Genomic DNA, 72,089 nt, shown 5'->3' with positions numbered 1-72,089 from the left:
TTATGCACCACCCATGGAGACTGACTCTTAATCCTTCTTTGGACTATTCTGAAGCATTCTATCTTTTGAAAGGTCACACTGAAGGACTTACGCCATTAATGTATATTAATGTGGAATTTTCCCACGACCGACGTCAGGCTGACTGGTCTGTAACTCCCTGTTTACTTTCTTCCTCCGTTTTTAATTAGTGGGTTACTTTAGCTCCAATCAATAGGAACTGTTCCAGAGCCTATACAGTCTTGGAAGATGGCCACCAATGTATCCACTATTTCTAGGGCTACTTCCTTAAGTTCTCTGAGATGTAGATTATCAGGCCCTGGGGATTTATCGGCCTTCAATCCCATCAATTTCCCCAACAGCTTTTCCCCACTAATACTGATTTCCTTCAGTTCCCCCCGGTCAATAAACCTAGTGTTCCCCAACATTTCTAATATGGTACAGACACGACGATCTGTACTGCCCACATTACCAGACAAGCCATGTATTAATGTCACTAATTATTATGCACCACCCACTGCGTAATCCTTCTTTGGACTGTTCTGATAATCCTATCTTTTGAAAGGTCACATTGAAGGACTTATACCATTAATGCAAACAAGTACATTCGGAAAATCAAGGGCAAACAATTTGATCCAGAGAGATGTTCTGTTCCAAAAGTTTGCTTAATTCCAAATGTTTGTTGTTTTATTCCAAAATTTGTTTCATTTCAAAAGAAGGTTGACCTGATCCCCAACAATGGGCTGAAATTTACATGCCTCCCAGTGGGCGTGTTTCCTGTTGGGGGGGGGGGCACATGAAATACGATGGGCATCCATCCCATCGCCTTCTCACCCACCACCGAGCTCTCCCCAATAATATGGGGGGCGAGGGGGGGGAGCGGGTGGGGAGGGGTGGGGGGGGGGGGAGTGTGAACATTGAAATTGGCAGCCTGCCCGCCATCTTTAAATTAATAATCAAGAGTCAAATAGGTTTGTTATTAAGCCAGCTGACCCTGACATTACACTATCCATGCCATAAAACGTTTGGCATGGGCAGCTGGGCAGGAGCAAGAATCCTGATTTTTAAATCAAATGCTTAAAGGGTGGGAAGGAAGGAGAAGGGGAGTTGCTCTTCATTGCCAATTATGGGGTGCACCCCCCCCCCCCCCACTTAGGCTGAACACTACCCCCTCCCTTTCTATTCACCACAGCCCCCCACCATCTCTCTCAGCAGGAGTTCCTCAGAGTGGTGTGCTGGACCTAATTATCTTCAACTGCTTCATCAATGACCTTCCCTCCATCATAAGGTTCTCTCCAAACAGGAATGGAAGTCCCACATGGCCCTCATTTGTTCACCCTGTAGCACTGTGCAGTGGATCAGTGTGATTTCCATGGGATGGGGTGGGTTGGTGGCTGGGGGGTGCGGGGGCATATTTTCCATTCCTGTGTATCTGATCTCTGAGAAAAATTAGCGGGGGAACTTGCAATTAGCATCAATGCCTTTTGGATAAAGTGAGTGGGAGGGTGAGCTTATGAAATATTAGCCAAATTTGGCAGGCAGATTTAGACCAAACACGGACAAAGGAACTGAAACATAGAAACATAGAAAATAGGAGCAGGAGTATGCCAATTGGCCCTTTGAGTCTGCTCCACCATTCATTGTGATCATTCGATTCAATAGCCTGATCCTGCCTTCTCCCATATCCTCTGATCCCCTTCAGCCCAAGAGCTATATCTAACTCCTTCTTGAAAACATACAATGTTTTGGCCTGAACTATTTTCTGTGGTAACTAATTCCACAGGCTTACAACTCTGGGTGAAGAAATTTCTCCTGTAACCTTAGACTATGAGCCTTGGTTCTGGGCACGCCCACCATTGGAAAAATCCTTCCTGCATCTACCCTGTCTAGTCCTGTTAGAATTGTATAGGTTTCTATGAGATCCCCCCTTCATTCTTCTAAACTCCAGTGACTCTAATCCTAACAAATTCAATCTCTCCTCATACGTCAGTCCTGCCACTCTGGTAAACCTTCTCTGCACTCCCTCAATCGCAAGAACATCCTTCCTCAGATAAGGAGACCAAAACTGCACACAATATTGCAGGTGTGGCCTCACCAAGGCCCTGTCTAATTGTAGCAGACATCCCTTTTCCTGTATTCGAATGCTTTCATTATGAAAGCCAACATATCATTTGCCTCCTTTACCACCTGCTACTCCTGCATGTTTACCTTCAGCGACTGGTGTATGAGAACACCCAGGTCTCGTTGCATGTTCCCCTTTCTTAATTTATAGTCATTCAGATAATAATCTGCCTTCCTGTTTTTGCTGCCAAAGTGCATAACCTCACATCAATCCACATTATACTGCATCCACCATGCATTTGCTCACTCACTCAGCTTGTCCAAATCGCACTAATACATCCCTGCATCCTCCTCACAGCTCACCCTCCCACCCAGCTTTGTGCCATCTGCAAATTTGGAGATATTACATTTAGTTCATCTAAATTACTAATATATTGTGAATAGCTGGGGTCCTAACATTGATCCCTGTGGTACCCTACTAGTCACTTCCTGCCATTCCTACACTTTGTTTCCTGTCTGCCAAATCACTTTCTATCCAACTCAGTACACTACCCCCAAGCCCATGCGCTTTAATTTTACAAACTAATCTCTCATGTGGGACTTTGTTGAAAGTCCAATAAACCACATCCACTGCACTTCCCCCCACCCCCGAACACCGCCCCCCCCACCCCCCCCCCCCCACCCCCCTCCTGCCATCAGATCCAATAGTTACATCCGCGAAGAATTCCAGTTGATTTGTCAAGCATGATTTCCCTTCCATAAATTCATGCAGACTCTGTCCGATTCTGCTACTGTTTAACAAGCGCTCTGCTATATAATCTTTGATAACAGACTTTAGAACTTTCCCCACCACTACGTCAGGCTGACTGGTGTATAATTCCCTGTTTTCTCTCCCTCCCTTTTTAAATAATGGGGTTACATTACCTCCAATCTGTAGAAACTGTTCCAGAGTCTATAGAATCTTGGAAGATGACCACCAATGCAACCATTATTTCTCAAGCAACTTCTTTAAGTACTCTGGAATGAAGGCTATCAGGCCCTGGGCATTTATTGGCTTTCAATCCCATCAATTTCCCCAACGCCATTTCTCTATGTGGTGAACCATAGATGGTTACCACGATGGGTACTGAACCATAGATGGTCAGCACTATGGGTACTTGTAGATATGTTACTGTTGTCACTGTTGGGGTTAGGGTTGGGGTGTTCTACCTGTTGATATTGTTCTGTGGTACACTCCAGTTGGCTCCGCCTACCTTGAGGAGTATAAAGGTCACTGCACTGCCTGGTGACCCTTTAGTCTGGGATTATATTGTATATAATGTGCTCCATTCTTGTTAGTAATAAAAGCCTTTATTTCCCGGGTACGATCTAGCCTCCCGAGTGATTTAATCGCGCATCAATTTTATCACTAACAAAATTTTGGTAAAAAAAAAACCATGGAGCAAATGTTGAAACCCGATTGGCTTACCTTAGATCCACGTGCGGCAGGAGCGTCGAACACTTTCGACCATTGGTTAAAGTGTTTTCAAAACTACATCGATGCATCAACAGCCATTCAAAACGATGCCGATAGACTGCGGGTCCTCCACGCAAGGGTAAGCGACACTGTATACTCATCAATCCGCGATGCCCAAGACTACAAAGGGGCCATCGAACTACTTAAGAAACTGTACAACAAACCGCCAAACGAGATCCATGCTCGACACCTTCTAGCCACTCGACGGCGGCAGCTCGGCGAAACGACAGGACAGTACCTGCGCAAACTTCAGCAGCTAGCCAGAGCCTGCAACTGCAAGCCAGTGTCGGCGGCCCAGTATACTAACGACTTGATCCGAGATGCGTTCGTGGCGGGAATCGGCTCATCGTATATTCGCCTGCGGCTGCTAGAGCAAGCTAACCAAGACCTCGCTAAGACGGTGGAATTGGCTGACACGATGGAAACGGCCTCCAGAAGTCTAGAAACTTACCCCACCGACCTCGTGGGAACAGAGTGGCAAGTACAGCCTCCGACTCAACTCTACCCAGCGGCTCCGAAAACTGCGCGATTGTGCTTTCAACCTCGGACCTGACGACGGCGGCAGCTCCAGGAGGCCCGCGGTGCTATTTCTGTGGATTGGTGAAACACCCTCGGCAGCGATGTCCAGCCAGAACAGTATTTTGCTCCATGTGTGGGAAGAAAGGGCATTAGGCCAAAGTCTGCAGGGCCAAACCACCCTCCAAGCATAGTAGCGCGGCGTGTGATTCTCCAGAGCCTGTCTCCTTGTCTCCAGATTCTTCGAGGTCTTCCACCACGTGCGATTCCAGAGCGCCGCCATTCCTGACGACGAAGACGCAAGACACATGCGACCTGCAGGGGCCGCCACTTTTAGCGCCACCGACCACGTGCGATACATGGGCGCAGCCATTTTGGTCGGCACCGACCGCAGACGACCAGCAGGGGTCATCATCATCAACCATCTCAGCTGCCTGCAGTTGCATTCAAGACCCAACGGTGGCGTCAATCATCCTGGACCAGGCCAAGCCACACAGACTCGACAAGTCCATGATGGGCATAGAGGTAAATGGACGCCTAATTCATTGTTTGTTTGACAGCGGGAGCACGGAGATTTTCATTCACCCTGACACCGTGAAACGGTGCGGTCTCCGAGTACGGACTGTCAGACAGACAATTTCGATGGCGTCGAGGTCCCGATCTGTTACCATGCTTGGGAGCTGCGTGGTCAACCTGACAGTGCGGGGCACAGTTTATGAGAACTTCAGGCTCCTCGTGTTACTGCACCTTTGCGCTCCGATACTCCTGGGACTAGACTTTATGGTCCACCTGAGGAGTGTAACCCTGCAGTATGATGGGCCACTCCCTCCACTTTCAGTGGGAGAACAGCAGCCTCCAAATTGCCCAGCGCGCTCCATGTGTAGCCTCTTGACACTCAGAATCACCCCGCCATCTTTATTCGAGAATCTCGTGCCAGGCTGCAAGCCCATCGCAACTAAGAGCAGGCGTTACAGTGCTGAGGATTGGATCTTTATTCGATCTGAAGTTCAGCGGCTCCTCAGGGAAGGGATCATTCAACCTAGCACTAGTCCATGGAGAGCGCAAGTCGTGGTGGTTAAAACTGGAGACAAACCCCGGATGGTCATAGACTATAGTCAGACCATTAATAGATACAAGCAGCTGGACGCGTATCCTCTCCCGCGCATATCTGACATGGTCAACCAGATTGCGCAGTACCGGGTGTTCTCCACCATTGACTTGAAGTCAGCTTACCACCAGCTCCCCATTCGCCCAGAGGACCGAAAATATACAGCCTTTGAGGTGGATGGTCGTCTTTACCACTTTGTAAGGGTTCCCTTTGGCATCACGAATGGGGTCTCGGTCGTCCAGCATGCAATGGACCGAATGGTGGACCAGAACGGGCTGCGGGCTACCTTCCCGTACCTGGACAACGTCACTATCTGCGGCCATGACCAGCAGGACCACGATGCCAATCTCCTTAGATTTTTATGCACTGCGTCTCGCCTGAATCTGACCTACAACAGGGAGAAGTGTGTATTTAGCAAGCGCCGCCTAGCAATTCTCGGATACGTGGTGGAAAACGGGGTCCTTGGCCCTGATCCAGACCGTATGCGTCCCCTCCTTGAACTTCCCCTTCCCACTAGTATCAAAGCACTGAGAAGATGCTTAGGTTTCTTTTCATACTATGCACAGTGGGTTCCCAATTATGCGGACAAAGCCCGTCCGCTCATAAAGTCTACCTCTTTTCCCCTAGCAGCAGAGGCTCGCTTAGCCTTTGAAGGGATAAAAGCCGACATCGCGAAAGCCACGATGCACGCTGTTGATGAGTCCGTCCCCTTTCAGGTGGAGAGTGATGCCTCTGATTTCGCCCTGGCCGCCACACTTAACCAGGCGGGCAGGCCCGTCGCCTTTTTCTCTCGCACCCTCCAAGGCCCTGAAATTCGGCACTCCGCGGTGGAAAAAGAGGCTCAGGCCATTGTGGAGGCCGTCTGGCATTGGCGCCATTACTTGGCGGGAAAACGATTTACCCTGCTCACGGACCAGCGGTCCGTGGCGTTCATGTTCAACAACACGTTACAGGGTAAGATCAAAAATGATAAAATCTTGAGGTGGAGAATCGAACTCTCCACCTACAACTATGATATCATGTACCGTCCGGGGAAGGTCAATGAGCCCTCAGACGCCCTGTCGCGTGGAACATGTGCAAGTGTGCAGGAGGATCGATTACAGGCCCTCCACAATGATCTCTGCCATCCGGGGATCACTCGGCTCTTCCATTTCGTAAAGGCCCGGAATCTACCCTACTCAGTGGATGATGTCAGGTCAATAACCCGAAGCTGCCAGGTATGTGCTGAATGCAAACCGCACTTCTACCGACCTGACAGGACACACCTCATTAAGGCCACTCGTCCTTTTGAAAGACTGAGTGTGGACTTCAAGGGCCCCCTTCCTTCGACAGATCGGAACGTGTACTTCCTCAACGTGATTGACGAGTACTCACGATTCCATTTTGCCATTCCCTGTTCAGACATGACCGCTGCCACGGTTATCAAAGCATTACGGGATCTTTTCACCCTGTTCGGTTACCCCAGCTATATCCACAGTGATAGGGGCTCGTCATTTATGAGTGACGACTTGAGGCAATACCTGCTCTCAAAAGGGATTGCCTCAAGTAGAACTACGAGTTACAACCCCAGGGGTAACGGGCAGGTTGAAAGAGAAAATGCTACAGTCTGGAAGGCTGTCTTACTGGCGTTGAGGTCTAAGGGTCTTCCAGTCTCCCGTTGGCAAGAGGTACTTTCTGATGCGCTCCATTCCATCCGGTCCCTCCTGTGTACGGCAACCAACGCTACTCCACATGAGAGGATGTTTACCTTCCCTAGGAAGTCTTCCTCTGGGAACTCATTGCCGTCTTGGTTGATGTACTCAGGACCTGTCCTCCTGCGGCGGCATGTTAGGACCCGCAAGTCCGACCCTTTGGTTGAACAGGTCCATCTCCTCCACGCTAACCCTCAATATGCCTATGTGGCATATCCTGACGGGCGAGAGGACACGGTCTCTATTAGAGATCTGGCGCCTGCAGGGGACTTGGAAGCCCCAGTCGCTCCCACACCCCTAGTTAGGGACCCCTTGACCTTTATCTCCCCTCCTGTCACGGCGCGGGCAGTATCGGGACCACCACTTAATCCTCTTACTCCCGTGTACAGCTTGCCTGAGTCCAGGAGATCGTCGCCACCTCGAGGCGTGCTCGAGTCCAGGAGATTGCCGCCACCTCGTGGTCCACCTGTCTGTGAGGAACTGGAGGAGTCACTGGACACCGCCTTGGAGAGAGGGTCATCACGGTCACCAGAACCGACGTTACCACCAGTGTTGAGGAGGTCGCAGAGACGGTGCGGTCCTCCAATACGACTGAACTTGTGAATATATGGACAGTTCGTTCTGTTTTTTTTGCCCCGCCGGCCTTTGTTTTAAAGGAGGGGTGAATGTGGTGAACCATAGTTGGTTACCACTATGAGTACTGAACCATAGATGATCAGCACTATGGGTACTTGTAGATATGTTACTGTTGTCACTGTTGGGGTTAGGGTTGGGGTGTTCTACCTGTTGATATTGTTCTGTGGTACACTCCAGCTGGCTCCGCCTACCTGGAGGAGTATAAAGGTCACTGCACTGCCTGGTGACCCTTTAGTCTGGGATTGTATTGTATATAGTATACTCCATTCTTGTTAGTAATAAAAGCCTTTATTTCCCGGGTACGATCTAGCCTCCCGAGTGATTTAATCGCGCATCACTCTATTAATACTGATTTCCTTCAGCTTCCCCCTCTCAATAAACCCAACATTTCGGATATGTTTTTGTGTCCTCCTTTGTGAAGACAAAACCAAAGTATGTATATAGTTGGTCAGTCATTTCTTTGTTCGCCATTATAAATTCCCCTGTTTCTGATTGAAAGGGACCTACATTTGTCTTCACCAATCTTTTTCTCTTCACGTATCTAGAGAAACTTTCACAGTCAGTTTTTATGTTCCCTGCAAACTACTCTTGTACTCTATCTTTTGTTCTTAATCAATCCCTTGGTATTTAATTGCAAATTTGCTTCATATCCTCCTTTGCTATACCGCTCCCAATCTTCAATCTTTTTAATCTGTCCAACTTATATGCCTCTTTCTTGGATCTGATACCATCTCCAATTTGCCTCATAAGCCATAGTTTGGCCACCTTTCCCGTTTTACCTTTGCACCAGAAGTGAGGTGCGAGTGGTGTTGTAAGGTTGTTTGTTGTCTCATGAAGAGGTCTAGAGGTTTGTATGATTGAACAATAGCTCTTTATTAATAACACATAGCTGTCTACATATAGACAAGATCAAGTCCTGACTAGATGCTAATTTCATGTCAATTTCTACCAGACTCACTACTACACTCTACTACTCACATGCGACTTTGTACTTCACAATACAGTAGTACTGTTTCCCCAGTCCTACATTAACCCTTACAGTCCTGAATACCCTAATACTACAAGTGACTGCCCTTGACATCAAGGCAGATTTTTAACCGAGTGTAGCATCAATGAGCCCTGGCAAAATTGGACTAATTGGGAATCAGAGGGGAAAACCTCCATTGGTTGGATTCATACTTAGCCACAAAGGAAGATTGGTGTGGTGATTGGAGGCCAATTATCTCAGTTCCAGGACATCACTGCGGGAATTCCTCATGGTAGTATGCTAGACCCAACTATCTTCAGCTGCTTCATCAATGACCTTTCTCCATCATAAGGTCAAAAGTGGGGATGCTCATTGGTGATTACACAACATTCAGAAAGATTTGCTACTCCTCAGATACAGAAGCAGTCCATGTCCGTATGCAGTAAGACTGGAACAACATTGAGGCTTGGGCTGATAAGTGGCGAAGTAACATTCACACACCATAAGTGTTAGGCAATGGCCATCTCAAAACAAGAGTGAACCCAACCATCTCCTTGACATTCAATGGTATTACCATCACTGAATCCACCAATATCAACAACCTAGAGGTTACCAAAAGCAGGCATTAGATAGTTTAATGATCTCTTTGGATGCAGAGAAAACTTTTGACTGGGTGGAATGGAATTATTTATTCTATTTTGTTGCAGAAGTTTTGGTTGGGAGGGGAGTTTGTTAAGTTGATACCAGTGCTCAATATAAATCCACTGGCGGCAGTTCTTACTCACGATTATAGATCTGAAATTTTTTAGTCTTCAGAGAGGGATTAGACAGGGCTGTCATTTATCCCCATTACTGTTTGCAATAACTATTAAGCCCCTCACGGAGACAATTGGACATGATCCTTTGGGGCTATTCAGTGGAGGAAAGCAACATAGAATTACGCTTTACGCGGATAACGTGTTCCTATTTGCATCTAAGCTAGACGTTTCTGTTCGCATTGTTATTGATGTTGTGGGTAGGTTCAGCCTTACTCAGGCTATAAAATCAATTTTACCAAGTCTGAGGGTATGTTTCTGGGAAGGCTTAGAGGGAGACCTCCCCACCTTGCTTATTTTCCTTTTAGTTTAGTGTTGTGATAGGTCACCAGATCAGTTCAAGAATCAGTGAACAGCAATTTTAAGAGAGTCGGTATCTAGTCAGTCAGTTTTAATCAGAGAAAAGTTGCCCAGGGAGTGGGACAGAGATAAGTCCCAAAAAGGAAGTCCCAGATAAGGGCCAAAGACAGGGTACAGAAACAGGTCCCAGTTAAGTGAAGAAAAAAGAATGGAGCAGAGAAACAGCCTCCAAGTTAGAGAGAGGGCTGTGGGGAGCAGACTTTAGGTGAAGTGGGCTTGGGAGAAGCCTTGAATATGCAACAAGGGCTCAGAGGAATTCCTCAAGGTCAAGGTCTGAGAAGGCAGACAAAGGTTTGTGACTTCATGCCACAGACTGTTGGAGCAAAGGCACTCCTTTGGAACAGTGACATTCTGCTTGGCATAGCTGAAGATATGAAATTGTGCTTCTAGGTTGTGCATGAGTATACTCAGAAATCCAGGATAACGGTATCTCAAGAAGGCGTGATTGAGACCCTGCAAGGTGGGCCTTTGTTGAAGCCATCCAAGTTGGATTGATGTTTGGAGGGAATTGCCAGGCAAGTTCTTCAGAGGTGAAGATTGAAAACCCTCATGAAAGAGATTAAGTTTTAGTCTGATTGATGGGCTCACAGTGTGACTAATATCTAAGTGGGTTCTTGAGAAATCCCTGGAATCTATTTTTGGTCATATCTGTTACTTTTTGTGTAGTGTGGTGTATTTGACTGTATTTGACGCAGTTTGCCTGTTGCTTCACATGTACCTCATACTTACCCTGAATGTTAGAGTATAAGATAGATATTGCAGATTGTTTTATCTTTCTAACCTTGCATAGTAAAGTTTAGTTTTGCCTCATGGAATCATTACCTGGCTATTAATTTAAACACCCATCAAGCATTCCAGTTTAATGAGACAAACAAGAGCAGGAGTTGACTTTTTAATTCATTCAACAAGCTCCCTTTATTTAACACTTTAGGCACCAACTCAAACTTAAATAGCTGCAACTCTTTAACTCTTTTACTGAACATCAGCTTTAATTATTTAACTGAAAATAGATACTACTGAGTTTAGGAAAAACCTTGGCCAAGAAATATCCTCGATGTAGAATCTATCTTCTCTCTGAAGGATCCTTCAGGGCACACTTCTTAAGATAGTAAATCTCTATAGAGTTATCATTGGCAGAAAAAGGACTGCAATGTTTTTTATCTACAAATTCTTCACTTGCTTCCAGATTATTCTCTGTCATCCAGCCAATTGTGTAACCAGATCACACAGCTCAAACAGCCAATTAAATTACTTGTAAATGATGCCATTATGCTTGGTTCAAATGGCATGTCCCTCACATAACAGCAATAAAATTTAATGCCATCCAGACAACTCGAAAGTAACCAAGTTCCCAAATTTGGTCAACACAGGAAGCTTCAGGTCACAGTTCCCAGATCACATCCCTGACTCAGAATAACTTTACGACTAGTTTTAATTACAAGTTGACCAAAAAATTCCCAGCATGCTTAACTGTCAGCCAGACTATCCATTCTAAAGCCACTATTGCCATTGTTGTTGTAGTCGTTCTTTCTCCGTCTACAGAATCTTGCGGCTTTTTCCACTTAGTAAGTGTCCTGAACTTCAAACTTTGTCTACTTTAAACAAAACGTTATTGGTCCCTAATCGGATCTCACCTACAAGATGGGCCCTGGCCAAAGATCGAAGTAGAAGCTAGGTAAGTACATGAAAGTGAAAGGAAGATGATGCTGATGGGGGAGGAGCTGAAGTAAGGAGTGGAGGAGATTAATTGTAGCGCATGAATACCAGCATAGACCAGCAGGGCTGAATGGCCTGTAACTGAGCTTTGAATTCTATGTAAAAACTAAAAGTCTTGTGAAGCCTTGTTCTGACTCAGCCTTGAGACAGTGGGGTTATTCATAGATTTCTATTTATTGTGAAATGACCCATTTGGAATAAAAAACACAAATATTATCATAGACTGGCATAAATCCATGCCATAACTGTAGGAACGTGAGCATTTTATTGATAAATGGGAAAGGAAGCTTTCCCTGAGATGCTCAGTGTTGAATTAGTTATAAGCATTGCTTTGAAATGTTTGGCTCTCACTGTCCAAATGTAACAGGACTGAGACAAAAACTGATAGCAAAGCAAATGATTATCAATCACACCTAAACATTTTCCCTCCCCTCTCTGACAGAGGGATGATAATCGGATCTAGAGAGGTTTGGAATGTAATTCATAACCATACAACACACATATTTCAACATGAATCTCATTTGGTGCTGGGCATAAATCCATGTTTATGAATTATAGATGCTCTACATCATTCCAGACCTTCCAACTTACTTCGTTTATTAAAATTCTCTTGATATGGATTTTATTTCTCCTGTGCTGTTCTGAAAACTGAAATGTTATGCATTGAACAATATTTGCAGATGAGGAAACAGTCTTACGCTGCCAAAATAGGCTCTCTCATTTGTCCCTTTCCCTCACCCTTTTTCCTGTACTTGGGTGGTGTTGCCTATTTGCCTCTAGTTTACCCTGGCCCTTTTTATTTTATGTATGTTTATGGTTATGGCCGGTGTTAAATATCACCATTCAGAAAACAAGAACTGCTGGACCAAGAAAGACCAAAGTCCACCTAATTGGCCTTCTATCATCCTGGCAGTTGTATGACATGACGATAATAGAAATGTCGACTAATCGTATTGATCAACCTCATATCAATTAATCTACAGCAGATCCAGAAAAGAGACAATGAAAAAGCCACAGTAGGGGAAAGTTTTGAAAACCAATAGGTCCAAAATCACCTATACTGCACCTACCAAAAACTATGTCCTATTCCGTGCCCGCTTTGAACTCGCTCAAATATTTCTGGCAGTACCAGTCTAATTACTCACTAACTCAATCACTCCTCCTCTTCGAAAGGGAAGCTCCCCCTCTGCCAAGAATATTGGAAATTTCTGAATTATGATCCTCCCCTCTCTCACCTCCCTCTCACCCCCGTCCCCCCCTTGATCTTGCGTTGCGAGCTCCCACAGACACATTGCTGAGAAAAGGAACTCAGCCAGTGAATAAGATTGACACTGCCACATGTTGCACCACAAAAGCTTCTGATCTCAATCTGTTTCTTCTGCACACTTACCATTAATGCAAACAGTATAAAGCTATTGTTTTGTTCTCAGGATTGTGCATCTCCTAACTCACCCAAAATCCATTTTGTTCTTCACCCTTGTGCCAGTTGATCTATCTTGGCTCCCATTCCTTATTCTTGTGTTCAAAGCCTTACCCTCTCTGTCTCTGAAACCACCATATTCTCAACTTGCGCTCAGGACGCAGACCAGCTGCGAAACTCTGCCAAGCAGACGAGACAAAGGAACTACGCCATCTACATGCACACCAAGAATATTTGAGCTAGTTCAAGGCGGGCACGGAATAGGACATAGTTTTTGGTAGGTGCAGTATAGGTGACTTTGGACCTATTGGTTTTCAAAACTTTCCCCTACTGTGGCTTTTTCATTGTCTCTTTTCTGGATCTGCTGTAGATTAATTGATGTGAAACTTGAGAAACTCGGCATCACCACCAACAGCAACCAAGTCTCCCCCCGGTACCACAGTAGAAAACAGTACCACTGCAGGGAAGTCCATTGTCAACTTGTCGGACTACACACTTCAACCAGATGAAATCGAAGTTCTCAGCCAAGGGCTCAATTTCTGCCCCACCACCAAAATAGACCCCATCAGTCTCGTAGCGGACACAGAGGAATTCATCAGGCGAATGAGGCTGGGGAGTTCTTCCACAAACCCCAAGAGGCCAACAACGAACACAATGAGACAGCCAATGAACCGGAACAGCTGACAGAGAGATCCAAGGTGCAGCAACCGAAGAGGAAAGAGTCGAATTGGACTCCTCTGAAAGGCTGTTGCCCTCGATTTGACATGTATGCCCAAGCCGTCAGGAGGTGCGTCAATGCCAGATTCATCAGCCGCACTCACAAGACAGCCCCGAACATCACCCAAGCACAACGCAACACCATCCGCGCTCTCAAGACAAACCGCAACATTGTCATCAAACCAACAGACAAAGGAGGGGTCATCGTCATACTGAACAGAACGGATTACTGCAAAGAAGTGTACCGACAACTGAACAACCAGGAACACTACAGACAGTGACCTGCAGATCCGACCAAAGAACACACCCGTCAACTCAACAGACTATTCAAGACCTTTAATCCGGACCTTCAGAGCACCCTCTGTGCTCTCATCCCACATACTCCCCGCGTTGGAGATCTCTACTGCCTCCCGAAGATACACAAGGCAAACACACCCAGCCGTCCCATCATATCGGGCAATGGGACCCTGTGCGAGAACCTTTCCGGCTACGTCGAGGGCATCCTGAAACCCATTGTACAAAGAACCCCCAGCTTTTGTTGCGACACTACAGACTTCCGACAGAAACTCAGCACACATGGAGCAGTTGAACCAGGAGCACTCCTCGTCACAATGGATGTCTTGGCACTCTATACCAGCATCTCCCACGACGATGGCATTGCTGCAACTGCCTCAGTACTCAACGCCGACAACTGCCAATCTCCACATGCAAGTTTACAACTCATCCGCTTCATCCTGGACCATAATGTCTTCACCTTCAACAACCAGTTCTTCATCCAGACACACGGAACAGCCATGGGGACCAAATTCGCACCTCAATATACCAATATCTTCATGCACAGGTTCGAACAAGACCTCTTCAACCGATGTTATACACTAGATACATCAATGACATTTTCATCCTTTGGACTCATGATGAACAATCATTGAAACAACTATATGATGACATCAACAAGTTCCATCCCACCATCAGACTCACCATGGACTACTCTCCGGAATCGATTGCATTCTTGGACACACACATCTCCATCAAGGACGGTCACCTCAGCACTTCACTGTACCGCAAGCCCACGGATAACCTCACGATGCTCCACTTCTTCAACTTCCACGCTAAACACATTAAGGAAGCAATCCCCTACGGACAAGCTCTCCATATACACAGGATCTGCTCAGATGAGGAGGATCGCAACTGACACCTCCAGACGCTGAAAGATGCCCTCATAAGAACAGGATATGGCACTCAACTCATCGATCAACAGTTCCGACGCGCCACAGCAAAAAACCGCACCGACCTCCTCAGAAGACAAACACAGGACACGGCGGACAGTGTACCCTTCGTCGTCCAGTACTTCCCCGGAGCGAAGAAGCTACGACATCTTCTCCGGAGCCTCCAACATGTCATTGATGAAGACGAACATCTCGTCAAGGCCATCCCCACATCCCCACTTCTTGTCTTCAAACAACCACACAACCTCAAACAGACCATTGTCCGCAGCAAACTACCCAGCCTTCAGGAGAACAGTGACCATGACACCACACAACCCTGCCACAGCAACTTCTGCAAGACGTGCCGGATCATCGACATGGATGCCATCATCTCACGTGAGAACACCATCCACCAGGTACATGGTACACACACTTGCAACTCGGCCAACATTGTCTACCTGATACGCTGCAGGAAAGGATGCCCTGAGGCAAGTTACATTGGGGAGACCATGCAGATGCTATGACAACGGATGAATGAATACCACTCAACAATCACCAGGCAAAAGTGTTCTCTTCCTGTTGGGGAACACTTCAGCAGTCACGGGCATTCGGCCTCTGATCTTCGGGTAAGCGTCCTCCAGGCGGCCTTCACAACACACGACAGCGCAGAGTCGCTGAGTAGAACTGATAGCCAAGTTCCGCACACATGAGGACGGCCTCAACCGGGATCTTGGGTTCGTGTCACACTATCTGTAACCCCCACGACTTGCCTGGGCTTGCAAAATCTCACTAACTGTCTTGCATGGAGACAATACACATCTCTTTAACCTGTGCTTAACCCTCTCGCCACTCACATTGTCTGTACTTTTAAGACTTGATTACCTGTAAAGACTCGCATTCCAACCATTATTTTGTAAATTGAGTTTGTGTCTTTATATGCCCTGTTTGTGAACTGAAATCCCATTCACCTGATGAAGGAGCAGCGCTCCGAAGGCTGGTGGCTTTTGCTACCAAATAAACCTGTTGGACTTTAACCTGGTGTTGTGAGACTTCTTACTGTGTTTACCCCAGTCCAACGCCGGCATCTCCACATCATTTATAATTTGCCAGTCATACACACTGCCTGCATGCAATTAACATATTGGGCAGAATTTTCCCAATATTTGTGAACGTGACAGGTTCAGATCGAAAACCCGTGTGCATCTCTCCAGATGCACAGCCGAGTTTTCACTCCAGAGCTTCTGGCACTCAGTGCACAGAGAATCTGGGGGTGTGGTTTGGGCTGTCACTCTGGTTAGGTAGGGCTTGTTAGAGCAGGCAATGCAGCTCCATAGAGACTGGGCAGCATCTTTAAAGGGTGCCCCAATCTGCGCTTGAAACAAACTTCTCCCACGGACATGGAGGTGACCACTAGCATTGGGCCGTACCGCCCCCCCCTCCTCCCCCACCACCACCATGCAAGCATCGGGGTGACCGCCTACAGGCATTCGGGCATCAAGGCATACCACTCCCACCACACTTAAGGGTTGCCCCCCTCCACAAAGGGGCTCCACAGAGGACCTGCCCCTAGCTGTGCCAACCTGGAATATCTTCACTGACAGGGACAGTGATGCTCAAAACTTCCCTGACACAGGCTGTGAGGTTTGGTTCTTCAACAATGGGGTCAGTGAGCCTCAAATCTTCATTAACAAGGCCAGTGAGTTTCAAGCATTCACCAACAGTGATACTGGGATGGATTTTTCACAGACCCCACCGTGACGCTTTGTGGAGACAGCTTGTCAATGTGTTTGCCCATTGTAAACACCCTCTAATGCTGGGGAACCCCTGGCAAGGGGTTACCATTGGTGAGATCAGAAGATCCCGCTGGCGGGAACGGCTGGAAAATTCCGGCCAATGCGTTAGGAGGTGCTGCCCAAGATCAATTTTCCAAATTGGGCAAAAAACACTCGGAGGGTAAACAGCAGGGAAGTTGGTTTAAATGTATAATTTGTTCAAAGAGATGCTCACATGCATTGGGCCAAATGTCCTCCTTTGTGCTATGTGGTTCCATGATTCTAAATAAAGCACATTGGGGAAAATCTGTGAAAAATATATTCAATATATGTAACAATTATAACAAGAACATATATAGGATGGATAAAAAGTTAAACGGAGACTTTTTTTCCCTTCAAGCAAAATCACTAAAACAGATTATCTGGTCATTAATTTTATGGCTATTTGTGAGAGCTTTCTGTTCACAGATTAGCTATATTACAATGTTGCAGTGATTCAAAATTAATTGCTTGTAAAGTATTTCAGGACATCCTGAGGTTGGGAAAGTGCTGTCCTTTAATAGGGTTCCCTGCTTGTCATTGCAAAGAGGTGTTACACACTAGTGCACGTGTTAGTATAGGACTATGTCTCCATCAAAACGCTCAAATTCAGAATCAGATTCAGCCCCCAGCACAAAAGCGGTGAGTGGATCTAGGATTGCAGACACACTCTCCTACTGCAACTGGACAGAGTCACAAAGACACAAAGCAAAATACAGTAGATGCTGCAAATCTGAAATAAGAAAAACAAAAAGAACTGGAAAACCTCAGCAGTTCAGGCAGCATCTGTGGAGAGGAACAGAGTTAACACTTCGGGTCGAGTGATCTTTCATCACAACTTTTCCTCAGTTCTGATGAGAGGCCACTGTAGTATTAGGGTTTGTAAGGATTAACATGTGGAACTGTGTAAGTAGCAACTCCCATAATGATGATATAGAGAACACATAACTGAGAGAGGAGGGGAGAATGTTCATGGCTTCAGCAGTGTAACATCTCGTCATGGGTAGCTGTACATTGTTCAGTTGAATAAAGTAAATCAGTTATTGTTCGAGCATACCAATGTTTCAGTAAGCATTCTGAAGCTAGACTAACCCAACATACAACATGGTAACAGCAGTGATGAATCCCAAAACACTGAAAATACAAGTTAAAGAAGATTAAATGTCAAATCTGTAAAACTGCAGGACTCTGTAAGACACAGTTGAGGAAATCCAAAGTGGCTCCTTAGCTGAATTGCAGGCAGGAAGAGTCAGATAATCAACTTTCAAAGTTATTCAGGACTCGACCACAGCAAAGGTGGTCAGTGAAGAAAATTCTGATCCAGCAATCGTAGGCTTTGAGCCAGAGAACAAAGCAAAGGTTGTAGAACTGGTGAACAACTTGTGATAGTGGGTAAACATTGATTTTGACAGTGCACTGGGCAGGAAGCACTGGGAAAGCAAGATCCCTAGCAAGGGTGGGTTATGGAAAACCCTACCGCCCGGATCCAAGGTCAGCGCCATTACCTATGGTGACTGCAAGGCAGCACCGAAGAAAAACAGCAGCTGTAAAGACTCAATACTTCAGAGTGAAGAGATTATTGAAATTGTTAAAAGCAAAGTAGTCTTTAACAGCTTTTCTGCTTTCAATAAATAAATACTAAGTTCAGCTGAGAGATCCACCAGGCTGAGACAATGACCGCCGTGGGTCTTGATGGGAAGCTGAACAGCAGAGGAAAGCTTCACATGCTGGAAGGAAAATTTAAAACTTCAGGTCAATCACCTAAAAGGTTAGAAAAGCCATGGATCCTAAACTTATGCCACCTGAGTGGTTTGAACAAATGGGAGGACCAAATTCAACTCAAAACTGCGTACTTTGGAGGAAAGGATTCTTGAGGTTAAAATTGCTTCAGGAATGGGCCGTAAGTCTGAAGATGAACAGACCAACACAATACAATACAATACATTATCCCATAGTAATAGTGCTGTTGTCCTGTTGCCAGACAGGATGTCAATGAGGCCTCTGATAAATTTGACGAACTCATAAAAGCCTTTGATAACTATTCCAACCTGAGAAGCAATAAGATTGTGGAAAGGGCCAAGTTCAACAAAAAGGTCTAGAAACCAGATGAACCAGTTGATGCTTTTATTAATAACCAGTCAGTGTCACTGATGAATCCCTATCAGACTTATTGCGATCTAAGGGTCCTTACCTTAGAAAAAGCAATATAGCTAGTGAGGCAAACAGAGGTCTATAAATAGAACAGAACAACACTGTGAGGTGAATAAAAACCTTGCCTCAGGAAATCTCTAGTGACCCTACAGTTCCTTAAGCCCAGGAATGTAAAGGAAGAATCAGAAAGGATGGTACAATTTGGAGGGAAAATAGAAGGTCCATAAAACTCTGCTAGTTGTCGCACCAAAAAGGTACGGTCGATGTCCTGCAATATTGCCGAACCCTTTCACTGCAGAAGAATTGGTTATTTTAAGAAGGTGTGCCAAAATAAAATGTCTAACTTCACAGATTTCAAAGAAAAGACCTTCATACGTTCGGCTATTAATGAAATTGAAGAATTTCTACAGAAAAGAACCAAAAGCATTCCTAGGTGAGATCAGTCATGCATTCTGGAGCACGGACATATCATCAACTTTAAACTAGACACTGGAGTGAGTGTAATGGTTTTATGAGCCATGGTTACCAATGCATCACCTGCAGCCAACAGAGACCCAGCTTTATGGTCCAGGAGGGAGCGAACTAAAAATCAAAGCAAAATTACAGGCGGCACTCCAGTATAAGGGAAAGCAGATAATGGAAACATGTTTGGCTCAACAGAACTAGGAATTCTCTATTTTAATTAGAAGAGCTTGTATGGTCCTCAACCTGATCAGGAAAGTGGAAGAAGTCAATCAGCAGGAACCCATGGCTGAGTTCAGAAATGAATCCCTGAAACTATCCAACTGCACTGAAGATCTGGATTGTGACTTCAACGCTGACCTTTTTACACTCTTCACAGAGACTGACAGTCCAGGCATTTTGCAGAAGGAGTTAAAGTTTATTTATTAGTCACAAGTAAGGCTCACATTAATACTGCAATGAAGTTACTGTGAAATTCCCCTGGTCGCTATACTCCGGCGCCTGTTCGAGTCAATGCACCTAACCAGCATGTCTCTCGGACTGTGGGAGGAAACCGGAGCACCCGGAGGAAATCCACATAGACATGGGGAGAACAAGCAAACTCCACACAGACAGTGATCCAAGCCGGGAATTGAACCCGGGTCCCTGGCGCTGTGAGGCAGCATTGCTAACCACTGTGCTACCATGCCACCCACAGCACATCCAGGAGGACATCCAGGAGGGAGGAAGGCCACTCACTCACAACAAGTCTACAGTGAAAAAATTAGACCGGAGGAACCACGAGAATGAGAGCAGTCACTCATCACTATGTGGTATTGTTTTGAAATTGAAAGATGAAAATCTGGTGAGGGAATATTCCGTTCAAATGCCACATTTATCCAACAGTGGTGACCTTTTAGAAAGTACATCTACACCTATCCATCCACCAAAAGTGATCATCTAGGACGCTAACAGTCAAAGAGGTCAAAAATTCTATGACTCTGTAACACATGACGGAGAGAGGAAGGAAGAATGTTCATGGCTTCAGCAGTATAACACCTAGTTGTGGATAACTGTAGATATTTCAATTGTATAAAACAAACCAGTTGCCATTTGAACATCCCAACTACTCAGTAATCATTCCAAAGCGAGACTAATCAACATACAACAGAATTTTTCTTTCTATTTCACACAGACACACAATCAGTCACTCATTTTCATCTCATTATAAAGTGTGATTAAGCCAGTAATGGAGAGAATTGCTGGAATTGTTCATGCTGCAATTGCCAAGGGTGGAAAACAGAAACAAAACTAACTGTTTGTGAAATTATTCTAATTAGCAATGCATCCTAGGCAGAGTTCCTTTTGCGGGTTTATAGGCACAAAGAACCAGGCTGAGCGCAGATTGCCTCAAAATCCTCAAGGGGAGGTTATCTTGACATGTTTAGTAAACTCTTCCTCTACTTTTTAATTGAGAAACCACAGAGGTGCAGATTAGTAGGACAGTGGATGAGAAAATTCAAGGGATACCGATTAAGTGCCACCAAGCTTGGATTTTAAAAGCTTAGAGTTATAGAATTTTGCAGCTAGAAATAGGCTATTTGCCTCATCATGCCTGCACAAATCCTTGGAAAGAGTTATCGAATTAATCCAATTCCAATTACTCTTTCCCCAGACCCCTGCTTCTTTTTCCTTTTGAGGTTCTGAGGAACAGTGAATTGAATGAGCAGTTTACACATGAGCGACATGATAGAATGCACAGATGCACATCCTTATACTATTTGCTCATGATGTTCCCACCAGGAAAATCAACACTAGACCTTTGGTTAGTCTCTCTCCTGTAAGAAAAAAATGGGTCTGTCAGACACCAGTTCATTAAGGACCTATAATACCCAGGATTGAACATTTAGTAGTTATGTTCATAAGGCTGAGATGCAGGTCTTAATGATGAAAAGCTGGTACTTGTTCCTTGAAACTCATCTGCTGGTAATATGTCTCTTTTCCAACAATAAAAACCACAGAGGATGCACCAATAAGAAATAAATTAGTAATTCTGAATGGTGAAATACACTACAGAAATGTAATAAACTCAGAATAAATACCCTCTGCAGTAACTATTTTAAACCCAATGTGTATTTTAAATGGGTCAAGCCATATCAAAACACCACACAAAAGATTATAGAGGGCATACTGGAATATAGGGCCCACACACAGGACTAAATGGGTCACACTGGAATATAAGGGACACACACAGGACTATAGAAGTCACACTGAAATATAGGGACACACGCAGGATTAAATGGGTCTCACTGTTATTTAGGGGCCTCACACAAGACTGTAGGATTTACACTGGGATATGGAATCACACATTGCAATTTGGGAAGTTGGATTCACACAGGGGAACATAGGGTCATACTGGAATACTGGCCTCCTTTTTGTGTTCCCACTACCACAAAAGCCAGCCTTCACCCAATTTGATTCACTCCATAATATCAAGAAATCTCTGAGATCTTTGGATACCCAAAGACTATCCATCCAACAGCATCCTGACTGTAGTGTTGAAGACTCGTGCTTCAGAACCAGTTTCTAGCCAAATTGTTCCTGTTCAGCTGTTACACTGGCACCCATCGGGCAAAATGGAAAATTTCTTAAGTATATCCACAAAAAGCAGTATGTATCAGTCCAGCCAATTGCTATCCCATCACTTGACTCTCAATCATCAACAAAGTAATGGAAGATGTAATCAACAGTGCTATCAAGCAGCACTTACTCACCAATAGACTGCTCACCATGCTCAGTTTGGATTCTGCCAGGGCTACTTTGATCCAGACCTCATTACAGCCTTGGCCCAAACATGGACAAAGGAGCTGAATGCCAGAGATAAAGTGAGAGTGCCTGCCTTTGACATCAAAGCTGCATTTGACTGAATATGATATCTTCTAGTCTCAGTGAAATTGAAGTCAATGGGAATCAGGAGAAACACAAAGGAAAATGGTTGCAGTTGTCAGAGGCCAGTCATGTCAGCCCAGGACATCACTTAGGGAGTTCCTCAGGGCAGTGTCTGAGACCCAATCATCTTCAGCTGCTTTACCAATGATCTTCGTTCTATCATGAGGTCAGAAGTGGGAATATGCACTGATGATTGCACAGCTTGAAGTCTCATTTGTAACTTTTTTTTATTCATTCATGGGACATGGGCATTGCTGCCTGGCCAGCATTTTTATTGCCAGTCCCTAGTTGCCCTTGAGAAGGTGGTGGAGAGCCACTTTCTTGAATCGCTGCAGCTCATGTGCTGTGAGTTGATCCACAATGCCATTAGGGAGGGAATTCCAGGATTTTGACCAGTGACTGTGAAGGAACGGCGATATATTTCCAAGTCAGGATGGTGAGTGGTTTGGAGGGGAACTTGCAGATGGTAGCATTCCCGATCTCTGCTGTCCTTGTCCTTCTAGATGGAAGTGGTTGTGTGTTTGGAAGGTGCTGTCTAAGAATCTTTAGTGAATTGCTGCAGTGCATCTTGTAGATAGTACACACTGCTGCTACTGAGCATCGGGGGTGGAGGGAGTGGATGTTTGTAGATATAGTGCCAATCAAGCGGGCTGCTTTATCCTGGATGCTGTCAAGCTGCTTGAGTGTTGCTGGAGCTGCACTCAGCAAGTGGGGAGTATTCATCACACTCCTGACTTGTGTCTTGTAGACGGTGGATAGGCTTTGGGGAGTCCGAAAGTGAGTTACTCGCCACAGTATTCCTAGTCTCTGATTTGCTCTTGTAGCCATTGTGTTTATGTGGTGAGTCCAGTTGAGTTTCTGGTCAATGGTAGCCCCAAGGATATTGACAGTGGGGGATTCAGTGATGGTAACACCATTGAAAGTCATGGAGCTGTGGTTAGAGTTTTTCTTATTAGTGATGGTCATTGTCTGCCATTTGTGTAGCATGAACATTAGTTGCCACTTGTCAATCCAAGCCTGGATATTGTCCAGATCTTGTTGCATTTGAACATGGATTGCTTCAGTATCTGAGGAGTCACGAATGGTGCTGAATGTTGTGCAATCATCGGCGAACATCCCCACTTCTGATCTTATGATGGAGGGAAGGTCAATGGAGGGAACTCCTCAGGTAATGAAGCAGTCAATGCCACATCCAGGAATACCTTTCTGATTTGATGTATTACTGTCACATGTATTGGGATACAGTGAAAAGTATTTTGCACACTATACAGAAAAAATATATCATTCGTAGAATACATAGGGGAGAAGGAAAGGAGAGGGTGCAGAATATAGTGTTGCAGTTACATATAGGGTGTAAATAAAGATCAGCTTAATATTTGGTAGGATCACTCAAAAGTCTGATGGCAGCAGGGAAGAAGCTGTTCATGAGTCGGTTGGTACGTGATCTCAGTCTTTTGTATCTTTTTCCCGATGGAAGAAAGTGGAAGGGACTATGTCCGGGGTGTTTGGGGTCCTTGATTATGCTGGTTGTGTTCTGAACCTTTTTGTATGCTGCTCCGAGATTCTTTGAACACAATCAGTTGGGGTGGGGGGTGAGTGGGGGAGGGGAGGGGTGTGAGGAGTTGTGTAGGGAGGAGGTGGCAACCTCCAAATTTTACAAAGCAATTAAGCCAATTAAAACAATGCAGCCAATTAAATATTTTAGTGTGCAGTCACTGTAGTAATTTGCACAAAGCAAAGAAGTTAGGGCATCATCATTTATGCTTCAAATATGAAATTAATAAGCTTCCCAGCAAAGCTAATAGCCTTCTGTATATCTGAAAATTCAGTAGAGATCTGGAATGTCACATCTGCAGCACAATGTATCAGCTTTACCAGATAATCTTACTTTTTTTCGTAAAATGTGTCAAACCTCTCTCCTTCCTGAGATGGTGTGGCTCACGGTTGAGTACAGAACGAAATGTTTAAATATATCAAATCAACTTTCATTCATTGCCATCATTTCTGATCCAAGTATGTTCTTAAGTACACAGTGCTCATCCAAGCATTAAACTAAATCCTATTCATCATGTTTCCATTGCATGAGCACACTGCATTTTGGCATTTTCGTGATCTTCACCTAAAGACAACTTGATGTTTGAAAATAAGTCCTTCCTTGCAATAAAAGACTTGCTTTTACATAGCAGATTTAGCAACCTCAGTATATCCTAAAGTTCTTTACAGCCAAATTTCACTTTTTGAAGTGAAATCACTTTTGTAATGTAAGGAAACGGGGCAGCTGTTTTGTGCGCAGGTGAGCACTGAAATCCAATTTAAGAAAAATGTACAAGTTTAAAAGTGACCATAAAACAGTATGATTGCTGTAAAATCCTAGTTGGTCGGGTGGCACGGTGGCGCAGTGGTTAGCCCTGCTGCCTCACAGCACCAGGGACCCAGGTTTGATTCCCGGCTTGGGTCACTGTCTGTGTGGAGTTTGCACGTTCTCCCCGTGTCTGCAGGGGTTTCCTCCCACAGTCTGAAAGACATGCTGATTAGGTGCATTGGCCATACTTAAATTCTCCCTCAGTGTACCCGAACAGGCGCCGGAGTGTGGCGACTTGGGGATTTTCGCAGTAACTTCATTGCAGTGTTAATGTAAGCCTACTTGTGACAATAAATAAACCTTCTTTCTTTTCAGTTGTGCCATTTAGTAAGGGAAACCTCCCGTCTTTCTTTCACCTGGGTTTATATATGATCCCTGTCCCCTCACCCACCTACCCTCTGAAGTGACCAGTCACATTAAACAGCTTCAAATATGCACTGCAGGGGTTCAAGAAGGTGATGGACCACCTGACTCCTCAATGCCATTAGGGATGGCCAGCTATGCCAGTCATGCCCACATCCCGAGAATGGCTTGTTTTAAAAATGTGACATAATGGGTGGGATTTTTTGGCCGCGCTCACCCCAAAGCTGGAAAATCCCATCCGAGGTCAATGGACCTTTGCTTGGTCCGGGTTCCGCCCGCAACGATTCCTGTGGTAGGTGGGGCAGGAAAATTCCGCCCAACAAGTCTATCCTTATAAATAAAATATTGTCAGACGTACCATAAGGAATGCTTTCCCCTTTAAACAAATTTCAGAATTTATCATGCAAAAGCTCTATCATGTTCTGCCAACATGAGATGCATGAGTACACCTCTACGCCCAAGAAAGGTTTTCCCTCTATCAGTCCACCTTGGTTATAAAATTGAATATTATGTTTGGCTCGTGGAGATATTCACGGTTTTAGCTGAAGAGTTTGACACTAGGGTCTGGTTTCAAATCTTGTATCAACAGCATTTCCATATCGTCTCCTTCAACTTTTCCTGAGCAGATGGTGATATGGACCCTGGCTTTGCATGATACCAAATTTATCTAAATGTTTTGAGGAAGGAGTTCAGTTTGGCAAAAGCACAGCTGCATTTGTGGTGAAAGCAAAGCCAAGTTGGCAAGACACCTGTGTCTTTGCACATTGATTCTAATGCTGCTGAAACAGGCCAAAAAGAATTGGGAGTGAGGAGACAAATATTTCTTTTGGCTTCCAACTGTGCACTGTTATCCCTGTTCACTTCAGCAGAAAATACATTCATGCAAAAATCTAAACAACTCTGATAATGAAAGCATTTTTTTTTACCTGATTGAATACCCTAAATGAACGGGTGGTTAATGATGTCTTTCGAGCCAAGCTATATCTTAGACATCAAGGCTGCAGGGTATCACAGTAATGCACAGATGGACAAATCCAATGTTGAACTCAACAACAACAACTTGTATTTATATAGCAGCTTTAATGAAGTATAACATCTCAAGGCATTTCACAGAAGTGTTATCAAACAAAAGTTGAAACCAAGCTACATAAAAGTTGGGAAATGGATTAGGCTGTATAACTTCTTTTTGGCTGGCACATTCATGATGGACTTATTTGACTTCTACCGAGCCTTCAGTTTTCTATGTTTCTCTGAGCAGATATTAGGACATGTAAACAAAAGCTTGGTCAAAGAGGTAGATTTTAATGAGCACTTAAAGAAAGAGGGACAGATAGAGATGAGGAGAGGTTTAGGGAGGGAATTCCGCTGCTGATTGACTAGACAGCAGAAGGCATGGCTGCCAATGATGGGGGGTGAAGGAACAGAAGGTTTCACAAGAGGCTAATTGTGCTCCTCCCTTGCACTAATGCATTGTGAATCTGTGAGGTAACTTTGAATGTTCAAAAGCTATAAACTCAACATTAATGGCTTAATAAGATTAGCAACACAGTACATTCCTGTGTCATAAAGGTAGTGACTGAAAGGAGTATGAGGCATACTTTCTTATTGGAACATAGGTGCAGAGAAATAAGTCATTGAACACTGTAATGACTTTAATCAGGCAATTGATGTGGGCCTCTTCAAATATGAACTCCCTGATTAAGGGCCAAATTGTTGGGCCAGTCAGAGAGCCTCTTGCTTTGTACTTAACCAGGAGTCTTAGTTCCTCTGGGACTCTGAGTGAAGACTGCTAACTGAAAGCACTCTGTATACTGCTGTCAGACTTGTAAATAAAGGAATTTTGGTGAAGGGACTTCTGCCTTTGAGGCCTTACTACAAGCATCTTGAGCCTGTTCCGCCATCCAATTAGATTACAGCTAATCTGTATCTTACTTCCAACTGCCGGTCTTGGCTCCATGATCCTTACTTAACACCTTTACCTAACAAAAATCTCAATCGCAGTTTTGAGCGGTGGGGTTGGTGGGGGGGAGAATCAAAGTTCCACTAACTTTTGTATGAAGAGATGCTTCCTAATTGTCTGGCCCTAATTTTAAGGCTCCATTGTTCTGGAATGCCGACATCAGAGGAAATACTCTATCCTAGCAACACCTTTAATTAGCTTAAACACCTCAATCAGATCATTCTCAATCTTCAATATTCTGGGGAATACAAAGTCTCATCTCCTCTGTCATTCAAACAGTTTGTTTCGGAGCTTCGCTGGAAACCACAGACCCCGGCATATTTATGTTCACAAAGCCATTGACAGAGCTACAGGGAATTTATTGGGTTCTGTATGTCGGGCATATGTTACCAATGCAAGGACAATGCTTCTCCATCAAGCTTCAATTGGCAGGGTCCTTACAAACTGTTTAACATTGACACCATATCACTGGATTCTCAAAGGGTTGCACATCACTTTTTAAATAAGCAACCTGTTAGTGACAGCACACTGAGGAACTCTGGAGGGCTGTCATTTGGACAGCTCCAGTTCGTGCAAGTCAGAAACCTTTATTAAGCTTGGTAAAATCCCAAATTAAATGCCTCCAAAATATAGTCCTGTCTCTGGTCTAAATTCCCAAATGCAGGAACATTTTCTGGACTGGTTAATAGCGTTTAGTCCACACATTCAAAGTCTACAACCTACTTTAGAGCATTCATGTTGATACCTATGGTCAATTTTCTAATGCAATATGCTTCACTATTTACAAGGCTCTTAAAACAATTTGTTTTCATAGATATTGATTGATGCTATTGTAGCTCTAATTGATGTCAGTTATGTTCTGATATTCTGCATCGTACGTCCACCAAGATGGATGTAAATGATTCCAGGATGCTAGTTGAAATATAAGGGAATTGTTCCCGGTGTCCTGACCAATATTTATCCTGCAACCAACTTCAGTAAAAAGAACTGATGATGAAGGTGCTATGTAAATGCATTTTTTTTCCTTTCTTTACACCTATCTATCTGTCTCCCCATTCAAGCCAGCAGCAAGACTTGATAGGCATTAAAATCATGGCCACGGTTTTCCTGCTGCGTCATGCCCAGCACAGATCAGAGCGGACCGGGGCCGGAGAATCGTGAGTAAGGGGGCTAGTGCATTCAACGCTGTTGGAATCCCCCCCAGCCACCACTCCCGGACGTAATCTGGTTCCCGCAAGGAAGGGCGTGAACCTGATTAGCATATTTAAATCAGTATTTAAATATGCTGGGTCCATTTGAGACCAGATTCTCCCTGTCCCGGGGTTTTCTGACCCTTGGGCACAGTGGGAACTAAGCAAGAATCAATACTGGCCTCCACACAGGGAGAACAGGTGTGATACAACAAAGAACAAAGAAAATTACAGCACAGGAACAGGCCCTTCGGCCCTCCAAGCCTGCACCGACCATGCTGCCCGACTGAACTAAAACCCCCTACCCTTCCGGGGACCATATCCCTCTATTCCCATCTTATTCATGTACTTGTCAAGACGCCCCTTAAAAGTCACTACCGTATCCGCTTCCACTGCCTCCCCCGGCAACGAGTTCCACCACTCTCTGTGTAAAAAATCTGCCTTGTACATCTCCTTTAAACCTTGCCCCTCGCACCTTAAACCTATGCCCCCTAGTAATTGACTCTTCCACCCTGGGAAAAAGCTTCTGACTATCCAAGCCTATCTGCTGGCCATGGCGGGGGTGGGGGGTGGGGGGGTGGGGGAGGGTGGGGTGGGGGGGGTGAGAGGGGGGGGGGGGCGCTCAGAGGCCGTTGAAGCCTCTGATGGTTGGGGACATGGCTGGACAGTGCCTACCTGGCAGTGCCAACTGGCACTATGGCACTGCCAGGTTGGCATTTGCAAGGTGCCAAGGGCAATGCCAATGGGGTGAGGCCTGAGAGGGTGAGAGCATGAAGTTCTCATGAAGGGGGGGGGCAAGAGAAGAGGGGGATATGAAGAGGGGGCCATTAAGGGGGTTCATGAGAGGGAAAGACCACTTCAAAGGGGAAGTTAAACCACAGACTGTCAATCAGGCATAGACATTGTCAACATTGCAATCAGGATCAATGGGGTACTTGAGGTGCAGTCAAGTATGAAGGGAAATAAAAATAAACACAGGACAATGACAGAAATCCATTGAGCTGGCAGCTGAATCTTTTACGAGGGATTGCACATTGAATTTGGTACAGAACAAAGGCTTCAACTGCAATGGAGATGGTTTCAATGATTTCCGCTTGCTGGGAAGTATGTTAAGTTTATTTATTAGTGTCACAAGTAGGCTTACGTTAACATTGCAATGACGTTTCTGTGTGCACAGCTGGGCAGAATGGAACTCTCCTCCCCAGGTGAAATTGACATCTCCTCTCTGTCAGGGGACTTCAAAGGGGTCTGCTCTCACTTGCAGCTGCTGACTGAGAGAAAGGAAAATCTCCGCTGCAGGGTGGAGTGCTGCAATGATTTAAAATCCTGCCAGGTGATCGGAGGTGGGTGGGTGAGGGAAGGGGGGAGCATGGAGATTAAAGTGATCTGGATATTTCAGAATTTGCACAGCTGACAGGCTGGACTGCAGAAATTGATCACAGGGCTGCCTGAAATCACCATGCCAGGGTGATCTTAATGTCTGCCAGGGCTAGAAGGGACAGTCTGGCCATGACACCCCCATCTAGCAGAGAGTGGTGAGGTCAACCCCTTGCCTGCAGCCAGAGCCCATCCAATCCCCAGGAGCCTTGAGCAACTCATCCTTTGCAGCCTGGCAAATGGCCACTGGACCTACCTCCTTCAGCTCTCTCGGGACACAAGGCAGGGGATCAGTGTCAGGGCGCCAGGGGGCAACACATTGCTGGAACTGCCAAGACATGTAGTCTGAAGGGAGGCTGAGGGGGTGGGTGTAATGGAGGAGAGGGCCTGAGTGGGTAGTTGGGTCGGATAAATCTCATGCCATGGTGTGGGGGGGGGGGATGATGCCTCTGATTGCTGAGGGGCTCGCAGTGCTTCCTCAGCCCTTGAGGTCCAATATGCTAGGCCCTCTCTTGTGAGGACTTATACGAAAGCCCACCCAGTGCAGATCCCGTTGGGAAAACTGGTGAACAGTGGGAGCTATTTGAATCGGGTTTTAAGCCCACTAATAATATTTATAGTAAATGTGAATATGTATCGGGTTCCCCCCGCTATGGGTGGGAACCTGATCGGGGTTGGCAGGGTTGGCCAGAAGCTTCGCAATGGAAGCCAAACCTGTTTTTGCGCCGATGCCTGATTCTCCAGGACATCGCGATTCGTGATCGCAGCAAGCAGACCCAGAGAATCCCCCGTTAGTCATTTTTTGGGAAAATTTCGCCCAACAATTCTAGAGCAGAGTGCAATGCAAGTTATTGCATTGGCAGGTGTCCATGATAATGGACTCTCGCATTTTCCCAATTACCAACATCAGGCTGGCTGGTATATAATTCCATTTTCTCTCCACCCCACTTTTAAATAGTGGTATTAAGTTAACTACCCTTCAATCTATAGGAACTGTTCCACTGTCTATAGAATCTTGGAAGATGACCAGCAATGCATCTACTACTTCTCGGGCCACTTCCTTATGTACTTTGGGATGTAAACTATCAGGCCCTGGGGATTTATCAGCCTTCAATCCCATCATTTTCCCCAACTAATACTGATTTCCTGCAGTTCTCACTAAACCCAACATTTCTGGTACATCATTTGTGTCCTCCTTTGTGAAGACAGAACCAAAGTCTGTTTTTAGTTGGTCAGCCATTTCTTTACTCTCCATTATAAATTCCCCTGTTTCTGACTGTAAGGGACAGACAGCTGTGAATTTAAAAGTACATCAGTAGCTGTAAAGCACTTTGGTCATGAAAGATCAATCTTTCCCATTTTTTGTAGAAGTTTCTCTAGAATTTCATATTGGATTTATTAGTGTCTGACTTATATTTATTGCTCCTAGTTTGACTTCCCATAAGTAGGAAAATCTTCTCTACATCCATCCTTTCGAATTCCTTCATCAATCATGTCACCTCTCACTTTTCCAGAAGTCTATTTGGTCTTTTTTGATAGCTATAATCTCTCCGTTCTGATTTTTTCCTTGTAAATCTTTTTGCATTATCTCCATTACTGCCTCTAAATCCTTTTAATAACATGAAGGCCAGAACTGTGTGTTAATACATGAAGTCTGATCTAAATTGAGGCACATGTATGCTTAGCATTTCTTGTCTAATTTTGAATTAAATTTCTCTCAGAATGAACCACATCTTCGCTTACCATTCATACACTCACGCACAAACACATTGCCGTATCAAGCCTATCAATTTCAGTTGATTGGTGAGCAGAATATGCACATCTTTTGTACAACCTGCATACAAGATTCCAGAACAAATTTATATGATGAGGGAAAAAATTGCCTTCAAATCTCTAGAATTTTAACAGAAAATAAAAAATAAAGTGGAAGCATATTATATTCATTTCCTTCAGTCTCTCCTGATGTGCAGATGTTAGTTATTAAGGCTTTCAATGGAATTCCACTATCAGCAAGAAAATATCTCCAAAATTCGCTGCAGGATGCACAATTAAATATGTGGCACAGAAGTGCTGAATGTTACTTTTGCCTGTGTTATCTTCACACACAGAGAGACAGCCACAGTTCGACAAGTTTATTGTTATTTACTTCCTACTTCATGACTCATTGCTTGCTTGCGTTTGTTGCTGACCATTTAATATTGATTGCTGAACGCTGACTGAACATTCAAACTAATTTTGTTTTACTCAGAATTAGATATTTTTGTTTGCACACTTGTTGGTGTTCTATTTAGTGAAAAGCCCACGGCATTATTTTTCAGAAGGGGAGGGGAGTTCACACCCCTCACACAAGGAGCAGATGTCACTCAAGCTACAGGAAGGATGGAGGAAAATTTGTACATGGAGAACAATGATAGAAATGGGAACACAATCTGTTGTTTTAGTGACACATGTTGTGGGCGAAATGTTGGCCAGAGCTTTCTGGCTCTTCTTCAAAATAGCGCTGTGGGATCTTTCATGTCCACCTCAGACTCAGTTTAACAACTCATAAAAAAGACAATGCAGCACCCCTCAGCGCCCCATCTCAACAATGCCTTCTGCTCACCCCGTTGGAATAGGACCAACAATTTTAAAATTTATTTATTAGTGTCACAAGTAGGCTTACATTAACACTGCAATGTGGCACGGTGGCACAGTGGTTAGCACTGCTGCCTCACAGCGTCAGGGACCCGAGTTCAATTCTGGCCTCGGGTCATTGTGCGGAGTCTGCACATTCTCCCCGTGTCTGCATGGGTTTCCTCTGGATGCTCTGGTTTCCTCCCACAGTCTGAAAGACGGGCTGGTTAGGTGCATTGACCCAAACAGGCGCCGGAGTGTGGCGACTAAGGGAATTTCACAGTAACTTCATTGCAGTGTTAATGTGAGCCTTACTTGTGATGAATAAATAAACTTTAAAACTTTAAATGAAGTTACTGTGAAGTTACTTGTCTTAAAGAGACAGTCACAGGAGAGGAGGTTAAACCGTCAAGAGGCGAGCAGCTGTTGAGGCAGTCTAAGTGGCTTTTAAGGGAATTCAGAGTCCAGGGCCACAATCTTCTGGCCATTCATGCCCTGCCACTGCTGCCAGTAAGAATTTAGCACTCAGCCAAATTTCCATTCATTGCAGTGGGAACGGAGAATCCAGCTGTGGGTGAGGTCAGAGAATCCAGCCCTGGATCTTCAAAAGTAAAGAGTTGAAATCTCCCATGAAGGACACAGAGCTTTAATGAGACTTTGTGACTCATCATGGTCACTGATGTCTGGGTTTGTTGCTGAGAAATCCATGGGATCTACCTTAGTCGCATATTCCATTTAATGTGCAGTGTGGTATGTTCAACCATAGTTTACCTGTTAATTCATATATACCTCATGTTAACTCATGTTAATTAATAGAGTTCAGAATTATTCTAGTCGAAGTATAAGTAGGTATTGTAAATTGTCTTACTTTTCTGATTTTGTATAGTAAAGTTTATTTTGTTTGTTTAAAATTGTGGAATCATGTGACTGTATTCTCCTCGTGTGTAATTGCGATTTCAAACTTTCTCTACTTTAATCAAAAGGTTACTGATCCCTAACCAGATCATATCAAAGTTCTCTAATTAGTTCCACTCCCTGCTCTTTTCTCTTAGCCCTGCCATTTTGATTCCTTTTTAAGTATATACTAATTCCCCTTTGAAACTTGCTATTGAACTTGCTTCCACCACCCTGTCAAACTGTGCATTCCAGGTCATAATAACTCATGTTCAAATGCTTCTCATCATCTTCCTCTCAGTCTTTCACCAATTATGCTTAAATTATTTCCTCTGGTTAATAACCTAATTGCCAGTGGAAACAGTTTTTCCTCATTCACTCAATTGAACCAAAGGGGGTGATTCTCCCATTCCGACCCGCAAATTTTTTGGCAGGTCAGGCCGAGAGATTTGCGCGTGCGTTGATTCGCGGGATTCATGCATGCATTCCATGATGCGCGCGCGCATCTCCCAGCGACGGAAATCCGGCACGGTCAGGACCACACAGGAAACTGGCGGGAACAGCAGGTAAGTAATTTTAATCTTATTTTAATGTCATTTAAATGTGATTATCAGGCCCGGGACTGAATTCTCAGGGCCCGATAGCACCTCCCACCCCACCAGTACAATTTCACTCTGGCGGGGTTTAGAGTAGCTCCCCACTTTCACGGAACTAGCCGGAGACCCCGCTGGAGTGCAGGGGGGCAGTTGGGGCACCCGGGGGGGGGGGGGTCAGGTGGCAGGGGGGTAGTGCCCCCTGGGCATGGGCATCCTGACAGTGCCAGCTTGTGCTCCCATATTCAGCACTTAGAACTTTTTGGGGAGAATTGCCCCCATAATTTTGAATCTCCTCCAAGGTCAACTATGCTAAATCTCAAGATTTCATATCCTTGTTATTTTATTTGTGGGACATGGGCGTCGCTGGCTGGCCAGCATTTATTGCCCATCCCTAGTTGTCCGAGGGCAGTTGAGGGTCAACCACATTGCTGTGGCTTTGGAGTCACATGTAGGCCAGACCGGGTAAGGATGACAGATTTCCTTCCCAACAATTGACAATGGTTTCATGGTCAGCAGTAGATTCATAATTCCAGATATATGTAATTGAATTCAAATTCCGCCATCCACCGTGGCAGGATTCGAACCCGAATCCCCAGAAAGAATTTGCAACAATCTTCAGCCAGAAGTGCCAAGTGGATGACCCATCTTGGCCTCCTCCAGAGGTCCCCAGCATCACAGATGTCAGTCTTCAGCCAATTCGATTCACTCCATGTGATATCAAGAAATGGTTGAAGGTACTGAATGCTGCAAAAGCTATGGGCCCTGACAACATTGCAGCAATAATGTTGAAGGCTTGTGCTCCAGAACTTGACATGCCCCAAGCCAAGCTATCCCAATACAGGTACAATACTGGCATCTAGTCAGAAATGTGGATTTCCCAGGTATGTGCGATACACAAATCCAACCCGGCAAATTACAGCCCCATCACTCTACTCTTGGTCATCAGTAAAGTGATGGAAAGAGTCATCAACAGTGCTATCAAGCGGTATTTGCTTAGCAGTAACCTGCTCACTATTGCTCAGTTTAAGTTCCACTAGGGTCACTCAGCCCCTAACCTCATTAGAGCCTTGATTCAAACATGGGCAAAACAGCTGAACTCCAGAGATGAGGTGAGAGTCACCGCCCTTGACAAAAAGGCAACATTTGAGCAGATGTGGTATCAGGGAGCCCCAGCAAAACTAGTGTCAATGGGAATCAGGAGGAAAGATGTTCACTGGTTGTAGTCACACTTCGCACAAAGGAAGATGGTGTGGATGTTGGAGGTCAAACATCTCAGTTCCAGGATATCACTGCAGAGGTTCCTTAGAATAGTGTCCTCAGCCCAATCATCATCAATTGCTTCATCAATGACTGTCCCACCATCATAAGGTCAGAAGTGGGGATGTTCGCTGATGATTGCACAATGTATAGCACCATTTGTGACTCCTCAGAAACTGAGGTAGTCCATGTGCTAATGCAGCAACACCTAGACAACATTCAGGCTTGAATTGATAAGTGGCAAGTAACATTTGCATCACACAAGTGCCAGGCAATGACTAGGATCCAACCATCTCCCTTTGATGTTCAATGGCAAATCCAATGCTGAATCCCCACTATCAACATTCTGGGGCTTACCATTGACCAGAAACTGAACTGAACTAGCCATAAGTATATCAATGGGAAGAGGCTAACCAGGGAAAGAGTAGGGCCTATTAGGGACCAAGGGGGAAATCTGTGTGTGGAGCCAGAGGACATTGGTAGATTGTTGAATGAATACTTCATATCTGTCTTCACCCAAGAGAATGGGACAATGGTATGGAATTCAGGGAGAGAGACTGTGAGGTTCTTGAGCAAATTGACATAGGGAAGGACAAGGCATTGAAGGTGTTGCAGCCTTAAATGTGGATAAATCTCCAGGTCCAGATGAATTGTGCCACAGGCTGCTGTGGGAGGCAAGGGAGGCGATTGCAGGGGCTCTGACTCAAATTTTCAAATTCTTCTCTGGTCTTGGGAGAGGTGCCAGATGGCTGGAGAACAGCTAATGTGGTTCTGCTATTTAAGAAGGGTTGTAGAGATAAACTAGGGAACTACAGACCAGTGAGTCTCACGTCAGTGGTAGGGAAACTATGAGGGAAACTTCTGAAGGAGAGCATCTATCTCTACTTGGAAAGGCAAAACTTGATCAGGGATAATCAGCATGGCTTTGTCAGAGGGAGGTCATGCCAAACAAATTTGATTGAATTTTTTGAGAAGATGACCAGGTGTGTAGATGAGGTTAGTGCAGTCGATGTAGTTTATATGGCTTTCAGCAAAGCCTTTGACAAGGTCCCACATGGGAGACTTGTAAAGAAGGTAAATTCACATGGGATACAGGGTAATTTAATAAAGTGGATTCAAAATTGGCTTAGAGACAAAGAACAAAGAACAATACAGCACAGGAACAGGCCCTTCGGCCCTCCAAGCCCGTGCCGCTCCCTGGTCCAAACTAGACCATTCTTTTGTATCCCTCCATTCCCACTCCGTTCACATGGCTATCTAGATAAGTCTTAAACATTCCCAGTGTGTCCGCCTCCACCACCTTGCCTAGCAGCGCATTCCAGGCCCCCACCACCCTCTGTGTAAAATATGATATCTGTGTTAAACCTCCCCCCTTCACCTTGAACCTATGACCCCTCGTGAACGTCACCACTGACCTGGGGAAAAGCTTCCCACCATTCACCCTATCTATGCCTTTCATAATTTTATACACCTCTATTAAGTCTCCCCTCATCCTCCGTCTTTCCAGGGAGAACAACCCCAGTTTACCCAATCTCTCCTCATAACTAAGCCCCTCCATACCAGGCAACATCCTGGTAAACCTGCTAAGACAGAGGATGATGACAAAAGGCTGCTTGAGTGACTGGAAGCCAGTGTCCTGTGGCGTACCACAGGGATCTGTGTTGAGCCTCTAATTATTTGTCATTTATATAAATGACATTGATAATTATGTGGGGGGTAGGATTAGTAAGTTTGCGGATGACACAAAGCTTGGACGAGTGGATAACAATGAGGCAGAGTGTCTTGGGCTACAAGGAGATATATATGAAATGGTCAAATGGACAGATAAGTGGCAGATGGAATTTAACCCTAAAAAATGTGAGGTGATACACTTCGGAAGGAGTAATTTGACAAGAAAGTACTCAATGAATGGTAGGACACTTGGAAGTTCTGTGGAACAAAGGAACCTTGGCATGTTTGTTCACAGATGTCTGAAAGTGGAACAGCATGTTAGTGGGGTGTTGAAAAAGGCATATGGGACACTTGCCTTTCTCAATCAAGGCAAAGATTACAAAAGCAGGGAAGTCATGTTGGAGTTGTATAGAACTTTTGTGAGGCTACAGTTACGGTACTGTGTGCAGTTCTGGTCGCCACATTATCGGAAGAATGTGATTGCACTGGAAGGGGTGCAGAGGACATACACCAGAATGCTGCTTGGGATGGAACATTTAAGTTATGAAGTGCAGTTGTCTAAGCTTGGGTTGTTTTCGTTGGAGTAGAGAAGACCGAGGGGTGACCTGGTCGAGGTGTACAAGATTATGAGGGACATGGACAGAGTGGATAAGGAGCAGCTGTTCCCTTTAATTGAAGGGTCAGTCACAAGGGGACATAGGTTCAAGGTGAGGAGCAGGAGGTTTAGCGGGGATGAGAGGAAAAACGTTTTTACCCAAAGGGTGTTGACGGTCTGGAATGTGCTGCCTGGAAAGGTGGTGGAGGTGGGTTGCCTCACATCCTATAAAAAGTATCTGGATGAGCACTTGGCACATCATAACATTCAGGGCTATGGGCCAAGTGCTGGCAGATGGGATTAGGTGGGAGTTCAGGTGTTTCTAATGTGACGGTGCAGGCCTGATGGGCCGAAGAGCCTCTTCTGCACTCTATGATTCTATGATTCTTTATAAATACTGGGCTACAAAAGGTCAGAGGCTAGAAATCTTGTGGCAAATAACTCAAATCCTGACTCCCCAAAGCCTGTCCACCATTTCCAAGGCACAGGTCAAGAGTGTGATGGAATACACTCCACTTACCTGGATGAGTGGAGCCCCAGCAGCACTCAAGAAGCTTGACATCTTCCAGAACAAAACAACCCACTTGATTGGCAGCCCATTCACAAACATTCACTCCCACCATCAGCGACACACAGTGTTGGCAGTGTGTACCATCTACAAGATGCGATCTTTAAACAGCACCTTCCAAATCTACAACCACTGCCAAGTAGAAGGACAGGGGCAGCAGGTACATGGGAACACCGCCACCCGCAAGTTCCCCTCTGTAAGAGGAGTTTAGAATAATTTGGGACTAAAGGACTAACAGATCAGAGTGAATAGAGTATAGAAAAGTCACAAAGTGCCTGGAATATAGTTTACAAAGGCTCTGTTTGCATAGAGACACATATAACCACTGTTAGAGAATTTAGATATGTATTTTTGAATATTCTGGCTTAAAAGCATCTACCTTGATCAATAGTACAACGTTCTAAGGCATGATGGGAGATCGTCAAGTAAAAAGAATCACATTCCTCAGAACAATGTAGCTACTGAGTGAAGGGCAAAGCAATTCTTATCAGTGTGTCTCGATGATCCTAATGAGTAGAATATTCACTACTCAAGGACGGTGCCAGAGATCTCAGATAGTTTGAATGAATAGGTCATACCTTACACCAGATAAGGTGGTCTGGAGAGTGTTAAGAGACTGTGAGAAAGACCTTTGAAGTCCACAAACTCACATCGTCCCATGCTGTCAGAGGGTAAATGTTATTGGCCAAGGTAAATAATCTATTATTGAAAATTATTGACTCATATACCCGGCTAAGGTGAACAAGGTGTGGACAAATGGCTTTTGAAAATTGTATAATTGTAATACTGAGAGTGATATAATTTCAGTGTGAACATCACTAATTCTCTCCGCCTTGTACGTTGAACCAGGCTTAGAAAATAAAAAAACATCTTTAACCAGAGTACCATCTCCGTGAATCTTTGTGTTAGCTGAGCCGTAATTAAGAAGGGGAATCCCTCACGTGAAAGCCAGTTTAATACTTACCCTCTGAAAAAAGCACCAACATCCTCCAAGCCACACACATCCCTGATTTGGAAACATATCACCACTCCTTCATTGTCGCTGGGTCAAAATCCTGGAACTCCCTCCCTAACTGTGGGTGTAGCTACACCACATGGACTGCAGCAATTCAAGAAAGCAACTCAACACCACCTTCTCAAGGGCAAATAGTGATGGGCAATAAATGCTGGCCTAGCCAGCAATCCCCACACTCCATAAATGAATAATAAAAAAGATGGGCTCTGCTGAGGCAGGTAGAGAAGCACAGAGGCATCTCAAGGTGGAGTCGCTCTCAGAAACCAGCGGAAGATTTACACACAAGGAAGGCCCACAGCTTTTAGGGCCATCAATGTGGTGGGGAAATCCCTCCATGGGAATGGCCATCGCCAAGGCCTTCAGATTCATACAACTCAAGAATGGGGCAAGTGAGGGGTAGCACAGTGGTTAGCACTGCTGCCTCACAGCACCAGGGACCCGGGTTCGATTCCCGGCTTGGGTCACTGACTGTGCGAAGTCTGCACGTACTCCCCATTGTCTGCGTGGGTTTCCTCCGGGTGCTCAGTTTCCTCCCACAGTCTGAAAGACATGCTGCTTAGGTACATTGTCTATGCTAAATTCTCCCTCAGTGTACCCGAACAGGCACCGGAGTGTAGCGACCAGGGGATTTTCACAGTAATTTCACAGTAAACCTACTTATGACACTAATAAATAAACTTCAAACTGAAATGAGGGACTGCCAGCCCTTCGGCCTGTTACTGGGACCAGTCATTGACGATCCGCCACTACAGGGTTGGTAACTGCCACCACCGAGAGTCTGAGTCTGGCAAAAACACAAGTAAGTGGGTATGCATTGGGAAGCTGACCCACGTGCAATTTTCTCCCAGCCCCACCTCTGAAATGGCCTCTGCAAGCTTGGGAAGATTCTGCTGATGGTGCTGATTTTGGATTCCCCTTTTGTTGGTTTAACTTGCCTTCTGTCTTTGCATTACCTTCTACATTTACAAATCTTTCAATTAAAAAAATATTTTTCAAAAAACTCCCAGTACAAATAGTGGCTCCTGTTACTGGACTGCCTGTTCTTGACTCCAAACCATCAGTCACATTGACAATTCCTTCTCTTCATGCTGTTGTGTCACCTCCATTCTGGGTTGTGTGTCTCCCAGAAGCAGCCCGCGGAACAAAGCAATATTGTTTGCCTTTACAATCCATTATGGATGATGTTTTTAAACTACAGAACCCATCCCAGATGCTTTCAAGCCAACTTTCAAAGGCTTTCAAAGAAGCTGAATGTCTGAAAATTAAACACATCAGGATAGAACCATAGGTTCCATACAGTGCAGAAGAAAGCCATTCAGCCCATCAAGCCTGCACCGACAACAATCCCATCAAGTCCCTATCCCCGTAACCCCTGCTAACCCCCCTGACACGAAGGGGCAATTTAGCATGGCCAATTAATCTCACGTGCATATCTTTGGAGTGTGGGAGGAAACTGGAGCACCCAGAGGAAACCCACACAGTCATGGGGCGAACATGCAAACTGAACACAGACAGTCATCCAAGGCCGGAATTGAACCCAGGTCCCTGGCGCTGTGAGGCAGCAGTGCTAACCACAGTGCCAGCGGATCAACTGTGAGGTAATAGACATGGCAATATTTATAGCACGGTGGCACAGTGGCTAGCCTTGCTGCCTCACAGCACCAGGGACCTGCGTTCAATTCCAGCCTTGGATGACTGTCTGTGTGGAATTTGCACATTCTCCCCGTGTCTGTGTGGGTTTCCTCTGGGTGCTCCAGTTTCCTCCCACACTTCAAAGATGTGCAGGTTAGGCTGTTTGGCCATGCTAAATTTCCCCTTATGTTAGGGGAATTAGCTGGGTAAATACATGGGGTTATAATGAAAGGGCCTCAGTGGGATTGTTGTCAGTGCAGGCTGGATGGACTGAATGGCCTCCTTCTACATTGTAGAGATTCTCTGAGGAACAGGATTTTTTGTTGTTGAATTTCCACCCAAGCGGAAGAAAGTTTTGGATGTATTTGGAACCTCCACTCCTGGCTTCTTGCACGCTCCCGTTTTCTTCATTCCACTACTGGCAGCCGTTCTTTCAACTCCTCGGCCCAATGCTCTGGAATTTCCTTACCAAGTCTCTCCACCTTCCTCTCCTGCTCCTTCAAACTTATCTTTTTGACCATGCTGTTGGCCACCTGTCCGATTTCTGCCTTACGTAGCTTATTGTGAAATTTTCTTTGATAAAACTCTTGTAGATCATTTTAATACATAAAGGCAGAAAATGCATGAGGCTGCTGCTGTTCCAAAATTAGCATTCATTATTGGTCTGTTTGCTCATGACCTGCATTGTTGGAAGAAGATCTGCTTTAACACTTACAATGTGAATGAATGGGAAAATGTTCTAAATACATTGCTCTCCCTCATTCACCCAGTCATTTCATTAGCTCGCAGTACCTTGCAAACTCTATTATTTTATCCCTTGAAGATTGACTGTGACATTTGTATGTAGTGCAGGAGCAAGGCATGGTCCTCGTGCCTTTGTGTCATGTTGACATTGCCATGGTCTTTCTGCTTTCAATAACCCAGCAAGTTTATTTTCATATCGATACCAACTGATTGATGGGAGACAATAGGGGTGAAGCAACTAAAGACATGTTAAGATAGAATCATAAAATGATACATTCCAGAGGGAGACCATTCATCCCATCATGTTTCTTTTAAAGAACTACCCCTTATGTTTGACTCCTCCGTTTGTTTACTATAGCTCTGCCTTTTCCTTTGCAAGTATTTATCCAATTCCATTTTGAAAGTTCCCATTGAATCTGCTTCTACCTTTTAAGACAGTGTATTCTAGACCTTAACAAGTTACTCTTAATAAAAACACTTTTCCCATATCATTTCTGATTGGTTACAAATGGATATTACTGTAGTTACAAACGGTTACTTTATAAATGCATTTATGAAATTTAAGAAGAAGGAATCAATTTCAGTCATTTAGTGCTTCATAACATTACAAAGCACTTAATATGGACAAATGCACTGCAAAATACCACCGCAGTTAGAAGAGAAATAACCAATGTTTTATTGATCATGATTGAAGGTTCATGGATCAAGGATACCAGGTGAATTTCTTGTTCTTCAATTAAAGCAGTCTCACAACACCAAGTTAAAGTCCAACAGGTTTATTTGGTATCACAAGCTTTCGGAGCGCTGCTCCTTCATCAGGTGAGTCGCATCAGGTGACTCACCTGATGAAGGAGCAGTGCTCTGAAAGCTCGTGCTACCAAATAAACCTGTTGGATTTTAACCTGGTGTTGTGAAACTTCTTACTGTGCCCCACCCCAGTCCAACGCCAGCATCGCCACATCAATTAAAGCAGACTGTCACATCACTGCAGTGACAAATGGAACCCTCTGTTAAACACATCATCTAAAGGACAACACCTCTAACAAGGCAGCACTCTCTTGGTACTATACGGAACTATCTGTCTGGATTATCTACCTGATTATCCTAGACAGGGGCCAGGACTTTCTGCTCTCGTTTTCATCAGGCGGGTTCGATGACAGGAGCAGGACATTTCAGGAGAAAGTCAAAATCGCATTTTACATCGGCGTAAACACCTGATGTAATTGTTCCCCCCCTCCGCCCCCCCAATCCCCCCCACTCCCCGTCAGTGATAGGGCGTGTTTCCTGATGTTCAATGTCAGGAACATCATCTAAATGTATTAATATAGAATTATCAAGCCCCTATGCCTGAATCATACCCTTCCCCGTCAGAAAATCCATTCATGTTGGCGTGACCGCAGAACAGTGTGAAACCCAACTGGTCTCCCAAAGCAGATCTTCCACAGTCCAAAAATGTGCAGGTTAGGTGGATTGGCCATCATAAGTTGCCCCTTCATGTCCATAGATATGTAGGTTAAGGGGTAAATAGGTGGGGTGTGAGGAATAGGGCACGGGATGGGCCTGAGTAAGATGCTCTGTCAGGGGGTCGGTACGGACCCGATGTGCTGAATGGCCTTCTTCCGCACTGTAGGGATTCTATGATTCCATAGTTCCGAGTCAGGATGGTGTGTGGCTTGTCCTCTATCAACAAAACCTGCATGTTGTCCAGGTCTTGCTGCTAGTGGCCATTGTCTACTTCAGGATCTGAGGAGTTACAAATGATACTCAGCACTGTACAATCATCAGCAATTTTCCCCAGTTCTGACCTTATGATGGAGGGAAGTTCATAAATGAAGCAGATGAAGGTGGTTGGGCCCATGGAGCCTGAGGAACTCCTGCAGTTATTTCCTGGGATTGAAATAATTGGTCTCCAAAAACCACATCCATCTCCTTTGGTGCTATGTATGACTTCAACTTATGGAGAGATACACCCCTGATTCCCATTGATTTCACTTTTACTAGGGTTCCTTGGTGCCACAATCAGTCAAATGCTGCCTTGCTGTTAAGGGTAGTCACTCTCTCACCTCCTGAATTCAGCTCTTTATCCATGTTTGGACTAAGAATTTAATATGGTCTGGAGCTGAGTAGCCCTGGTGAAACACAAACTTAACATCAATGAGCAGGTTATTGATGAATAAGTGCCGCTTGATAGAACAGTCAACAACATCTTCCATCACTTTGCTGATGATCTAGAGCAGACCGACTGAATGGTTCTTGGCCAGACTGGATTTGTCCTATTTTTTGTGGCGAGGATGAACCTGGGCAATTTTCCACATTGACGTGTGGGTGCCAGTGTTGTAGCTGTACTGGAACAGCTCGGCTAGGGATGTGGCTAGTTCTGGTGCATAAGTCTTCAATACAACAGCCGAAATGTTGCCAGGGAACATAGGCCTTGCTGTAGGCAATGCGTTCAGCCATTTCTTGATATCTTGATTTGAATGGTGAGTGGTTTTCTCACTCACAGTAGCAAGAATGCTACTAACTGAACCCCCGCTGACCATTAATAACTAGTCTTGACAGAGTTGTCATTTTATCACTTGTTAGAAATGGAACTTGTTGAAACAAATTGGCAATCTTCAAGTATTGTCACACATCCATTTACAATCAGAACCTATGAAAATTCAACTCAGCCAGTGTCAGAGTCTGCTCTCATCACTCAGACATTATCACAGCGTCTACATTTGGATGATTTATCAGTATATTTGCTGGTGTGTCTCAACCAATGTCCTCTATTCCTGTTCCAATCATGTGGTTGGATATCAAAGGTCCTGTAGCACCCTTCAGAGAAGAACAGAGGGTTCTCCCTGGTGTCCTGGTCAACAATCCTCCATCAGCCAACACCACTGAAGACAGATTAACTAGCGGCACAGTGGCACAGTGGTTAGCACTGTTGCCAGGTTCAATTCCAGCCTCGGGTGACAGTCTATGTGGAGCTTGCACATTCTCCTGGTTATCTTTGGCTGCCCCGGTTTCCTCCCACACGCCAAAGACATGTGGGTTAGGTTGATTTGCCATGCTAAATTGCTCCTTAGTATCGGGGGAATTAACAAGGAGTTACAGGGATAGGGCCTGCTGTCAGTGCAGGCTGGGTGGGCTGAATAGCCTCCTTCTGCATTGTAGGGATTCTAATTACTTTGTGTGGGATTGTACTTTATGCAAATATGGCTGCATGACAGCAACATAACAACAGTAACTGCATGTTCAGGTAATCCAATGAGGTTATTCATGAAGGTCTACCCTGTGTGGTGATCCTCCCCTTCAAAGGGGAGAGCAGCCTATGGTTATCTGGAACTATGGAGACTTTACCTTTAATCCAATGAATGTGAAATGCTTTGAGATGCCCTGATCATGCAAGTTCCTTCTTTTGTGGCTGTTTTGATGCTATTTCACTGCTAGAAAACTGCAACCAGTATCTTGGTGTCTACAGCCTATGTTTTGTGAGGTTGTTATTCTTGATAATGCCTGGATATGTAGGGCTCCTTCTCTTCTAAACTAAAGGTGCAAATCCAGAATAAGAAACAACTTAACTGGACCTCAAGCTCCCCTGACTAAATCACTGGTGCAGATACCAAAGGTAAAAGATTATTTATTAGTCACAAGTAGGCTTACATTAACACTGCATTGAAGTTACTATGAAAATCCTCTAGTTGCCACACGCTGGCGCCTGTTTGGATACACTGAGGGAGAATTTGACATGGCCAATGCACCTAACCAGTACGTCTTTCGGACTGTGGGAGGAAACTGGAGCACCTGGAGGAAACTCACGCAAAACGGGGAGAACGTGCAGACTGCACAGACAGTCACCCAAGCCAGGGATCGTACCCGAATCCCTGGTGCTGTGAGGTAGCAGTAACACAAAAACATTCTGTCCATGGGATCTGGACAGTATATATCAGTTGGCTGTTACCATGGGATGTATCATATTCAAGCCTAACTTTGCCCTCACTCAACATCCAAGCATGCATCTTTTAAATTTTGTTCTTGGGATGTAAGCCACATGGGTAAGGCTACATTTATTACCCAGCTTCAGCTAGCCAAAGAGATTGCTGGTTTTGTCTTCCCTTTGGACCACTGCAATCTTTTTGTTGATGATCCAGGATTCCCAAGTGAGATTGAAAGGATGGGATTGGTAGCCCAGATCAGGAGATTATGGGTGGAATTTTCCACTCCCGCCAGTGGAGAGATTCATGGTGGATGGTGTAGAACAAAGAACAAAGGCAATTGACAATTTAGGCAAAGAACAAAGGCAATTGGCAAGAGGCAATTTAGAACTTTCAGTTACATGACTGTACGTAAGACATACACCTAGTGAGTTGGACTTATTCCTGTACCAGCTGACACCACCTTTGGCTTCTTGGGAACAATTCATAACCTACACTCATATCCAGTAGCCAAAGCTACACCAAGACTGGAAACGGGAGTCAGCCAAAGGCTGGAAGTGGGGGGGGCGAGGCGATAATCTGATCGTCATGGCCTGCACTAAGTGAATGGCTGTCCAGGTGCTGTTTAAATATGGCACCCAGGCGAAGGAACCTATGAGGTGACAGCGAGACAGGTGACCTCCTGCCTGCCCCACCATGAGATTTGACTTGATCCTCAGCAGGTGCACAATTGATCAGTAAAAAGGCGGAAGATCAGGCATGAAAACCCACTTCGCCACCCAACAGGAATCATGCGAGATATCCCGCCTGCCCGCCACTGCACTTAGTTTCAGAAACTGAAATTTCCAACTTCTGACTTGGCAGGGAAGGTGGAGGTGGTGGCCGGTATCCTCGCAGCATTGTTTATCTTGGGATAGAATTAACAATAGAATCATAGAATCACTACAGAACAGAAGGAAGCTATTTGGCCTATTGAGCCTGTCCCGACAACATTCCCACCCAGCCCTAATGGATTAATGGGTATTTACCCCATTAATCCCCCTGACACTAAGGGGCAATTTAGCATGGCCAATCCGCCTAACCTGCACATCTTTGGACTGTGGGAGGAAACCGGAGCACCCGGGGAAAACCCACGCAGACACGGGGAGAACGTGCAAACCACACAGACAGTGACCCAAGGCCGGAATTGAACCCAGGTCCTTGGAGCTTTGAGGCAGCAGTACTAACCACTGTGCCACTGTGCCGTCCGCCTGAAGTGAGGTGGTGTGCAAATCACCTTAGCAATTTGCTGAAATGTATCCTGTAAATCCTATACATTGCAGCTACTGTAGCATTGGTTGTGGGTGTGGCAGGCAAATGGGTGGGGTGTGGTGGGGGGGTTGGTGGGGGGGGGGCGGCGGTGGTTTGTGAGGAGGTGGCGAGGGAAATATTAAAATCCAGTGACTGGGTACCAATCAGGCAAAGTGTTCTGTCCTGGATGATGTTGAGACTTCGGTGTAAGTTCCTCAACAGTCAGTAGCAGCACAAGCACTGATCTCTTTCTTCTCCTTTCTTGCCCGTTGGCACTGCAACAAATTGTGGTGCCCAACCTGCCACTCTGGCACACATGAGACCAGCTGAGAAAGCAAAGAAACAATGGCCAAAGTAAATTAATTGGCACTTAGAGACTGTGGAAATTATAGGAATAAGGAAAACTCATCGGGGATAAAAGATCTTTACTCCATCCAATTATCTTCTCACCATGTCCTTCAGTGGGTTGCCCACAGAAACACGTCTTAAATTTTCCCTGTTTCACTGGCCATTCCTGATTAATGTTTTTATAATTTTATTGGGAGGGATTTTCCAACCGCACTCACCCCAAGACTGGAAAATCCAGCCGAAGGTGAATGGACCTTTGCATGGTCCATCCCTGCCTGCTACCATTCCCGTGGCTGGGCAGGACAGGAAAATTCCATGCATTATATTTGAAGTAAAATGGGTCTCTTCTTGCTCCTGACTTTTAAACTTGTGTCCCCGGTTATGTGAACCCGTTTCACCAAAATGAACAACTTTCCTCAGTTCCTCGTAACCTTGAAAATTATCTGGGATTACCTCAAAGTCTCTACTTTTCCACAGAGGAAAAGATGCTGCTTCTTTGACCACTTGTCACAACCTGAATCTTTCATCCTTACAGTTCTCTTTAATGATCTTCAGTGTACCCCATCTAAAACAATAATATATTGTTATGGTTACACACAGAGGGCAAGATTTTCTGGTCCCACTCACCCAAAATTCCCACCTGGAAATGGACATTTCAATGGTTTGATAAATTTTCCACCCCACCCATGACAATTCCCGTGGCGAGCGAGATTAGGAAATTTACCCTGGAATTCTAAATGCCACTAACACCTTATTCACCAATAATTCAGGTTCCTCAGAATTGTGTAATGGCATCTGCTAACTTATTTTCCTCACACCCTCAGTCAGCAACTCACCAAACTAATTCTCCGCTGAGATTATTATAGCCAAAATATGAAAGCCCAAAGTCAGACACAAATAAACAGACAAGTATTCAGGTTTATGATAATTCTTCATAAGTGATACTCTTAAATGGATGCAGTCATGGTAAAACTTCATCTCCAATGATGGAAATGAAATTACCTGTCAAAATAAAACCCCTCTGCAAAGAAAAAAACTCATTCAGAACCTGTCTACGCTCTCGGAATCTCTGCAGAGCAAGAGAACAAGGAAAGCTAGAAGAAAATTGGCATGATCAATGTAGAGTCCCAGATGCAAAGGAATGCAGTGGACTGTAAGAGCAAATTTAATGATGTCTCCAAACACACAAAAGAGTAACTGTTTGATAGGAAGCATGCCTTGAAGGCGACTGAGTGTGAACTTCGTAAAGTGCAGTAACTCCGTCTGGTGAGGAGAGATGCATCCAAATGTCTGCCTTAGGGTACTGACAGTGATGGGATGAAGTTGTGTGACTCACTGGTAAATAATTGACAGAGAACATGGCTTTGTTTTTGAGACATACTTGACAATATTTTGTGCAGAGTTGGAAGTTAAGTTCAACATCCAGGAATCTATAAACTCTGTAAATTTAGTCTAACCTCAGGTTAAAGAGGGCATTATGTTGTTTCAGTTCTTACCTCATTGAGTACATAGAACATAGAACAGTACAGCACAGCATAGTACAGGCCCTTCGGCCCACGATGTTGTGCCGAACTTTTTCCGAAACCAAGATCAAGCTATCCCACTCCCTATCATTCTAGTGTGCTCCATGTGCTTATCCAATAACCGCTTGAAAGTTCCTAAAGTGTCCGACTCCACTATCACAGCAGGCAGTCCATTCCACACCCCAACCACTCTCTGAGTAAAAAACCTACCTCGTACATCTCTCCTATATCTTCCACCACGAACCCTATAGTTATGCCCCCTAGTAACAGCTACAACCACCCGAGGAAATAGTCTCTGAACGTCCACTCTATCTATCCCCCTCATCATCTTATAAACCTCTATTAAGTCGCCTCTCAACCTCCTCCGCTCTAAAGAGAAAAGCCCTAGTTCCCTCAACCTTTCCTCATAAGACCTACCCTCCAAACCAGGCAACATCCTGGTAAATCTCCTTTGCACTCTTTCCAGTGCTGCCACATCCTTCCTATAGTGAGGTGACCAGAACTGCACACAATATTCCAAATGTGGTCTCACCAAGGTCCAGTTGCAGCATAACCCCACGGCTCTTAAACTCAAACCGCCTGTTAATAAACGCTAACACACTATAGGCCTTCTTCACGGCTCTATCCACTTGAGTGGCAACCTTCAGAGATCTGTGGATCTGTGGATATGTGGATATGAACCCCAAGATCTCTCTATTCCTCCACATTCCTCAGAACCCTACCTTTGACCCTGTAATCCGCATTCAAATTTGTCCCACCAAAATGAATCACCTCGCATTTATCAGGGTTAAACTCCATCTGCCATTTTTCAGCCCAGCTCTGCATCCTATCAATGTCTCTTTGCAACCTACAACAGCCCTCCACCTCATCCACTACTCCACCAATCTTGGTGTCATCCGCAAAGTTACTGATCCACCTTTCAGCCCCCTCCTCCAAGTCATTTATAAAAATCACAAATAGCAGAGGACCCAGCACTGATCCTTGTGGTACACCGCTGGTAACTGGTCTCCAGTCTGAAAATTTTCCATCCACCACCACCCTCTGTCTTCTATGAGATATGATGTGGAGATGCCGGCGTTAGACTGGGGTAAACACAGTAAGAGTTTTAACAACACCAGGTTAAAGTCCAACAGGTTTATTTGGTAGCAAATGCCATTAGCTTTCGGAGCGCTGCTCCTTTGTCAGATGGAGTGGATACCTGTTGGACTTTAACCTGGTGTTGTTAAAACTCTTTCTATGAGATAGCCAGTTACTTATCCAATCGGCCAAATTTCCCTCTATCCCACACCTCCTTACTTTCTTCATGAGCCGACCATGGGGGAGCTTATCAAATGCCTTACTAAAATCCATGTGTATGACATCAACTGCTCTACCTTCATCAACACACTTAGTTACCTCCTCAAAAAATTCAATCAAATTTGTGAGGCAAGACTTACCCTTCACGAATGCGTGTTGACTATCCCGGATTAAGCTGCATCTTTCTAAATGGTCGTAAATCCTATCCCTCAGGACCTTTTCCATTAACTTACTGACCACCGAAGTAAGACTAACCGGCCTATAATGACCAGGGTCATTCCTATTTCCTTTCTTGAACAGAGGAACAACATTTGCCACTCTCCAGTCCTCTGGCACTATCCCCGTGGACAGTGAGGACCCATAGATCGAAGCCAAAGGCTCTGCAATCTCATCCCTTGCCTCCCAAAGAATCCTAGGATATATCTCATCTGGCCCAGGGGACTTATCGACCTTCAGGTTTTTCAAAATTGCTAAGACATCTTCCCCCAGAGCATCTGCCTCCTCCAGCCTATCAGCCTGTATCACACTCTCATCCTCAAAAACATGGCCCCTCTCCTTGGTGAACACTGAAGAAAAGTATTCATTCATCGCCTCTCCTATCTCTTCTGACTCCACGCACAAGTTCCCACTACTGTCCTTGACCGGCCCTAACCTCACCCTGATCATTCTTTTATTCCCCACATAAGAGTAAAAAGCCTTGGGGTTTTCCTTGATCCGACCCGCCAAGGACTTCTCATGCCCCCTCCTAGCTCTCCTAAGCCCTTTTTTCAGCTCATTCCTTGCTAACTTGTAACCCTCAATGGACCCAACTGAACCTTGTTTTCTCATCCTTACATACGCTTCCTTCTTCCTCTTGACAAGACATTCAACCTCTTTTGTGAACCATGGTTCCCTCACTCGGCCATTTCCTCCCTGTCTGACAAGGACATACCTATCAAGGACATGCAGTATTTGTTCCTTGAACAAGCTCCACTTTTCATTTGTGCCTTTCCCTGACAGTTTCTGTATTTGTGGTTGTACTTCCTCTAGTTTCATTGTTCTCAATCCTGTGACGTTAGTGTACCTTTAAGAGACTTTTTTTAACATTATGTTCTCTGCAGTTCTTCAGCCTCAGCTTATGTCATTGTTGCTGAGTTGTCTGCTAGAAGTCCTTTTATTGCTCCTTCAGTAGTTTAAATGGCGTTGTTTATTTTTACTCTGGGATCTTTTATGACCCTGCGTTGTTAGGAGGAAGGTGATGTGTTTTGGACAGTTTTTTTCTTCCTAGTGAATTTAAGGTTTCATTTTCTGTTTTGGCTGGCTGTAGTTTTTAGTTTTAGAAGGGACATCAAGCTGAAAAGAAGTGTTTTTCTCTCTCTCCCTGGTTTTGGAAATTCTGCTGGTTAGCTGAAAGCAAGGCTTCTTGCCTTTGTGGGGTAGAACATCTGCTGTTGGTGGCTTGACCAGAGTCTCTGCCTGGTGTTCTAGGAAGCTGTTCTGACTTCAATTTTTTCTGAGTGTGTCCAGAGGGCTCGAGAAGTTACAAGGCTGAGAAGTCAGGATTTTCAATTCTCCAACCAAAGGACTCAGTTCCAATATCACGTGAGCATTAGTCTTTGCTGTGTTAAACCTGGAAATGGGTTTTTTTGTCTATGGGAAGTTTTTGTTTGATTGGAACAGCTTAGATACATTTATTAAGGGTTATACATTATTGTGGTTATTTTGTTTTGTCTGTAATTGATAAAAACTATTGTTAATTTTCTTATTATACATGTCAACTGTATTCTTAAATAAACTTTGTTTGTTAAAAGCTCCCTGGTGGGTCATTTGAATCATACCTGAAGTGAAACCTATCATGCTTATCATAGCCAAATTCAAAGTGCAAAACTTATGATCCAGGCTCCATAAAACACTTTGGAGTTTCTGACCTGAATTATAACAATTCTCATGGCACCCTGGCACTCAATTCCCAGGCTATCTCCAACCTGGACCCTCCTATGGCACAATTTCACCAAGTGCTGGTGGAGTCTGTCTAGCTCCTCAATGACTCCTATATCCTTACTTACTCCCCATTTATTCCTGTATACTGGCTCATCCCTCTTTCACCGATAGTCTGGTCCCGCTTGCCGTCTGGAACCTGGCCCTGTTCTCCATTGCCCACACTAACCTGGCAAGCAACTAGCCAATAGAACCTGTGACCCAAAAGGAGTGAACAGCACTTAGTACCCTATGTCCCTCTCAAACCAATCATTTAAGCACCTTCACTGTGACATCTATTCCGGAGGATGCAGTTATTAATGTTGAGAAGGCAGCACCACCTAAAGGAATGGGCAGGAACAATTGGCAGTGGCAGATGATCAGAATGAACCAGCTGGATTGATAAGTCTAATGGCTATCATTGATACTTCCCCAATATATCAGCATGATGAAATTGGGCAGGTGAATGATCTTGTTATACCATTCAGTGAGAAAGGGGACGCAGATGCTGCTCGCAGTAACTATTGCAGCCATCATTTGTTTCGATATATGCATGGTCAGCACATTAACTATTAATGCTGTGCTAAACTGCAACAAGTTGGTAGTAGAATAGGTTAGGACACTAACAAACGTACCACTGGGCATGTCTTGCCAACATTGCACGTTGATTAAAGGAGTCGTTTCCGTATTTGGAATACTAAAAGATAAAGGATGTGAGCAGAAGATTGGGGATTTTTTATTATTTCGCATCATGTGGGTGTCACCGGCTAGGCCAGCATTTATTGTCCATCCCTAATTGCCCTTGAGAAGGTGGTGGTGAGCTGCCTTCTTGAACTGCTGCAGTTCATGTCGAGTAGATACAACCACAGTGCTGTTAGGAAAGGAGTTCCAGGATTTTGACCCAGCAACAGTGAAGGAACGGTGATAGAGTTGCATGTCAGGATAGTGTGTGGCTTGGAGGGAAATGTGCAGTTGGTGGTGTTCTCAGGCATCTATTACCCTTGTCCTTCTAGATCGTAGAGGTTACAGGCTTGGAAAATGCTCTCGAAAGAGCCTTGGTGAGTTCCTGCAGTGCATCTTATGGATGGTCCATACTGCTGCCATTGTGTATCAGTGGTGGGAGGGAATTAATGTTGAAGATGATAGATGTTGATGGTGGTAGATGTCGATAATGGGAGGATTCAGCAATGGTAATGCCTTTGAATGTCAAAGGAAGATGGTTGGATTTTCTCTCATTGGAGCCGGTCATTGCTTCAAGCGTGAATGTTGTCCACGTCTTGCTGCATTTTGACATGGACTGCTTCGGTATCTGAGGAGTCACAAATGGTACTGAACATTCTGCAGTCATCAACAAACATCCCTACTTCTGACCTTATGCTGGAGAGAAAGTCATTGATGAAGCAGCTGAAGATGTTTGGGCCCATGACACTGCCATGAGGAACTCCTGTAGTGACATCCTGGAACTGTGATTATTGACCTCCAACCACCATCTTCCTTTGTGCTAGGTATGACTTCAGTGGAGGGCTTTCCACCCTGATTTCCATTTCCTCCAGCTAAGGCTCATTGATGCTATACTTGGTCAAATACTGACTTAAGAGCAATCACTCTCACCTCACTTCTTGGGTTGAGCTCTTTTGACAATGTTTGAATCGAGGCAGTAATGAGGTCAGGAACTGAGTGGCCCTGGCAGAACTCAAACGGAACATCTCAAAGCAGATTATTGATGAGTAAGTGTTGCTTGATAACACTCTCAATGCCACCTTCCATCGCTTTGCTGATTATCGAGAGTAGACTGATAGACAGTAATTGATCAGGTTGGATTAATCCTGCTTTTTGTAACAAGGACATATCTGGTAATTTTCCACATTTCCTAGACACCAGTGTTAAAGCTGTACTGGAACAGTTTGACAAGGAGCACAGCAAGTTCTGGAGCAGAAGTCTTCAGTATTATTGCTGGATAAATTAGTTTGGATGTGATATTAAATGGCATGAGAATGAAGGGGAGAATGAGATTCAACTGGGTGGGATATCAAAGGGTATAAAGGGTGAGAAAAAGAGTAGGTTTGGACTGGATGCGGTACTAAGGAATATGAGGAATGAACAATAGAGTGGAATTGGACTAGGTGGAGCATTAAGGAATAGGAGGAGTAAGCAGGAGAACGGGATTAGACCTCCGTCACCACACAATGCACCAACATTTTTTTAAAATTTCACCTAAGACAATATTTCAATTTGCAGTTATATCTGGTGACTATTGATTGAAACCAATATTAAAATGAATTGTTCAGATAAAATCTGCAAATACTGGAAATCGGAAATGGAAGCAGAAAGTGCTGAAAATAGGCAACAGATCAATTGGCATTTGAAAGAGACTGTAATGACACAAGAATTATAGATGAAAAGTTCACCTGTCTTTTCATTTTCAGAGGCTGTTTGTCTTCAATTTTTATTTACCGTTATTTTGCTTCATCTTGTCTTCTGTCCTTAGGAGGAGCTGCCTCACACACAATAACGTCACATGACTTTTTCAGGAGGCAAAGGGCCTCTTTCTTTACCTGAGGCTCTGAAACTCCTCTCCGCAAGTAATGGCCCGTTAATGAAATTGTAAATATATCAAATGGGTGAGAATGAGGTGCCAAATCATATGTGCCCAGCTTGTGACTCCTTTCCGGCTTCCTAATGGCCAGGGCAGGCAATGGCCTAGTGGTATTATTGCTAGACTATTAATTCAGAAACTCAATTAATGTTCTGGGGATCTTGGTTCGAATCCTGCCACAGCAGATGGTGGAATTTGAATTCAATAAAACAAAACCTGGAATTAAGAATCTACTGATGACCATGAAACCATTGTCGATTGTCAGAAAAACCCATCTGGTTCACTAGTGTCCTTGAGTCATCTAGCCTACATGTGACTCCAGAGCCACAGCAATGTGGTTGACGCTCAACTGCCCTCCAAGTACAACTAGGGGTGGGCAATAAATGCTAGCTAGCCAGCAAAGCCCATATCCCACGGATTAATTTTAAAAAGGCTGATTAGTCAGCATCTAGCTAAATATGTGAGGTCCCAGACACAATCTGAAGCTTGTGGAACGAAAGAGGGGGTGGGGATGGGTGCAGGGGGTGAATGATGGGAGGCAGAATCTATAATCACACAGTGAAAGGTTGAGAGAAAATTGTGAGGGTAGATACAATTTGCAACCAAAAAATTACCAGAGGTAAAAACAAAACACAAAGGGGGGATTATGGAGACTTTTATCCATGCTGAATTTTTATGATCAGGATTGCATTTCTGAAAAGGGTGCTGGAAGCAGATTCAGTTGCAACTTTCAAATGGTAATTGAATATATACTTGAAAGGGAAATAAATTGCAGTGTTACAAAAAGAGCAGGATAGTGGGGCAAATTGGATTGTTCTTTCAGAGATCCAACATAGGTTCGATAGGCCGAATGGCCACATTCTGTGTTGTGTTATTCTGTTATTCTATGAAATATAGCTGATGCCAATCCACCAATCCTATGGTGAACTGTTTGGCATTGAAAGGGTAAAACAACAAACCCAAAAGATATCAATAATCTGTTGCAGCAATATCAGAATTCATAGGCGGGCATTAGCATGCAAAGCTAAAACACAATCCCCGCTGGTCAGATTACTGTCATACCCATTATTAATGTGCTTGGTTATAGACTCCAGCAGTGAAAAATGTAGTAATTAGGACAACAGAATGGGAACCTCCTCTGGGGCTCGTCTGCTTATCCAGATGACCATGCATTAGCTACTGTTTGTAACTCCATTACCTCCACCACCCTGCTCCTCACTCCCCCGCCTCCACCTTGCCCTCTACCTGCTATTTCCCCATCCTGGCACAAACACTTTTCCTGGTACTTTAGTTGGACACAGTGCTCTTGTGAAATGCACTTCATTGATGTGTGAGGTGAAACACAGCCGGCAGAGATGTAGAGGTATGAGGAAAGCTGGTCAAAAGTGTGTTCGTTTCAAGGTGGGTTCTTAAAGGGGAAAGAGAGGTGGAGAGGAAAGGGATTTAGGGGGCAACTCTAGTGCTTGGATCCTAAGTGGCTAAAAAGACCATTGCTATTGGTGATATGAAGGGAAGTGCCAAAGGGTCAAAGGGTTCTGGGATGGGAAGTGGGGAGGAGAACCAGGAAATGGCGCAATGGTGTGAGGTAGCGGAGGACATGGTGGGTAGGAGAGAAGAAATGCAGTAGAATGCCGAAGAGGCCAAAGTTAGAGGAATTAAAAATTGTGAGGTTGATGGAGGATGCGCAGTTGTAACACTGGTGGAGGTTACAGATTTAGATTGGGTGAGGGGGGCGGTGGGGGGGGAATTGAGGTAATGAAGTGATAAAACAATTCATGGGTGGCCAGTCTGATTGCATGAATGTACTGCTGAGTGATAATAATTATCCTTGATGGTGAGTTGTTTAAAGTTGAGGCTTTTGGGGAACAAGGGACATTGTAGGCTGGTGAGGGAAAGGATATGGGCATGCGTGACTTGATGCAAAGCAGCAGAGCTTTAGATGCGCTGAATTTTCTGAGAGGAATGGGTGTTGTTCTCCTCAGAGAAAAGATGGTTAATTAATCAAACAGCTAAAAATCATGAAGGGTTTTGATAGAATAAATAAGGAGAAACAGCTTCCAGTTGCAGAAGTGTCAGTAACCAGCGAGCACAGATATAAGATAATTGGCAAAAGAATCAGAGATGAGACGAGGAGAATTTTTTCTTTGCAGCAAGTTGTTATGATCTAGAATGCACTGCTTGAAAGGGCAGTGGAAGCAGAATCAATAATAACTTTCAAAAGGGAATTGAGTAAATACTTGAAGGGGGAAATAATTGCAGGCCATGGAGAAAGTACAAAGGAGTGGGACTAATTGGACAGTTCTTTTAATGAACTGGCACAGACTCAAGGGGTTGAATGGCCTCCTTTTGTACTTTATCACTTTATGATTCTATGAATAAACAGGAGAGCGGGGGGCGGGGTGGGGGGGCATTATTTTGTTGGCTGGATGGCTAGCGTGTGGTTCAGAATAATATATAATAATAACTGAGAAACTGCCTCCTCACCCTCACCATGAGAGTGGAAGGCAATAGCAAACCACCACTGACGAAAATTACCAAAAGAACAGGATGAACCAACGAGTCAAGGATCTGCCTTCGGGCAGAGCACATGTGGAATGAAATAGGCAAACAGTTGCATCAAGCTTCTCTCTCCACATTTTCTTTCCCAAAAGGATACTTTAAGCAGTTCAAAATTGGCATTATATAAAGTGCAAAGCAGATCATTTTCTTTCAGTAAAGTACATGGCATTCTGAGGTGCTTCACTACACTTACAATTACAGTTAAATTAACAATATTCATTTCACGTCAAACATACAGTCCATGGGGCTTGACACAGTTTCCAAAGCATAGCCATTAACGTATTTAAAATAGCCAACATACCCTTCTGCTAAAATAGCAGAGGAAGGCAGACCAAGCACGTTATGGTTAATTCAGTGATATATTTCATTGTGATATCCAGAGGCAGATACTGAAAAAAATCATAAATAATGAGGCATTATTGTTTGGCACATCCCTACGCAACACTGAAGGAGTGCTACATTGTCAAAGGCTAGCAGATAAGCCATTAAACTGGGATCATGTGTATCCTTTCGGGTAGACATTGCAGATCCTATGATGCTATTGGATTGTCTTAGCTTTGCCCCTTCAAAAACTAAAAACAGATTAACTAGTTATTCATCACATTAAGATAAAAGCAAAATACTGCGGATGCTAGAACCTGAAACAAAAACAAAAAATGCTGGAGAATTTCAGCAGGTCTGACAGCATCTGTGGAGAGAGAATAGAGCCAATGTTTTGAGTCTAGATGACCCTTTGTCAGAGCTGGCGATGGGTCATCTAGCCTCGTTGTCGTGGCACCTTGCTGTATGCAAGGTGACTACTGTGCTTGACTACATGTCACCAGTCATTGCAATTCAAAGTAATTTAGGGTTTGCAAAGGAGCATTCAAATCACAAAGCCAGTAAACATGGTGGAGGACAAATTGAAAATCTTTGCCCCTGTTGTATTTGTGTAAAATACTTGCAAAGGTGTTCATTTTGGGAACCCTTGTTCTGTACCCTAAGGATCCATGATGAAAGACCTGTAAAGGAATTGGATGATTTTTCACATAATTGATTAACTGATGATTTAATCACCTAAAACAGGTCTTACATAGGTGAACAGCACTTATTTTAGGATTTGTTCACCAAATTAGACAGTGTGGAGCAGAATCAAATTGAGGCCATTCCGCTGATCATTTACTATCACCAAAGGTCAAGTTTAAAAATCTTTCCCATTCTCGTGGAGCCAGAAGGCATAGATGTCCTTCCCCATCTCTGCGAGTGCAGAAAAAATATTTGGAGTCTTTTTGTGGGGCAGTCTTTTTTAGTCTCTCTCTAGTTGGGCTGTTTATTGCCTGCTACTAGGAGCCATAGGGTTAGTTACATACACACACACAAATGCCCAGCCATTCATGAGCACCTGTATCATCCTGAAGCCAGTTCTTTCAGCATGGTATCGAACCAGATATAGTCCCTGTTCATTATAATTGGGTTTTTCTGCTTACTTGCGTGCTCTGTTACATTGCTTAAAGACATCTTACATTTGAAGCAAAACCAGAAATGGCTGGAAAATCTTTGCCGGTCTGACAGCATCTGTGGAGAGAGAATTGAGCCAAGGTTTCAAGTCTGGATGACCCTTCGTTAGAGCTAAAGACAAAGAAAATAGGGTGAGATTTATTCTGTGAGGGTGGTGATGGGGCTGTAATTAATAGGAATAGTAAGAGTTTTAACAACACCAGGTTAACGTCCAACAGGTTTATTTGGTAGCAAATGCCATTAGCTTTCGGAGCGCTGCTCCTTCGTCAGATGGAGTGGATATCTGCTCTCAAACAGGGTATACAGAGACACAAAATCAAGTTACAGAATACTGATTAGAATGTGAATCTCTACAACCAACCAGGTCTTAAAGATACAGACAATGTGAGTGGAGGGAGCATTAAGCACAGGCTAAAGAGATGTGTATTGTCTCCAGGCATCACGGGCATTCAGCCTCTGATCTTCGGGTAAGCGTTCTCCAAGGCGGTCTTCACAACACACGACAGCGCAGAGTTGCTGAGCAGAAACTGATAGCCAAGTTCCGCACACACAAGGACGGCCTAAACCAGGATCTTGGATTTATGTCACATTATCAGTAACCCCCACAGCTTGCCTCCTGGATTTGCAGAATCTCACTGGCTGTCCTGTCTGGCGACAATACACATCTCTTTAACCTGTGCTTAATGCTCCCTCCACTCACATTGTCAGTATCTTTAAGACCTGGCTGGCTGTAGAGATTCACATTCTAATCAGTATTCTGTAACTTGATTTTGTGCCTCTGTGCCCTGTTTGAGAGCAGATTTCCACTCCATCTGATGAAGGAGCAGCGCTCCGAAAGCTAATGGCATTTGCTACCAAATAAACCTGTTGGACTTTAACCTGGTGTTGTTAAAACTCTTACTGTATTTACCCAAGTCCAACGCCGGCATCTCCACATCATTAAAACGAATGGCATAGACAAAAGGACAAAGTGAACGTAAAGGGTGATGATAAAGGCTAGAAATGGTGCTAAGAGCGTCCATTAAGAGATCGGAATGTGTAAATAGCAGAATAAGGGTGCAGAGTGTAGGAATGTACAGATGGCCCTAGTGGGGTTGGGGGGAGGGTGGTTGAAATTAGGAGAGGTTGGAGACACTTGGTTTGTTCTCACTGGAACGACGGAGGTTGAGGGGCAACCTGATAGAAGTCTACAAGATTATGAGGGGCATGGACAGAGTGGATAGTCAGAAGCTTTTACCCAGGGTGGAAGAATCAATTACTAGGGGGCACAGGTTTAAGGTGCAAGGAGCAAGGTTTAAAGGAGATGTACGAGGCAAGTATTTTACACAGATGTTGGTGGGTGCCTGGAACTCACTGCTAGGAGAGGTAGTGGAAGCAGATACGATAGTGACTTTTAAGGGCCGTCTGGACAAACACGTGAATAGGATGGGAATAAAGGGATATGGTCCCCGGAAGGGTAGGGGGTTTTAGTTCAGTCGGGCAGCATGGTCGGTGCAGGCCTGGAGGGCCGAAGGGCCTGTTCCTGTGCTGTAATTTTCTTTGTTCTTTGTTCTAAATTTGTCTAGCTTCATCCTCTTCCCTTGCCTTTAATTTTCTGCCCTTTTGACTGCCAGGTTAATAATGTTGCTTCATATTGATTGATCTTTCTTCATTTTAACAAATTAACTTTCTGAAAGAGCAGGCTTTTTTTGCCTTCCTCAGAACCTGGGGTTCAAATTGCCCTTGCTCACTCAATGACCTCACTATTGCGCTGGCTCACTAGCTGCCTGGCTTTGGTATGGCCCGGGCCTCCCCCTCGGTTGCCCAGCCCGCTTCAGCCCTGACTGGGGTTCAAATTGCCCTGCTCACTCAGTGACCTCGCTGTTCTGCAAGCTCACTGCTTGGCTATTTGGCCTCCTCACCTTGCCCTTGAATCATGACCCAGCCTTTCTCAGCCCTGCTCACCTGGTGAGTCCCTCACAGCTCCCCTTGAAGACCGCTGGCGCTTCCTCCTTGCCTCACGCACCAGTTAGAGTTGTTAGGATTATATTCATTGGAGTTTAGAAGAGTGAGAGGGGATCTCATAGAAACTTACAAAATTCTAACAGGATTAAGACAGGGTAGATTCAGAAAGAATGTTCCAATGGTGGGGGATTCCAGAACTAGAGGTCATGGTTTGAGGATAAGGGGTAAACCTTTTAGGACTGAGGTGAGGAGAAATTTCTGCACCAGAGAGTGGTGGATGTGTAGAATTCACTACCAGAGAAAATAGTTGAGGCCAAAACGTTGTGTGATTTGAAGAAGAAAGTAGATACAGCTTTTGGGGCTAAGGGATCAAGGGATATGGGGGGAAGACAGGATCAGAGTATTGAATTTGATGATCAGCCATGATCATAATGAATGGTGGAACAGGCTCGAAGCGCCACATGGCCCACTCCTGCTTCTATTTTTCATGTATGTTTTTACGTATCAGCAAATTCAGAGCTCTCAGGCCCTGATTGGTGCTCCAAAGCCACTGGCCAGCATGTTGTCCCCCCATTCACTGGGGCCCTAAGCCTCGGCACAGTGTTTCATTCTAAGTTTGCTTTTGTCCCACAGATGTGGAGATGCTGGCGTTGGACTGGGCTGGGCTGGGCAGAATAAGAAGTCTTGGCCACCGTCAGTTTGGTGAAAGATGCTCTCTGTCTGCCCAAAGCCTGCTGGTGTTCCAGTGAGAAGAGTTGTCTTTGACCAACTGTTGCAGACTGGCACATTGCATTTGAGGGATGCATTTAAGTTTGGGACAGCCCTCACAGAGGCACAATGGGGATAGGTTATTGTCTGAGGCCTTTCAGCCACAGGACACCAATGGGCTAGAAACTGAATGGAACCCCTTGGTTGTATGCATGACAAGGAATGTATATTGTAAATATTAAAACAATTGAAATATTGAGGCACCTCAATGTTGCATGGAGGCAAGATGAATTTATTGCACTTTCTGTAATTTTCAAGTCAAAATGTTTTGTAATGTAATTCTATAAATTTAATTAATAAAGTGTATTTTTCAGGGAAAACAAATCTTGGTTCAGGCTTTCGATACAGAGGACAGGTCAACTGACTGAATGTAAAAATTTAAAGTGAGCTGAAGTGATTGCAGGAGCTGCAGGAGAAACAGACCCTAGTCTGGTCACTGCAAGTTCGGGTGATTAACATGGGTAGCTGTGGTCACATGAATCCTGTGTGCCCAGGATTCTGGGCGCAATGTAAAGAACACCCCTGAATGGGTACAATTGACAGGAACTTGCCATTCTGACCTCGGGCATGGCCAGTTATTGGGGCAGCACAGTGGCACAGTGGTTAGCACTGCTGCCTCACAACGCCAGGTACCCAGGTTCAATTCTGGCCTTGGGTCACTGTCTGTGTGGAGTTTGCACATTCTCCCCGTATCTGCATGGGTTTCCTCCGGGTGCTCTGGTTTCCTCCCGCAGTCCAAAGATGTGTGGGTTAGGTTGATTGGCCATGCTAAATTGACCCTAGTGTCGGAAGATTTGCAGAGTAAATATGTGGAGTTACGGGAATAGGGCCTGGGTGGGATTGTGGTCGGTGCAGACTTGATGGGCCCAAGTGGCCTCCTTCTGCACTGTAGGGATTCTATGATTATGCAGAGAGACTGTTTCAGGCAAATAAACTTTTCAATCATAAAAGATCAAGGATGCTCCCGTGAAAAGTGGCTGCCAATACAACTCACTTATATTTAAAATTACACTTGAGTATGATTTCATTTGATTTTGTTCAGATTTCATTGATCTCTGGGCCTAGTTTACAGTGTGTGCCAACCCATTGATTGTGTTGGTAATTCCATTGAGATGTGCCAGAGCAGCAAGGCAGAGGTTTGACACTGCAATTTCCCATGATGTAATTTCTGTTCTTATCCAGGTCACCAAAGGAAAGTGATGAGCAAACATTCCCTGCAAAAAGAGCCAGAAAATAATCATTTTAAATTCTTAGTTCACAACAGAACTGGGAGCTGGCTATGGACGGCATATGAGAAAACAAAGGGATTAACAATTTTATCTTCAATTCCACGGCGCTTCAATTGGATGTTGTCCACTCTTCTGTCTACACTGGACTCAGCCTAGGCACCAAAGTGAGACTGCTTTGTTTTAATGGCTGTTTTATAATTTAAATGGGCTTAAAATTTTGAGCTCATTCATTAAAATTCCTGTGAGGCAGCTATGCTAGCCACTGTGCCACTGTGCTGGGGCTAAATTGAGGTTAACCAGCTTGCTTTAACCCAGTTAATGTTGGCCTCAAATTCATAAGCACAGGAATTTGGTGGCACAGTGGCACAATGGTTAGCACTGATGCCTCACAGCGCCAGGGACCCGGGTTCAATCCTGGCCTCGGGTCACTGTCTGTGTGGAGTTTGCACATTCTCCCCGTGTCTGTGTGGGTTTCCTTCGGGTGCTCCGGTTTCCTCCCACAGCCCAAGGATGTGTGGGTTAGGTTAATTGGCCATGCTAAATTGACCCTAGTGTCAGGGGATTGGCGGGATGGATGTGTGGGGTTGCGGGAGTAGGACCTGGGTGGGATTGTGGTTGGTGCAGACTCGATGGGCTGAGTGGTCTCCTTCTGCACTGTAGGAATTCGATGAAAGGAAACAATGAGATAACAACAAGAATGAGTGACAGCATTGTGTGCCTTTAGCTGAAGAGAAAGTTGTTTGATAATGTGGTCAGGCTGGGTTTCTGTGGATTCACTATTAGAAAAAAATATAAGGAAAGAAACAGAACATGCCTGAAATACTCAGCTGGCTGAGTGGCATTTGTGGAGAGAGGGTGAATGATTTAGGTCAATGACTTTTCAGTTGAACTGATCTTCAGGTTAATGATTTGAAATGTTAATTCTGTTTTTCTCTCCACACATGCTGCTAGACCTGCTAAGTATTTACAGCACTTCCAGTTTTAATTCCAAGTTTCCGCACTATATTGCTTCTGATTAATTTAAGGATGGCATTTTTGGCCAAACTTTGAAGTTCAATCGATTATTATTATTATATTTGCTCCTTTACCTCTTCACCGTTCAAGGCCCCAAATACTCTTTTCAGGTTAAGCAGTATTTCACTTCCTTCAATTTGGGTTATTGCATTCGCTGCTCCCAAGGGAGGTCTCCTCTACAATGGGGAGACTAAACGCATTCTGGGTGGCATCTTTGCGGAACACCTTCGCTCAGTCTGCAAGCATTACCCCAATTTCTGTTGCGTGCCACTTTAACTCAGCCCCTTGCTCTCATGCCCGTATGTCCGTCCTTGGTCTGCTGTAATGTTCCAGTGAAGGAAGCCCAGTGTAAGCTGGAGGAGCAGCACCTCACCTTCCGGCTGGGCATGTCGCAGCCCTCAGTACTCAGCGTTGAGTTTGGCAACTTTAGATTTTGACCTTTCTCCTCTATCTTAACCGCCCCCTTTCTTCTTTTTAATATTCCATACATGTATTGCCTCAATGCAGAACACTCTCACCCCCTCTCACACCAGGCCATCTGTCTTTTGTGATTAAAGTTGCTACTTTTTTTTACAGTTTCTACATTCTCCTTCCTTTCGGTTCTGACGAAGAGTCTATGGACTTGAAACATTAACTCTGTTTCTCTCCTGATAGATGCTGCCAGACCTGTTGAGTTTTTCCAGCGTCCCCTGTTCTTGGTTCAGTTTCGAGCGTCGCAGTATTTTATTTATTTTAGATTATTATATATGATGGGTGACAAATTAAGCTTTAATTTCTGAAGCTAATAGATGAAAGACTAAATTATAACAGGACATTAACAATACTGTAAAATCTAATTAAAACTTTAAAACCTGTAGCTAGAAACTAAATATAGCTCCTTGAAAGTGGAGTCACAGGTGGACAGAATGGTGAAGAAGGCATTCAGCATGCTTGGTTTCATTGGTCAGCACAGTAAGAAGTTTAACAACACCAGGTTAAAGTCCAACAGGTTTATTTGGTAGCAAAAGCCACACAAGCTTTCGGAGCTCCAAGCCCCTTCTTCAGGTGAGTGGGAATTCTGTTCACAAACAGGGCATATAAAGACACAGACTCAATTTACATGAATAATGGTTGGAATGCGGATACTGACCTGAAGAAGGGGCTTGGAGCTCCGAAAGCTTGTATGGCTTTTGCTACCAAATAAACCTGTTGGACTTTAACCTGGTGTTGTTAAACTTCTTACTGTGTTTACCCCAGTCCAACGCCGGCATCTCCACTTCATTGGTCAGAACATTGAATACAGGAGTTGGGACATCTTGTTGAAGTTATATAAGGCATTGGTAAGGCCACACTTGGAATACTGTATGCAGTTCTGGTCACCCTATTATAGAAAGGATATTATTAAACTAGAAAGAGTGCAGAAAAGATTTACTAGGATGCGACCAGAACTTGATTGTTTGAGTTATAAGGAGAGGCTGGATAGACTGAGACTTTTTTCTCTGGAGCGTAGAAGGCTGAGGGGTGATCTTATAGAGGTCTATAAAATAATGAGGGGCACAGATCAACTAGATAGTCAATATCTTTTCCCAAATGTAGGGGAGCCTAAAACTAGAGGGCATAGGTTTAAGGTGAGAGGGGAGAGATACAAAAGTGTCCAGAGGGGCAGTTTTTTCACACAGAGTGGTGAGTGTCTGGAACAAGCTGCCAGAGGCAGTAGTAGAGGCGGGTACAATTTTGTCTTTTAAAAAGCATTTAGACAGTTACAGGGTAAGATGGGTATAAAGGGATATGGGCCAAATGCGGGCAATTGGGACTAGCTTCGGGTTTTCAAAAAAAGGCGGCATGGACAAATTGGGCCGAAGGGCCTGTTTCCATGCTGTAAACCTCTCTATGACTCTATGAATGATTATTTTGTATTTGTTGTACAATTGTTGTAATTGTCTTTAGCGTTAAATCAATCCAATATTATTTTAAATCCTCAACCTCATCTGATCTTGAAGCTGAGCAGAGGCCAACCTGCCTAATATTTGGAAATACGAGGTGCAGTTGGTTTTTGCTGCCAGCAGAGGCTGCTCTCAGCTCTGTGCATTCACATTGATTAATCACCGAGTTACTTTGCTACTTGCTCCAGTATTTTCCCTGTCTGTCTGTCTCTCTCTTTACATCTGTCTCTCTCTTTCACACTCTACCTTTCTCCTTTCCTCTGTTTGTCTGTCTCTCTCCATCTCTTGCTTCCAGTCTTTAGGGACACAGGAGTTTGGAGCGGATGTAAGCAATTCGGCCCATCAAATCTGCTCCACCAGTCATAAGATCATGGCTGATTTACCCCAGTTTGTACTTGAATACAGCAGTTATATTTTGTTTGGGAGAATCTCACTGTGGTCTCAAATGATCCTGCACAGTTACAGTAAAACTTCTCTAATTTTATATTTTATTCCCCTTGCAATAAACACCAACATTCCATTTGCCTTCCTAATCACTTGCTGTACTTATTGTGATTCACCCAAATCTCTCTGTACCACAAAGTTCTGCAATCACTCTCCATTTATACTGTTTTTCTGTTCTTCTTGTAAAAGTGAACAAGTTCACATTTTCCCACATTACACTTCCTCTGCCAAATTTTTGCTCACTCATCTAACTTGTCTATATTCCTTTGGAGACTCTCAGTCTTCTTCACTTTCTAACCTATTTTGGTGTCATCAGCAAACATAGCTACCATATCCTTTATCCAAGTTATTTATGTAGATTATAAACAGTTGAGGTCCCAGCACTGATCCCTATGGCATTCCACTACTTACAGCTTGCTAACCTAAAATAGACCCATTTGTCTCTACTCTTTGCTTCCTATTAGCTAACCAATCCTTTATCCGTGCTCATATGTTACCCTCGATACCATATTTTCTTATCTTGTGCAATAACCATTGAGGTAGCACCTTATCAAATGCCTTTTGAAATTCCAAGTGCACCACATCTATAGGTTCCCCTTTATCCACCTTGCTTGTTACTTCCTCAAAAACTCTAATAAATTGGTTGAACTCAATTCCACTTTCACAAAGCCATGTTGATTCTGGTTGATCACATTTTGATTTTCCAAGTATCCTGCTAAAATCTCTTTAATAACGGATTCCAGCAATTTCCTTATGACAGGTGTCCAACTTGTGTATTTGGTCTAACTGGTCTTAGTTTCTTGCTTTCTGTCTCCTTCCTTTCTTGAATAAGGATGTTACATTAGGCATTTTCCAATCCACTGGGACCTGTTCGGAATCTGAGAAATTTTGCAAGATTATAACCAATTCATCTACGATCTCTGCAGCCATTTCTTTTAAGAGTAAGAAGTCCCACAAAACCAGGTTAAAGTCCAACAGGTTTATTTGGAATCACAAGCTTTCGGAGCACTGCTCCTTCATCAGGTGAGTCAAATGAATGAGCAGCATTCCGAAAACTCGTGATTTCAAATAAACCTGTTGGACTTTACCCTGCTGTTGTGAGGCTTCTTACTGTGCTTACCCTAGTCCAACACCGGCATTTCCACATCATTTCTTTTAAGACTCTAGGATGCAGACTATCTTGTCCTGGGGAGTTGTCAGAGTTAATAATTATCCCAGCCCCTTTTTCCCGAGTAATTGTAAGTTCCTCTCTCCCATTCAACTCTTGATTTTTAAGGATCTTTGGGAAGTTGTCTAAGTCTTATACAGTGAAGACAGGCGCAAGATACCTGACTCTGCCATTTCCATGTTTTCTATTATCAATCTCCCTGATTCACTCCCTAGAGGACCAACACCAGCTTTAGTTTTTCTTTTCCTATTGAAACACTTGTAGAAACTCTTACCATCTGTTTATATATTACTAGCTAGCTTTTGCTCCATATTCCATTTTCTCCCTCCTTTTTTAAGTAATTCTTTGCTGATTCTTAGAATTTTCTAACCAACGTTAACTAACTAATCTCTGTAGATTTGTACTGTGTTTCTATCAATTTGATAATATCCTTAATTTCCTTATTCAGCCATGGATGATGGCTCTTTCTCCTCGAGCTTTTCTTACTCACTGGCATAAATCTTCACTGCGAGTTATTAAATTTCTCCTTAAAGATTGCATCTGTACTGTCCAACTTATAAAACACGTTTCCCAATCACTTTAGCGAGCTCTGCCTTTGTACCCTTATATTGACCTTTATTCAGGTTTAAAACACTAATCTTAGACTCACATTTCTTCCCTTCAAACTGAACATGGAATTCTATCATGCTTTGCATGTTGTCACTGTGGCGATTGTACAAGAATTATTACAGTCACCGAAAGGCTCCTTCACCATGAGATTATTGATTAATCCTGTCTCACTGTTCACTACCAGATCTAGAATAACCTGCTCCCTAGTTGGCTCTAGAATGTACTGCTGTAAGAAATTCTCCTGAATATGTTCTGTCAATTTATTCTCAGGCTCCCTTTGCCAATCTGATTCAGCCTATCAGTATGTAGATTAAAGTCACCCATGATTATTGCCGCATCTTTCTAACATGCCTCATTTATTTATTTCATTATGCCTGCCCCACCATGTAATTACTGTTAGCGAGTTGATAAACTATTCCCACAAGTGACCTGTTACATTTGCTATTCTACCCAAACGAATTCTACATAGAATCCCGACAGTGCAGAAGGAGACAATTTGGCCCATTGAACCTGCACCGACAACAATCCTATCCCCATAACCCCACGTATTTACCCTGCTAATCCCCTGACTCTAAGGGGCAATGTAGCATCGCCAATCAACCTAACCTGCACACCTTTGGACTGTGGGAGGAAACTGGAGCACCCAGAGAAAACCCACACAGACTCAGGGAGAACGTGCAGACTCCGCACAGACAGTCACCCATGGCTGGAATTGAACTCGGGTCCCTGGTGCTGTGATACAGCAGTGCTAACCACTGTGCCACCGTATATTTTGCTCTTTTAAGATAAGGTCATCTCTCATTACTGTATTAATGACACCCTTCATTAAGTGAGCTACCCCACCAACTTTTCCTAGCTTCCTATCTTTTTGAAATGTTAAATACTCTTTAATATTGAGGCCCCGCGTTGGTCCCCCTTTCTCTCTCTCTATCTATCTCTCTCTCTCTCTCTTTCCATCTATTTACTGCACATTCTTCTGAAACCAGACAAAATTGAAAGGGTTAAAATACAGTGAGGGAAAAACAAAGTAAATAGGTTATCAAAAAAAGCTGGAAGTCTTTAAATAAAGAAAATCAAAGCAGGCTACTTCTCACTGAAATAACCCTAAAAATATTTCCAATCTGTCTGATCTCAGAAGCTAAGCAGTGTCAGGCCTGGTTAGTGTTTGCTCGGGAGACTGCCTGGGAATACCAAATACTGTGGGCTTTTCTTGTCAGCAAAGGCTTCTTGGTGTTCTGCAGGTTGACGCTGCCTGCATTCAGCAATCTCTTGGCTATTCTCCCTCTCTCTTGTGTGTACTTACTCTTCTGTCCCACACTCGCTCTCTCAGTATTCTCCCTTGCTCCATCTCACTCTCTTTAATCTCTCTCTCTCACTCAATCTTGCTCACCTTCTTTCATGCTCCTGCTTTCTCCCTTTTGCTCTCTTTCTCAGGCTTTCGCTCTCTCTCTCTTTCTTGCTCTCTTGCTCTGTCTCTCATTTGCTCTCACGCTCTCTGTCTCTTACTCCATCTCTCTCACACTCTCTCACTCTTCTACACTCTCTCGCTCTTTCACAGTCTCGCTCTCTCTGACTATTCAGCTCTCTGACCATCCCACTCTTCTGATTCCGCCGCTATCAATGGAGGTTTCCCATTCTATATACCCCCCGCCACCAGTAAACTCATGGCAGGGGTTCACCATCGATGGGACCAGAAGATCCCACTGGCGAGAGCAGCCAGAAAATTCCAGCCTCTATCTGTCACACCCACTCTCTCTCATTCTCTATCTCTGGCACTATTTCTCGTTCACTTTCTGTCTCCTCTTTATCTCTGTCTCTCTTGTCCCTTTCTTGATCTCTCTCACTCTCTCACTCTAGGTTTTTGTTCTCACTCTCCCTCCGACAATCACTTTCTTCAGATCACTTCCTTGAATATTTTCCTGCTGGGTTAGACACCCTGGCCAATCTGGAGCCTTGACCCATTTGCGAAAAGGCCACCATCTTTTTGCAACAATTAATTTTGGGTCAGAATTTGTCAAATTGGTGAAAGAAGGCCCTCTGAAAAAAAAATTCAACAGAGGAACACGGTTTAGGATGTGGGAACACTGTGTGCAATGGTTTTGTTTAACAAGATAACAATACTAAATATTGCTGGCTTTATCTGGTGTCAAACCTGCAACAGATATTGGGCGGCACGGTGACACAGTGGTTAGCACTGCTGCCTCACAACGCCAGGGAGCCGGGTTCGATTCCCAACTTGGGTCACTGTCTGTGCAGAATTTGCACGTTCTCCCCGTGTGTGCGTGGATTTCCTCCGGTTTCCTCCCACAGTCCAAAAGATGTGCTGGTTAGGTGCATTGGTCATGCTAAATTCTCCCGCAGTGTACCCGAACAGGTGCCCGAGTGTGGCGAGTGGGGATTTTCACAGTAACTTCATTGCAGTGTTTATGTAAGCCTACTTTTGACAATAATAAATAAACTTAAACTTAATCATATTGAGAAATGGGTATTCTATTCTTCCTGTGGAAAATTTCCATTTGTTTTCATCATTAAATTTATAAAACAAACATGTGTATTGATTTTTGCTTACCTTTTGCCCTTTTCTCCAGATTCTCCATCACAAATCATCTTCTTAAATCATCATCCCCATCTACTCCAGCAACAAGTGCAAGGAGCTTATGGACTTTGTCACCAGGGAGGATACTATCCATTCAACTGTGTTTGCTGGTTCGTCCCCTTCCCCTTGACTACCAGGCAAGAATTTCCTTCAAGTTCCCTGCTGCCCTAGCCTTGAATTCACGTCTTTCTCTAGATCCTTTCCCAACTTCTGCCTTGCTCTCCCCACACTCACCCTATTCTTGAGACCCATTCCCTGCTCACTCAATCCTACCCCGATCAAACTGCTGGCCACATAACTTGGCTTACTGGGCTCCATATTAGTTGACATTGTTAGCAGTTCCATCTCAGGTACCGACACCACCCCTCACTTCAAATCTGTCACCATCACTGCTCTCCTTAAAAAACCCACCCTTGACTCCTCTATACATAACTGACATCCCCAACTTCCCCTTCCTCTCTAAATGAGCTGAAAGTCCTGTCACTTCCCAAATCCCAACCTATCTTTCCTGCAGCTCCGTGTTTTCTATCCCTCAATTCGGTTTTGGGTCCAGCACTGTACTCAGAGGTCACAAATGACATCCTAGGTGATTGTAACCGTGATAAACTATCCCACCTCAGCCTTCTTAAACCTATCTTCAGTCTTTGGTACTGTTAACCACATCATCTCCTCTACCACTATCCTCCTCCATCATTCAGTTGGGTGGAACTGCTGTTCTTGGTTCCATTCTTATCTATTGATTCCCAGCCAGAGAATCACTTCCAAAGGCTTTTTTAAAATTCATTTGTGGGACATGGGAGTCAAGATTTAATGCCCATTCCTAATTGCCCTTGAACTGAGTGTCTCACTCGGCTCATTTCAGAGGGCAGTTGAGAGTCAATCACATTGCGGTGGCCCTGAAGTCACATATTGGCCAGACCAGGTAAAGAGGGCAGATTTCCTTCTATAAAAGACATCAGTGAACCAGATGGGTATTTCTGACAATTGACAATGGTTTCATGGTGATCAGTAGATCCTTAATTCTAGATTTTCTATATTGAATTCAAGTTCCACCATCTGCTGTGGCGGGATTCAAACCCGGGTCCCCAGAATATTAGTTGAGTTTCTGGATTAATAGTCTACTAATAATACCAATAGGCCATCGTCTCCCCGATGCACTTTCCACTCCTGCATCCCGATTTACTGTGGCCACCGTTTATTTCTCATCTATATGCTGCCCTCTGGTGGGTCATCATTAAGAAACAGTGTCAATTTCCACATGTAAACTGGTGACGCCCAGCTCTCCCTCATCATCACATCTCTTGACCCCTCCACTGCCTCTAAATTGTCGGACTACTTGTCCGACATCCAGTGCTGTAGAAATTTCCTTCAACTAAATATTGGGAAGACTGAAGCCAATTTCTTTAGTTCCCAACACAGACTCAATTCTCTAGCCATAACTCCATCCCTTTCCCCTGACAAATGTCAGAGATGTAACCAGACTATTCAGAACCTGGGTGTCCTACTTGATTCTGAAATGAGCTTCCAATCACATATTTGTGCCATCACTAAGACCATCTATTTACACCTCTGAACATAGTCCCTCTCTGTCCCTGCATCCAAAGAACAAAGAACAAAGAACAGTACAGCACAGGAAACAGGCCCTTCGGCCCTCCAAGCCTGTGCTGCTCCTTGGTCCAACTAGACCAATCGTTTGTATCCCTCCATTCCCAGGCTGCTCATGTGACTATCCAGGTAAGTCTTAAACGATGTCAGCGTGCCTGCCTCCACCACCCTACTTGGCAGCGCATTCCAGGCCCCCACCACCCTCTGTGTAAAAAAACGTCCCTCTGATATCTGAGTTATACTTCGCCCCTCTCACCTTGAGCCCGTGACCCCTCGTGATCGTCACCTCCGACCTGGGAAAAAGCTTCCCACTGTTCACCCTATCTATACCCTTCATAATCTTGTACACCTCTATTAGATCTCCCCTCATTCTCCGTCTTTCCATGGAGAACAACCCCAGTTTACCCAATCTCTCCTCATAGCTAAGACCCTCCATACCAGGCAACATCCTGGTAAACCTTCTCTGCACTCTCTCTAACGCCTCCACGTCCTTCTGGTAGTGCGGCGACCAGAACTGGACGCAGTACTCCAAATGTGGCCTAACCAGCGTTCTATACAGCTGCATCAGACTCCAGCTTTTATACTCTATACCTCTATACTCTTTTGTACTCTATACTCCAATGTCGAACCCCTCATGCCTTTGTAACCTCCGGGCTTAACTATTCCCAGGCTCTTCTGGCTGACCTCCCAAATTCTATCCTCCATGGGGTCATCTTTTGCGAGCATCCGTCCCATCTCACCCATCACCTCTGTGCTCGCTGACCTGTTTTGGCACCCAGTTAAGCACTGCCTCATTTTAAAATTCTCAGCCTTGTTTTAAAATCCCTCCAGGGCCTAATCCCCTCCCTAGCTCTCTACTTTCCTCCAGCCCCACAGCCCTTCAAGGTATCT

General features: G+C 44.4%; 1 long non-coding RNA gene across 1 annotated transcript; it reads left to right on the top strand.

Annotated features, from left to right (window-relative positions):
• Positions 1-33,347: 33,347 nt before the first annotated feature.
• LOC144508973 (uncharacterized) lies at positions 33,348-71,193 on the top strand. The gene is made up of 3 exons (XR_013500372.1): positions 33,348-33,402; positions 61,794-62,004; positions 69,586-71,193. It is a non-coding gene; the product is annotated as an uncharacterized LOC144508973 (long non-coding RNA).
• The last annotated feature ends 896 nt before the right edge of the window (positions 71,194-72,089 follow it).

This window comes from Mustelus asterias, chromosome 21, assembly GCF_964213995.1.
Source record: "Mustelus asterias chromosome 21, sMusAst1.hap1.1, whole genome shotgun sequence".
In the NCBI taxonomy this organism is placed as follows: Eukaryota; Metazoa; Chordata; class Chondrichthyes; order Carcharhiniformes; family Triakidae; genus Mustelus; species Mustelus asterias.
The sequence above is the reverse complement of the archived record's forward strand: the minus strand, read 5'-3'. Positions and strand labels throughout refer to the sequence as shown.